General features: G+C 31.3%; 5 protein-coding genes across 5 annotated transcripts; all 5 read right to left on the reverse strand.

Moving 5' to 3' along the window:
- Positions 1-10,014: 10,014 nt before the first annotated feature.
- On the reverse strand, positions 10,015-13,392 carry LOC133688038 (pectinesterase). Its single transcript, XM_062107416.1, has 3 exons — positions 12,988-13,392; positions 12,130-12,741; positions 10,015-10,976 (listed from the first exon to the last, which is right to left on the reverse strand). Exons 1-3 carry the CDS (start codon positions 13,280-13,282, stop codon positions 10,282-10,284), a joined length of 1,602 nt encoding a protein of 533 aa, XP_061963400.1. The 5' UTR covers positions 13,283-13,392; the 3' UTR covers positions 10,015-10,281.
- A 21,312-nt stretch (positions 13,393-34,704) lies between these two features.
- Positions 34,705-35,444, reverse strand: LOC133688034 (putative invertase inhibitor). The gene has a single exon (XM_062107413.1). The coding sequence runs from the start codon at positions 35,388-35,390 to the stop codon at positions 34,830-34,832; it is 561 nt and encodes a 186-aa protein (XP_061963397.1). The 5' UTR covers positions 35,391-35,444; the 3' UTR covers positions 34,705-34,829.
- Positions 35,445-42,971: 7,527 nt separating this feature from the next.
- LOC133689424 (pectinesterase 3-like) lies at positions 42,972-44,868 on the reverse strand. The gene is made up of 2 exons (XM_062109283.1): positions 43,758-44,868; positions 42,972-43,651 (listed from the first exon to the last, which is right to left on the reverse strand). Exons 1-2 carry the CDS (start codon positions 44,866-44,868, stop codon positions 42,972-42,974), a joined length of 1,791 nt encoding a protein of 596 aa, XP_061965267.1.
- Positions 44,869-46,238: 1,370 nt separating this feature from the next.
- On the reverse strand, positions 46,239-48,651 carry LOC133688057 (putative pectinesterase/pectinesterase inhibitor 45). The gene is made up of 3 exons (XM_062107440.1): positions 47,656-48,651; positions 47,372-47,532; positions 46,239-47,083 (listed from the first exon to the last, which is right to left on the reverse strand). Exons 1-3 carry the CDS (start codon positions 48,594-48,596, stop codon positions 46,398-46,400), a joined length of 1,788 nt encoding a protein of 595 aa, XP_061963424.1. The 5' UTR covers positions 48,597-48,651; the 3' UTR covers positions 46,239-46,397.
- Positions 48,652-55,764: 7,113 nt separating this feature from the next.
- LOC133688162 (probable pectinesterase/pectinesterase inhibitor 12) lies at positions 55,765-57,851 on the reverse strand. Its single transcript, XM_062107562.1, has 2 exons — positions 56,836-57,851; positions 55,765-56,568 (listed from the first exon to the last, which is right to left on the reverse strand). The coding sequence occupies exons 1-2, from the start codon at positions 57,758-57,760 to the stop codon at positions 55,874-55,876; spliced, it is 1,620 nt and encodes a 539-aa protein (XP_061963546.1). The 5' UTR covers positions 57,761-57,851; the 3' UTR covers positions 55,765-55,873.
- Between the last annotated feature and the right edge of the window lie 5,524 nt (positions 57,852-63,375).

Consider the following 63,375-nt stretch of genomic DNA (forward strand, 5'->3'; position numbering starts at 1 on the left):
AGATACCATGTGCAGCTACTGTGTGTTTGTGTAGTGTGATAAGGAGCATTTGTTTTCTTTTCTGCCGTGAGAATTGATGGAAGCTAATGCCTTGTTTGTTAACGCTATTCATTACTGTTAACATGATTGTTTCAGCTATTGTGTGCAAGTGAGTTTTGAATATTATCTCAGCTACTGTGTGCATGGGAGCCAGTGTATGAAATATATGTGTATGTGCTACTGTAAATGCTGTTTGAGCTGCTGGATTTGTCACCGATTATTGGAATACATGCTGCTCTCTTTAGTGTACTGATGTTGGAGTTCATATATATAAATTATGTTTATTTTGTGAGGTGTCAATTGAATCTCCAATTACAGTTCTTGGAATACAATATTTGTTGCTTTTTAGATGATTTCTGTACATGTTGGTGTGCATTGTCACGGTGATAAGAAAAAAAAAAAGTGGGCCAAAGAATCTTGAATAATAGAATGAGAACAAAAGATGAAAAAAATACATGTCAGAATATATTAGCTGTAAAATTAACATTATATGTTACTTTTACAGTCTATACATGTGATAATGTACTTCTATTGAAAGCTGAATAAAATAACTTGTAAAAGAGATGTAAAAAGCAGTGAATTTTTTCTATATAAAGAGGATTGTTAGTAAGCCAACTTTCAAAGAACTTTTTTGCTTCATAACAAACCTCTCAAACCTCAACTTCATTTCATACAAGCAAGTGGAACATTGTTTTTGTTGGCTTTACAGATATGAAAAAACTTATGTTGCACCAACTATTTTATAGTTCTTTTTTATTAAATGATATTTAATTATTTAAATATTTTTATTAACAACATATTTTTTTTTTGTTTTCATGGAATTGAAGTTATGGATGATTCACGGTTTAATGACATTTAATGGGATTTTGATGGCAATTATGATAATGTAATGAACCGCACTATACACCATATTAATTATCCTAGTTGTGAAGGTAGTGGTGCCTCATTTTCTGGTGCTGGAGATGACAGTGATGGAAACAACACCGACGATAGTAACGATGACAGTGACGATGACAGTGACGATGACAATGATGATGACGATGAATTTATTTTAATAAGGCATTTTGATATGAAAAAATTAATTATATGCACATCTGGAGCTATAAACATGTATTATATTAATTATATGTATAAAAAACCATGTATGGTTTTGTATAATACAGGGATGCGTTGGTTGATAGAGGTTTTAAGAGGTCATTGAAAACGAAGTGTTAACATGTTCAGAATGGACGCAACCACTTTGTTGAGTCTGTGCACTGAATTAGAAACGCACCATGGCTTAAAATCGTCAAGAGGAATGAGCGTTATTGAAAAGGTGGCAATGTTTCTATTTATAATAGCAGTTGGGGCGTCAAATAGACAAGTGCATGAACGATTTCAGCATTCAGGTGAAACTATTAGTAGATGTTTTAAAGAAGTGCTTAAATCATTACGTTTGTTTGCTGTGGAAGTTATAAAACCAGTAGATCCATAATTTACGAGCACACCAAGAAAAATTGCTATGAATCCAAGATTTATGTCATATTTCAAGGTAAGATGATTTTTTTTTAATTAAGTTTAATTAAGTTATTTAAATGAGAATGAAATATGTTATAAATGTTTATGAGTACTTAATGTTTTTATGGGTTGTAGAATTGTGTCGGTGCAATTGATGGAACACATGTCCGTGCCTGCATATCATCTGAAAGTCAAATTCTATTTATTGGAAGAAAAGGTGTACCAACACAAAATGTCATGGCCGTTTGTAGTTTCGACATGCAATTCATGTTCGTGTGGGCAGGATGGGAAAACAGTGCACATGATACACGTATTTTTCTTGAGACTATTGACAATAGCAATATCAAATTTCCAAAACCTCCAGAAGGTTGTGATTTTGATTAAATTAAAGATTTGGTAATTGAAAGAATATAATATATTTTTTTAAAGTTCTGTTATTAATTACCATGTTGTTATTATTTGCATGAAAATATTATTTGGTTGATGCTGGATATCCAAACGAGTATGGGTATTTAGATCCCTACAAAGGCAAGAGGTATCAATTTCAAGAATTTAGGCGGAGTGGACAATCAAGTGGTTGGAAAGAAATGTTTAATCGTGCACACTCGTCACTACGTAACGTGATCGAACATTCTTTTGGGGTATGGAAACAGAGGTGGAAAATTTTTCAAAACATGTCTGCTTATCCATACAAAACACAAGTTGAGATTGCAGTTGCATCAATGGCACTACATAACTATATTAGAAGGAGATCGCAAGATGATGTAGTTTTTTCTGAGTATGATCGCAACCCCAATTTAATTCTAGATGACTTTTTACCTGATATTGTTCAGGCTTCAGCCGTTCAAGGCTCACAAATGCCTTCACGTATGGATTTTGTATGCGATGGAATTGCAAATAGTTTGATGGAACAATAAAGGAGTACATTAATGTATAAGGATATTTCATTTTATTATGTAATCATAATTACAAAACACCTATGTTTTTGAATTATATATATGTGTCTATATATGTCCTTTTAATTAATTCAAATCAAATATAAAACACAAATCATATTAACCAAACACAAGAAACTATTTTTTTAACCACAATTTAAACCACAGTTTTACTAAACACAAAACTGTTTTTTTTCTACCATAATTTCAACCACAGTTTTTTAACCAAATACAAGAAACTGTTTTTTTTTTTAAACCACAACTCCAACCACAGTTTTAACCAAACACCAATTTTTTTTTAAATCAACCTCACAAAAAGTACTTTTTATTAAACTGTTTTTTTCAAACCACAATCACAAAAGTTACCACAATACCAAACACGCTCTTAAAAAACTTGACAACTCGAATATTAGGATGTATTGAGTTTGTAATTAAACTAGACAAGTCATTAATCCAATCAAAATTTAATTAACCCAGTTGATTCAATTAACCCAATCAAATAAAACCATATTGATTTATCTAATTATTTTATTTAAAATGAAAAGAAACAAGATTTATGAGTAGATTCGGGCGGTGCATGTTGCATCTCCTAACACCCAAAAATGCCTTTTCATCATGTCATTGAAAGTGTCGCTGTGTTCTATTTCATGTGGAGTGGCACATGTCGATGTTGGTGGTTCGATTTGTTTTCGGTTGGCTTTTCTTTATATTTTTATTTTTCTCTCTCTCCACCCTTGAAAATTACAGCTTTGCCTTTTTTGTTGCTGGTATTTCAACTTCAGTTCTTATTATTTTGATTTTTAATTTTTGTTCTTGGTCTTTTTATAGAACTTTTATTTGTTTTCAATTTCATCATTCAATCTTAATTTATAAAATATTATATTTTTAAATTTGGTCTTTATTTTTTTAATTTATAATTTTTTCTTTGGCCCTTTTATAAAAGTTTTATTAGTTTTTAATTTCATCATTCAATCCAAATTGATAGTATTACGTACGTTTTCCAGTTTGGTTCTCATTGTTTTGGTTTATAATTTCTTTCTTGACCTTTTTTTATAAAAATTATTTCACTCTTCAATCAAATATTTATTTTTTATTTTTCATGTCAAATCCGATACTCATTCTTTTGTTTTTTGTTTGCCCTCTTACTAAATTGATATGTCTTTTTAATTTCACCCTTCATTCAAATATAAAATTTATTTTTTATTTTAGTTTTGTTCCTCATTATTTTAATTGCTATTTTTTTAATCCTTTTGTATAATTGAAATTCTTTTTTCAATTTCTTCATTCAATATTTGATTGATTAAGAATTAAACTTCATCATTTTCTCAAATAAGATGCTGCAGGTCTAATGACCCGGGTTATAAGTTTGAAAAGTTAACACATTTTTTATATAAAAAAGGGCTTTATAATTCTTTTTATTTTTTTATTGGGTTATTCTAATCTCATGATTTAGGCTACATGTTTAACAAGATATTTCGGATTGACTTGACCTTGATTATTAGGGTTATAGGTTTGTCATGCTAACTTAGGTTAACTATAACTTCTTTTTTATGTTTGTTTTTTTTTAAAATTTTATTTCAGTTCATTCTTCCTTATATAATGAGATATGAATTAAGATACATGTTTCTTATATTTTGAAAAAAAAATATTTTTTTAGATTATCTTAATCACTTTTTTTTTAAAATTAACTAATTTATCATCATTTATTTTAATTTAATTAAAATAAAATCAACTTATTTGACACAATTGAATCCATAACTCGAGTTATATATATATATATATATATATTAAAATAGGTTTGCAGCAGTTAATATCTTTTTTTTTTCAAAAAAATAATAATCCAGCCCGTAGTGAAGGTTTCCCCGAAACTTCAAAAAACACTCTCGTGATCTCTCTCAGTGCCCTAATTAAGTTTCAAGTGTTTTGTTTTTGTGGTTGAAAAGGTTGAATTAATGTCTTTAATTATACAGCTACCTGGGCTGCATTACTTACCACACATTCACGAGACAGGCAGGCAGCCATTACAGACTGACCACTAATTTCTCTTCACAACAATCCTGAAATCCATGCCTGGTATGATTAATTCGATAACAAAAGTAAAGGACAGGCAAATCCAAGCGATCCTATCCTTTTGTAATTCATGTACAGTGACAAGACATGGTGTTTCCACTCCATAGAAATATAAAACCATGCATGGACGGGGGTGGGTGCCTGCATGCCACAACTTGCAGGGATTGCTATCAACCTGTCACTCGCAACCCTAATTATCCACTCCCTAAAGTTAACACATCAAATACTGGCATGGCCATTAAAGATTCGAAAGTTAATTAATCAGCTCGTCGAAAAGTCTTGGGAGTAGAAGTTTGATAGAAAAGGGGGGCAGTACAACCATCCTTTTAATAGGTGCTCAAAAAGTGGACATTGACGTGAAAAGCTACTGCTCTATTGTAATTAAAAACACCACTGTCAGAACAACTGGAAAATGGCAATCTGCTATTGACGTCCGACAGGGAGAACTATGTGAATGATGCTGTGGATCGCAGTTGATCTTGCAAATATTCTAGCTTTCGAAACATCCCATTGTGATGGCAAAAGCTATCCATTTTCTATAATCTATTCTCATTCATGTATTTCAAGAGAGTATAGGTTTTAAGAAATTCAATATATGAGTTGGTCAAGAATTGAACCCATTAAAAAAAAAATTGAAAAATAAAACTTTCATAACTCTTGTCCGTGAGATTCTGAAAAGGTTTTTTTAGTCCTTATATTTTGTTTTGCTTACAAATTAGTTCTTTTTTGTTTTTTGAGATTTTTTTATCCTCGTATTTTTTTGAAATCACATTTATTACCTCATTGAATTTTTTTCTTAGGAATTAAGTTTATAAAAATCAAATGGTAAAATTGATCAAAATTAGTGTTGTAGAACATGATAGAGATTAGTGGCCGTTTGCTATTATGACCTCACCCGCAACAATAAATTTTAACGTTTGGTAATGCTCCTACCACAAATTTTTACTACTGGGTCCCATCATTAACTGTGGCACAGCCGCAGGTTACAATAAGCAGCTCTTTGCTGCTTCTTGTGATTAGAAACCCTATGAATAGTAGAGCATGGCTCCACTGTTCATGGGGTTTCTTCAATGAACAGTGGAGCATTGTTTCATTGTTCCAACCGAACCGGTCTGATTCAAAGCTGAAAATGTATTGAACCGGGTCCGATCCAATAAAATAAAAAAATATTTTTTTTAATTTTTAATTATGTTTTATTTGAAAAATTAATGTTAAACATTATTCAATAACTACATAAATTAGACGAAGATTGCTTGATGACGCCGCATTTACAGAATTTGATCACAATCTCAATTTTGTTCCTGATTATATATTTTACCTGATGTTGTTGCGCTCTTAAGAAATTTGTGAAAACTGTAGTCTTTGTCGGATGTGCTTCATACGTAATAGAATTGCAGATAATTTAATGGAACAATACAAAATATTTTATATAAAGTATTATTTATTTCATGATGTAATAAAAATAGTTAAATCTACAATATTTAAATAAAAAACCATCAATATTAATATATATTTTTTAAAATTATTTTATAACCACAATTTCAAAAGCATTCTTAACCAAACACATTAAATTATTTTTGGTTCAACCTCAATTCCAACAACAGTTTTAACCAAATATCTATTTTTTCAAACCAATCTTAACTAAAAATGCTTTTTACAAAACAATTTTTTTCAAATCACAACCACAACAGTTATCGCAATACCAAACACACCCATTTAAAAATAAATAAGTAATGAATAAAACATAACCCACACTCATGTGACCCAATCCACATCCATCGTTTACCACCTCTAACATCAAATGGTGCAAATTATATTAACTATAATCTAAAAGTTGTGGTGAAATCTTTATTCAAACATAGACAAATCGTTGTAGATTGCAACCATGATTATTTTTTTTATCTCTATAATTTTTTCTAATTACATTCTTAAAAGCCAAAAGTGATGGTCAATTAAAATAAATTTATTACGGAAGGGTAAGATTCAAAGATATATGACTAAACTGAAAAAGATAAAGAAATGGTGGTTGTTTCAAACTTAGAGCAAAAGGTTCACTTTGATCCTCAAAATTTTCCAATTATAAACTTTTGATCCCTCAATATTTTTAAAATTTAATTTTATTTCAAAACTTCATTTTTCTTATGCTTTGTCTATGGTTTGAGAGAGGAGAGAGGAGAGGGAGAGAGGAGAGAGAAAGTAGCTGGATTCTAGTTGTAGAGAGAGAAAGTCTCGATTAACATCGATTTCAGCCATGAATAAGGAATATTTTGGTAACAATGAGTACCATTCGATGAGAATATTTTACCCTATGTGTTCTTTGTTATCAGCCTTACTTGAGATGATAGATATGAGCTTGAAAAGTTTTTTGATTTCTAGTTGACTTTAGATTTTTAGGTTGTTTGAGGTCATTGATATATTTTTCAAGGTGTATAGGGTGTTGTTTAAGTGTTTTTTATATGGTTGAAATATATTTTTTTTCTTGTGTAAAACAACTTTCCTGGCTTTCCAATGACCTTTGATTGTCAAAATCTAGGCAGAGCGATGTGTCACTTGCTATTCTTTTCAAAACTTTAGGTTGTCCACCCCATTAAAATTAAAAAACATGACCAAGCAAGAGGCCTGCTCCAGGCCCACGTGTTTGAGCCTTTCTATAGGCCTAGGTTTGCTACGTCAACTAGGCTTGTGCTTCTAATTCTTTTTTCTTTATTTTTATTTTTTTGATTGTTTTTTTTCTTTTTCCAATTGATCCTTCATAACTAGATATTTATTAATTTTTTCTAGCTTATTTTTTTTAGTTTTATCTTTTAATATTTTGTTGATTTTTATTTGGCCAACACAATTTGTTTTGGTTTGATATTTGTAGGTTTATTACGATGTCAAACAAACGTCGCTATATTTAGTTGATTCTTAATTTTACAAGCATCTACTTTAAATAAAAAATCATAAGAAAAAAATTATTGAACCTAATCGAGTCCATGACCCGGGTAGCAAGTTTGGCTGATTAACTTTAATTTGTTAGGATATAAGCTTCATAATTTGTTTCGGTTACACAATAAATTTTTGATTTATTTAATTAAATACAGACATAAACTTTTTAATTTACAATTATGATTTTTTTATGTTAAAAAACATGCAAGAAATGTTATCATATTTATTTTTTAATATTTTAAAAAACTTATTCAACGCACAACGAAGCGCAAATATTGTTAACTATGTCTTGTATTTTTATACCTGAACAAAGTACAATGTGACTTTTTTTGAAACTCGATGCAACCAAATCACCCGGTTTGGTATTGCGGCATAGTTGTCCTTTAAAAATAAACTATTTTTTTGCTTCAAATGAATTTTTTTGGTGTTTTTGGATCATTTTAATGCGTTGATGTCAAAAAAATTAAAAAAATATTTTGATACATTTTCAAATAAAAAATACTTTGAAAAACAACCCCTACTGCAATGCCAAACACTATTAAAGACAACTACAAAGTTTTGCTTTTCCTATTTTTTATATTAATGCTATATGCTTGAATTATATTGCAATTAAAACATCTATTAAAGAGATGTTTGAGATAGTAGTATAGATTATTTTTCAAGGTGTTTTTATTTGGAAATGCATTATAATATTTATTTTTAATATCAATACATCAAAATAATCTAAAAACATAAAAACTCAACCCAGAAAAAATAATAAAAATTCAACGACTACACCGAACCGTCCTAAATTCAATCCAACTGGTGGCATAGTGGGGCTTAGGCTGGAGTTAGAACTGAATGTTAGGATTGCTCTACGTATAGTGAGAGGCCACCATACCCAATTAGCTAATAGTTAGTGGTTGTAATAGGTCCGGTCCGGCAGGCATTGCATTATTATGTTGCAGTGACTTTGATCTTGACTTTGTAACAAATTCTTAGCCAGGAAATTGAAGATCATTTTCAAATTATTAAGATAAAGCTTGAATGCAGACACATGGGCACACTCCACAACTATAAATCAATCGATCCCCTTGAGAGTTATGAGGTTTAGCGTAGCTTAGCTTAGCTAGGAAGGTCACCTTTAGATCAGTTTAGATTGGCAACCAACTACATGCATGCCTTGATTATACATTATAAAGAGCCAGCCATCCCCCCCTGTGTCTCTTCCCAGTCTGCACCGACACTTGGTTTCTCAATTGACTTTCGGATACTTATATTTTTAATCTCCAAGTAATGCCCTTGAGGCAGAGGGCAATGCAAATAATAATAATAAAAAATCATCAGTGTTGGTGTGTGTTGGTGTGTTTGGTATTGTGATAGCTATTGTGGTTATGATTTGAAAAAAATTATTCTTATAAAAAGTACTTTTAGTTGAGATTGGTTTGGAAAAATATATGTCTAGTTAAAACCGTGGTTGAATAAAAAGTAGTTTAATGTGCTTGGGTAAAAGAATACTTTTCAAATTGAGGTTATAAAATAATTAAAAAATATTTTTTATTATTGCATTAAATCATCTACAATTCAATTACATATAAAATTCATCCAACAAGAACTACAGTTTCTATGATTCATCCAAAAAGATTCATCGACAGTGTATTTTCATTTAGTAAATTAATTACTGATAAAATATATATCTTATATAGATAAAAAATTTTCACCAATAAAACTGTTAAATATTATAGTGATTTTTGCTTTCTACATCATCAAATAACAAGATTTCTTCTTGTAAAAGTAAAGTATATAAATATAAACCCACGATAAAAGGGACACCCTGCCAAGTTAGCATCTGTATATCCTTTCAAGGGAATGGGAGGTTCAACTCCGTCATACTCTTAAGAGAAGGCAATTATTGTGCGGATTTTCTTACCAAATTAGGTGCTAAAGATCGTACGGAGCTTTATATTTTGGATGATCTCCCTGCAGGGTTATTATCTCTCTTGCTTACTGATTCTATGGACATTTGTTTTTTATTTCACTTGTACCAAAAAAAAAAAAAATCATTTCCCACCTCCACATCTCATTCGTGGGCTTTTTTTTTATTACTATTATTTTTCTTATTTTTTTTCTTTTTGGGTCTCCGCGGGTCTTTTCTAATGAAGTTAAAATAAAAGGTGGACGTCACCCCTGGTAGGATGGGAGACCAATTACATAAAATGACCCCTTGTGTTCCATGTCCATGGAAAAGCAGTTTCTGTGGATGATAAATAGTGTTCACACAACTTTAGTAGCCCTCAAGATAGCTTTATTATCACTTCTGGTCATCAAATTGTTCTTGACCTGGAATTTTTTGTCCAGAGCAAATATTGGACAGGATTGATCTTGTTTTGGAATATAATTGATTTCGCTGTGTAAATTATGGCTTCCATAAAAAAAAGGTTAGATAAAAGATCATCGAAAAAAAAGATTTGAACTCCAATTTGTTTTTTTAACAATATTAAAATGCTCAATCCATCAGTTAGCATATTATTAAACATATAGTTTGGAGAATATAATACATTTGTGCTTTTAGAGGCAGAGGAAGAATCAATATTATTAAACATATAGTTTGGAAAATATAATACACTTGTTCTTTCAGCGGCAGAGGAAGAATCATTCTGCTATACAGTAACAAATCTATCATACACAACCTCTCCATTATTACAAGCATCTTAAGCAAATAATTCTTGTGTGAGCAATTGAGGTTTCTCTGAGTTCCTAGATACTACATTATTGCTCACCATCCTTAGTTTATTACTAAGAATAGTAATTCCATGTCCAGCTTTTAGTCAAATCACTGGAGGCCAGAAATGAAAGTTACTCCAGTAGAAGGCAGCCATGAGGTTCCAGCAATAAGATTACCGACTGTAAATTTGGTAGCTTCAGAAGGCCCAATAACATGGAACCCTGGCCATTTTACCCTATTAGAAGTTCCAGCGCCAGGTCCTGTGTTCGAGTATTCAGCAAAGTAGAGTGACTTAGCATAGGAACCTTCACCAGGCCACTCAATCCATCCTCTTGATGAAATAGCATCACCAATGCTTGATTCCATCACCACTGTTCTTGAATATTGTTTCCAGGGCCTCCCAAGATATGAGTTATAGTTGTGCATAACCGGAGAAAAATCGGAGCTCGCAGTAATCCTACAACTTTGTACTGAGAAACCAGTGTTTTGTCCAGGGTCATCCCTTCCATTTGCTAGAATCACATTGTAGCTATCACCGTGCGGCTTCCGAAGGACCAAGTTGCAACTCTGGAAGACAGCAGCAGCGTTGCCGAAAATGAAGTCAATGGTGCCAAAAATGTCGCATTCTCTATAGAATTGACGGAGAGCAACTGCATATAGAGTGTCTTGGTAGCCAGCTATGCTGCATCGGTAGAAAACTGAGTGGTCAGAAGCTACATGTAGAGCCAGGGCCTGTTCTCCTCCGGGGCCTGCCGTGTTTTGAAATCCAATATCTCGAGCAATGAAATCATCACCTGTGATTGCTTCACCCGGGAAAATTAAAGATGTCAGCCTTCATTAATTATTAAAAAAAGGAAAATGATTTACAAACTCAATAGATCTCAGTGATATTTAAAAATTTCAACAAGTTGATGTTGGTGATACGGAAATATTACTAAATAATTGAGTCGATATGAACAAAATTAACAGTTGACACATAAGTTTGTAAGAAAAGTTGGATGATTTTGTTTTTATATAGCATTAATCATACATAGCTTCTTCTGTTAATGAGCTCTGACTCGACATGCTATTTACTATGTCATTTCTATCCTTATAATTTAAATTTGGACTCAAGCTTGTTGTTAAAAATAAGAAGAAGAAAGAGACTCCGTTTCTTTAATTTGTTTCCTTTGGCAAGCTAGCTAGCGAGAGCGACAGATGCGAGTCATATCCTTTCCACTTGAGGGGAAAAAAAGTTAAACAGTGTAAAAACTATATATTAGCACGTACGTAATTACCTTCAGGGGAAGATATTGCTTATTAACTAAAAATATATTATATATCAAATATATATATTGAGCAACTAAAAAGAACCTTTTTTTTATTTATTTAATTTGAAAATTACAAATTAGAAGTCACCGGTTAACGTTTATATGACCTTTTCTTTTATGAAAATATTAATATGTTAATGGAATAATGGAATATTACCCCATTTGAGTAGCATGAAACCAATACTTTTCTATTTAATTTCCTGCATAAAACCAATATTTTTATGTTAAGTTTTCATTTTTGAGGATAGATATAAAATATATATTACTGTAATTTTAGATGCAAGTAAAAAAAACCTGTACTGCCAATAATCCTGTGCTCAATGACAATCATGTCCTCAACTTTCCAAGAGATCTCTTACCTATTGATCCGAGCCTCTCTCTTTCAATAAAAAATAGCAAGAACCTAATTCAAGCTATTTGTGCTTCATTTATATACAGATACTTTCTTTTTCAAAGAAAAAAAAAGAACTCTAGAGGTTTATGTAAATATCGGAAGATCCTGATTAAGAGCTTTGCATGATCACCTAGGCCTAGCATGTGAATATATAGTTCATTAAAGATTATAGAGCCTTTAATTTATAGGACCTTGTAGCCAAAAAGAAAAGAAAAAAATTTATTAGCTGAGAGAGGGAGAGAGAGTACTAACTAAATGTAGCAGAACCAGGCATGGAAGAGCCGCCGGCAACACTGTCATCACCTACAATAACAGTAGAGTATTTACCATCTCCTATCAAGGTGATACCATCCTTGTTGCTACGAATCTTCTCCTTGTAGACTCCTGCCTTCACGTAAATCACAAACCGTTTCCCAGGAGCAGCGTTTATAGCTTCCGATATTGTTTTATAATTACCTGTTCCATCTTTTGCAACCACAGCATTGGCCTTGATGGTGCTAGTTTGAAGTAGTTTTCGATCTTTCGCCGATACCCATTTGGGAAAACCTTGTGATTTCTCCTCTGCACGTCGTCTTTTAGTGCTGTTTTTAAGCTTAGTCCCATAATCATGAGTAATCCTGCTGACTAGGGCTAAAGAGTTACTGGCTAATTGTGAGAGATAATCCATTTTTTCAGAAATACGTGGCATGAGGTCACCAGAGAGACCAAGGCTGTCGGTAGAATCTTTACAAGCTTGTTGAAAGGTCAAAGCAGCACTTAGCCATGTCTGTATGTCATGCTTGTTTTTTCTTGGAGAATCTTTGAGTGCCAAAAACGACTGGTCTAACCGTTTCAGAGACATACCCATCAGGTTTTTGCAGTAGTCTGCACGCACAGTAAAGGGAGATTTTCAGCTGATAAGCTTGTATAAATTACAGACTGGCACGCACAAATACAAAAATATTTAACATGTCACAATGTTGAATAGTATTTTCACTTCCCTGTTTATTTGACCTGGGAGAGTTACATAGTATCAGTTGCTTTCAAGCAATTGTTTTTAGGAAAATCGCAATGGAATGACAAAATATAATTAAAAAGTCACGCATGGAGTACATATAAGGGAAATAGAACCTGTGACGAATAGGACACGTTCGGCTTCTTGAGCTTCCAAATGGGAGCTCAGTGTTTCGAAGTATGAGCTGGGCAGCCTGGTCTCGGATATAGTTTTGTTAACAAGAGCAGTCATGATGTCAAAAGGATGATCTTGGAACTCCTTCAAGGACTGGAGACAGAGGCCTGGATATCTAGTGTAGCTGCACTGTGTTTGGACTTGCATTTGGAAACTGCGAGTTGCAGCCCATGACATGGACGCCCCTCCTAATGTATATCCGAGCAGCCAAAGCACCACCAAAACCAGCAGTCCCATATCAAACAAGAAATCAAAAGAGTAACCAGACAAAATGCTTATAGCCTAAGAGATTTAACTGAGTGTTTTTTAAACAATTCACATGATCACTTAAGAGCAAATGGCATTGGTATTTATAGCAAAGGAAGCTCTCTTTGGCTCGGACATTTAAAAGTGCTCTTACAGGACCTTTCAGTTAGTTTGGTGGTCTATTTCTTTTACTCTGAAAAAGAAGTGGTACCAAAATGTCCATGTCTAGTCAACAGAATGTTAGAGCAAGTTTGTTATTGTTTTTAAAAAATATTTTTGAAAAAAATTGATTTTTATTTATTTTTTCTTTACTTTAAATTTTGATATTTTTAGATAATTTTGATGTAATAATGTTATATATATAATATTATTTTAATATATTTTCAAGTAAAAAGTACTTCAAAAACTAATAATATGGTATAAATCTCTTTAACCCTAGCAAAGAAGTGGTGCTAAAATATCCATGTATAATCAATAATATGTAAATCATCTTTAGAATCTTGAATTCTTTTTATTTTTTTATTTTTAATTAATTTTTGTTTTATATTTTTAAATTGTTAAAAAAATATGAAAAATATTTTTTTAAAATATTAAATAAATATTTTAAAAATTAACTACTATTACACTCTTAAAATCTCTTCGGTGGGTCTCATTAGCCACTGTACTCATGGCACGACCTCAGTACAAAATGAACATTTTGTACATACGGACCTTTTCTCAGTTGTCATATATAGGAATAGTAGAGGGACCCAATAATAAATCTCCTTCTCCCCTTATTTCACGTTGAACATTTTATGATTTGTCATTTCAATTCGAATATTAACAAAAATGGTCACAAGGCAATTAATTAATTACTAGTACACACACACACACGTGTACACACACATACGTGTACACACACACACACACACACACAGTAGAAACGTATAACACATTGGCCAGTGAAAAAAATAATTGCGTAGAAGAATTGTATGATTGATTAAGATCGATGTTGCTATGATAGGACCTAGATGTGACCTTTGTTTCTGTCCAAAAATTATTTGTTGTTAAATGTGAGATCAAACAAGGAAATTGCATGTTCTTTTACTTTACTTTCGTCCCTACTTTTAGCTTTCCGCAAGTACTCTATTTAAAGATGACTATGTTAATTCTTAATATAAAAGAAAAAAAAAGGTGTTATATATATAAAACATGAGTTTTATTAATTGATAAATAAAAAGATGATGTATGTGCTTAATACAGTGAATAAAAAATTATATAAACTAATAAATTATATAAAAACTTATGAATGCAAATTAAAAACTAGAGTGAAAAGTTGAGTTTCCTAGTAAAAGACTAAAAAATAGATGCATATATAAATATTCTATAAGTATTGACTATAAAGAGTCCTATTAATTAATAATAACATATGTGAAAAAATCCTATTAATTAATAATAACATATGTGAAAAAAAAACATGGAATACAGGAAAGAGCAAATTAATGTAATATGACCAATTTCAAAGTCAATTAAAATAAATATGCTCAACAATTAAAATAATTAAAATTCATGAAAAATATTTATTTAGTCAAAATTCCCTTTTTATTATCCATTTATTTTATTTTTAATTTGAAAAAAACATGTCTTTTTTTTATTAGGAGCATGCTTTTTGAAATAAGAAATTAGTATGGTTTGAAAAGAACATTTCTATAAAAAATAATGACTCGGTAACTTTTATGCACTTATATAGAAAAATAGAAGAATAATTATTTTATAAAAACTACATAAAAAATTTACAATAATAAAATATATTTTATTATCATTTAATATTCATGTGAAATATTTTTAAGAAAGATTTTGCATATTTGGATTCATATATTATTCATATAGAAATTACAATTACCATAAAAACCTGTTATTTTATTTAAAAAGAATGACATAATTTGTTTATTTAAATATCATTGTAAATATTTATTTGAAGAGGATTTTATATTAAAATATAAAAATAATTAAGGGTAGTGAACAAAACATACATATATATATATATATATATATATATATATATATATATATATATATATATATATATATGCATGCACATGGGTTCAAAAGATGACCCAAGCTATTAGGCTTCCAAGGCCAAGTTCGCATGTTTGACCTAAAAGAAAAATACTTAGGTGTGCATAAGTCTAGAAAGGTAGGTCTATGTGTGTGCTTTCTTTCAAAAAAAAAAAAAAAAAAGTAGAAGACATGTTGTTAGCCAAAGTTTTTTTTTTTTAAATAGAATGAATGATACATTGTTTGTCTAGAGAGTCAACATGTCATATACTAGAACATTTTTTGGTCATTAGGAATAATAAAAAAATCAGGGTTTGAGTTTTAAGACCCATAAAACCTAAATTTCCACTTGTTTTCACCCAAAACAAACATCATATAAACATCAACAACCTTATTTCCAACCTTAAAATAATTTCTAATTAGTATAAAAACTGAAAATTAAACTAAATAAAAAAACTTTACAAACCTTGATTTAATTTTTTTAGCATGGTTACATGACAAAACAATCTTCATTGAAATTTTATTTTCAAGATGAATGCATTGACAACAAGATCAACCTTTTTGGCTAGAATTTGGCCGACTAAAATCTCTTTCTTCTTTTCCTCTTTTTGATGACTTTCTCTCTTTGCTCTCAATTTTAAAAGCCCTAAACATAAAAAAGAATGAGGTTTTGGGACCACAATATAATTACCTAAAACTAAAAGGACAAAAATCATGAAAAAAATAAAACTTTAGGGACCAAATTGAACTTCTATGAGAATTTTAAGAACCAAAATAAACTTTTTGCAATATCTAGGAGTTGTAACATGAGAGCAAATAAAGTTTTAGGACTGAAAAACAAACACCTAAACCTACAAGAACCTAAAATAAAAAAAGGAACCAATTTGAACTTCTCACAACATAATGGGACTAAAATGTGAAAAAAATAAAGTTTTATGCTCAACATTTAAACAACTAAAATCACAGGGACCAAATATATAAAAATAAAACTATAAGGACTAAAATGTACTTTTTCAACCATGAGTTGGGCGTACAATAAAACACCTATATCTTTTAGTTTATTATTAACTAAATAATTGGCATGCACTTTATCGCGGGTCATGACAAGATTTTGTTGATATATATATATATATATATATATATATATATATATATATATATATATATATATATATATATGAGCTTAAGATTTGAGGCATACATTTAATAAAATCAATTAAGGATGATAAAGATCAATAATAAATGTTAAAAAAATTTGTTAATGCTAACTAAAAATTAAGTTGTCAAGCTGAGAAATATATGCAGGTTATGATATCCGGTCTTGTGTTATTGATAGCCTTTAAATTTCTTTTTATTTAATTGTATGCCAATTTATTTTTTATAAGAAGAGTAATAATTTAAATTGCATTGAAACAAATTGATTTTCCTTCTCTTATTAATATTTTTAATTTCAAGAAAACAAATCTACCTTTTTGTTTCGTGTCATTTATTAAATAAAAATCAAAAGCAATCATAACACCCACCCAACAAAATTTGGACAATTTAAAATGATGATAAAAAAAATACATCTCTTTAATTAGAAACCCTTTATCTAATTTAAGTGCTCAATTCTTTTCAGATATTTTTAAGGTATTTTCTTATTCAATTTTTCTAAAATGCTTGTTGAATTTTCATAATTTAAGGGGCATCAATAAATTATTTTGGAGTGATAACTACATAGTGCGTGTAAACTGTAAAGAAAAAAATAATGTGATAATTTTTGTAAGAGTTTTCTTACGTATAGTTGGGTTTTGGGTAATGAGATATTGTCCATATAGATTTGAAAATAAATAAATTAAATAGTAGTCATAAATAAAATCAACTCATTTGTGGCTTTATTTATTGATGCGTATTTGTAGGTAATAAAAATTTAGGTAGTCTCTCATATGGGAAAGGTTCTGTCAATTTTTTTTAAATAAGATATAATGATAATGTTATTATCTTTTTTATACTTAACTTGTTTAGATGACAAAGAGAAGGTTATTAGAGAGTAATACTGATAGGAACGCTGCTGGTTCTTCTGGCAGCACTTCTGATGATATTGAGTCGTGAGGTACTAACCATGACTAGGCACCTTAGGCATCCTCTCTCAATACAGGCTCATCAAGTGCGAGGACGAATTATAAAAGGGGTGTCCCTTCTAAGTAGGATTTATATACTAAGAAGTACAATGATTAGTGGAAGCATAAACACATCATGTAAGTTTGTTTTCCTTTCCTACACAATAAAAAAAACAATGGATACATTTTCAATAATTAATTTCAATGAACGAATGAAATTTCAAGTTTACAATTATGAAGGCTGCTCTCACGATAACATCGATGATGAAATCATCAATAGAAGTTTTAGTGGATTTAGGTTTTCGAAATCCTGAATAGAAGCCTACGGTTGATGCTTGGTTCAGAAAGTTAAAAGATAATATATTCATAAACAATTTTTTCTATTATTAATTAATTCAGTCAACCTTTTAATTTTAATAAACTAATTATTTTATGAAATTGACGTGCAAGGAAAAAATTTACTAGGAGGAGGCTGACATCATTGCTGCCAAAAGTGTATGAGAGAATCACAACGCCATTAGATAAGATTGAATTAAAAATGTGATATATTTTTTAAAAATTTTAAAATTTGATTTTTCATATCAACGGAATATGGTTTTTTTCTTCAAATCAGGTTGTGTGATTTTTGTTATAAAATGTAGAAAAAATTAAAGAAATATACAAAATAAAAAGTTCTTATAGGATGGGAAGACGTGACTGTGTGAAGAGATTTTAGACCGTCACGCATCTCGGAGGCTATCTAGGATGCTTATATCTAGCCCTAACGTCTAAACGTTTCGTGTGGAGGTTGTAGTCCGGTCTGAAGGACTAGAGTATGGAGATTCATAATTCCATTACCACACACACTAGCAGATCTATTATATTCATTTCCCAGGAAAAGAATATGATAAGATTCTATTTTATAAGATAATGTTTTTAATTATTGTATTATATGAAAATGTTTAACTAACGATAACGTTTTTTTGCAGGCTACAATGGTTGGATGCGAATGAAGATCAAGGGAACTTTTTGCTAAAACTTAAATGCAAAATGAGGACTGTTGAAAAGAGGTGTAGCAACTCATGGATAACCGAGCTTAGAAATTTATAGCAAGTTGGATTTCAATAATTTTTTTTAAGTTGTTTTTCATTTTTTTTTATGAAATATAACACTCGTTGAAAAGAAGTATAGCAACTTATGGATAACTGAACTCAGAATTTCATAATAAGTTTGATTTCAATAATATTTTTCTTAAGTTATTGCATTTTTTTTCTAGGAAACATAACATCTAGTTGTAGGAGAGATACATGGACAATTCTTCAACCCATCAAGAACTTGATCCGGATTTGTGGTTGGAGGCTGGATCATCTGATGGACCTGATAAAAATCAAGTTTACAGTATCTCTAACACTACATATTAACGAGGATATGCGTACAATTTGTAGTGTATTGATCGTTGATTTTTTATAATTAGGTTTGAGCTAGTAATCTTTGATTGTCTAAACGATTGTACGAGAACAAGTTGAAACTTAGACGATTTGTCTTAGTGCTAAGATGGCCAAATTTAGTTCTAAGACGGCCAACTTGAGGGATAAAGTGAATGTCCTCGAGCAGCTGTCAATCCTTACTGGTACATGTGGTCTGCGTCGTTGCCCACCTAGTGCCAACAAAGATCTGCTCCACCTCCTCCAGCTTCTGTCCACTAGATAAACTGTATTCATTAATATTTTTTAAATTAAAATACCATTTGTAATTTATATGCTTTTTATTTTAGTTTTATTTTTTAAAATTTTTTTCCTTATTTTGTTTATTTTAATTTTTTTAAAAAAATATTAAATACAATACCAATAAAATTACCATTTAAATTTGAATAAAAAATGATATGACTGACGGACTAAGTCCATCGAAAAGTTCTAGAGAGTTGGAAAAAAATTACAAGACTTTGTTTATCGACAAAATAGGTTCATTGAAAAGTTATAGGAAAACAAAATGCCTTAATCATCGACTTCCCACTGTTAGATGCAAATCTCTAACAGTTTAATTCCATCGGTAATATATATATATATATATATATATATATATATATATATATATATATATATATATATATATATATATATATATATATATGACAATCGATGGAATTACCAACAGTTTATTATGTTAGTAACATGCCTTAATCACCGATAGAATTACCAACAAAATGGATGCTGCTTTTTTTTTGTTTGTTACGCCCTTTTCGTCTGTAATTCTATCGGTAATTATATTACAAATAGAATTACCAAAAGCATATAAATCACCAATGATATGTTTTCCAATGACTAGTTGCCTTCGTGATTTTGTTAGCATTTTTTTCCTGACAGAATCAGTGTTTAAAGATCAAAAGAATATTTCGTCGATGTTATGTAATATTCTAGTAGTGTTTCTTAAACATTTGATCTTTTACAATAAATTTATTGCTGACTTTACCTTTTAATTATTTATATCTATGCATTATATTTATGGTAAAATTAAAGATTTATATGGATTTAATATTTACCTTTTACATTTTAAATCACTACTAGAATTCTTAGATTTGCCGACAGAATTTTTTGTCGGTATTTATACTATCATTCTATCAGTAATGAAATTATCGACGGTCTCACAGACAGAAATGCTCTGTCGATAAATCCTTCATCGGTAATTTTTGGTTTGTCGGTGAGTTCTTTGGTAATAAAATTACTAATAGATTTACTAACAGGAAAAACACGCCAAAATTTATTTTTTACCCGCTTTTCCGTTGGTATTTTTCTCGGAAATTTTGCCATATAACCGACAAAAATATCGTATACAATTCTGTCAGTGATTACACAGTAGCATAATGATATTTGCAGTAATTCTTGTCTAACTCTCTGAAATATACCGACGGATTTAATTTGTCAGTAATACCGTCAGTAATTATTTAAAAATATTTTTTAAAAAATCTATTTAACGTAACTAGAAAAATAGTAATACTCAATAATAATACTAACAAATAAACAACAATAACAAATATATAAACCAGCTAAAAACTATTTTCATATAACCTAAAAAACCTATTCCAGAACCCATAATCTAGCAACAAATAAATTAATTTAATTGAAATTAAACAAAAAAATTGAAAAAAAATCCTACAAAATTGATCCCATATAAAAAAAATCCTACAACAACATTCATACAATTATTAAGAATAGAAAAATTTAAAAATAAAATAAAAAAACACATAAAAAAAGAACAAAAAAGAAAATCTTACCTTAATTTAATTGTAAGTGAAGCTGAGAAGAGAAAAGAAAAAATAAATTCATAAAGTATGTCAATTAAAAAAACTGAGAAGAGAAAATAAAAAGAAAGGACAAGACATACTTGCCCATGGAGGAGAAGAGAAGAAAAGAGAAAGAGTTGAGGAGATAAGAGAAAGAAAGAAAGAAAAGGACTTTGATGTTTTTTACAAAAAGAGGAGGGAGAAGACGAAAGGAGGCGCGTCTGCTATAAAATGAGGGTTTTGGTCTTTTTATTAGGGTATTTTGCCAAAGGATATTAAATATTAATATTTTAACAATTTCATCGCTGATTCTGTTGGTATTATTTAATTTAATTTTTCAATTTAATAAAATTTTTTCAGAAACCCCCCAAAAATCATTGATGACTTTTCAATCCACTGATGATTGCATCTGTAATATTTAATTTAATAAAAGATTTTCAGAAATCCCTCAAAATCATTGATGACTTATCAATCCGCCAGTGATTCCGCTTGTAATATTTAATTTAAAATTTCAATTTAATGAAAGAATTTCAAAAACCCCCTAAATGTCACCGATGACTTTTCATCCATCGATGATTTCGTCTCTAATATTTAATTAAAATTTTTATTTTAATTGAAAATTTTCAAAACCCCCCAAATTCATCGATGACTTTTCAATCCGTCAATGATTCCGTATGTAAAGAACAATAATTAATAGTGTAATGGAGAAGTGAACAGTTCTAGAGATATTTGAAAAATGCCGACGAAATTAATCCGTTGGTGATTCTGTAAGTAATTACAATATGAACAATGCAATTGAGAAGTTAACAGTTTCAGAACTCTCTGGAATATACTGACGAAATTGATCTGTCAATAATATCCTCTGTAATTAACATAATGAATAGTGCTAGGAAGAAAGAAACATTTTACCGACATGTTTACGGATGGATTTTACTGATGGTATTTAATACCGTAAGTAATGTCGTATATATGAATGACACCTCATCGTACTTTTTATTTTTTTTATTTTTTCTTTTTCCACTTTAATTCTCTCTATATATATCGAAGAATAGTTCCGTCGTTATTTACTAACGGATATAACAAGGAAATATTCTATTGGTAAAATTCACTGTAATCTACTAACGGAAATATTTCATCGTCATTTTTATTTGTATTTATTAATTTTCTGATAATGAATTAACTATTAATAATTACATTGTAAATGGAATATTTTATATATTTTTTTTATCAATGTAAATTCTCAAACCCTCCCATATTCGATAGAGAAAAAATTTCTTTCAAATGTCTTGAACTTGATTCATATGGAGCACGAACGAGGGAAGTATAACCAATGTCATTCGTAAATGCTGGCTGAGCTAGCTCATTGGACACTACTTTCATTTGATAAGTATATGAATCCATTCTGGTTATAAAGGTTTCATATATTGCCTCTCTTAAACTTTTATCCTTCGAAATTTCAATCTTGATTTTATGCTATAGCAAGTTCCATTATTTATTTATTTATTAAAATTAAACTTTTCATTCTTAATTTGTGCAACTTTATTTAACTTCGTGGAATATAAAAAGCAAATGAAAATTATATCAAATCTTACAAAAAACAAAGATAAACAATCCAATTGTTTAGTAAATATTGGTTAATGGTTAGGTTTCGACTAAAAAACCACTAAACTAATTTTTTTTTACATTTTGAACTAAGTGTAAATAAAAACTGAATAAATACAAATGCGCCAAAAAAAAATATTATATAGACTATTTTTACAGTATTGATTATTTGAAAAAAAAAAGCCGATTGATTTGATTATATATAATCTTTATTTTTTTTGGGATAGAACATGTAAAAGTCCTACTTAAGGATTCCATTATGATGCAAAAAATTGACTATATTTTTGGATAGAGACATTGAAAAGTTGCATTGACTGGACCAGAAGCTTAAAGAAGTCGGTGATGGACTATTCCTCGCTTATTCCACACCATTCATATCTTGATAAAAATCATGTATTTACATACTTTTTTTTTTGAAATACTAGACTTTTCTTTGATATGTACAAATACAGTACTCTAGAGTCGTAATCAACAAAGAGGAAGCAATAGAAATGTGGAGAATGCTAGGAATATCTCAGGTCTGTAGTAGATTCTGTAAGGCATGTATAGTCCAGTCACCAACGTACTTGCATGGTCGATACTCAGTGCATAAGCGGATTCAGGTGCTCGGAATAGGACACAACGAGAGACGGCGGGGTGTAATATGCACCAAAGTATGGCCGGATCATAACGAGAGTCCAACGCAGCACATATCCATTGATGGAGTTTCGCACTCTTCCTCATTAGTACTTCATCCACGTCTCTGATTTTATCATTACTGGATAAGAAAACTAAGGTGGTGGAACACAAATTGGACAGATGACTAGACCTGTTAAACATATCAATGCCACTCCTTATCAAACTTTGCTTTGAGTTCTTAGGGACAAAAGCACATGCCTGAAGGAGAAAAGTGCACTTTCTGTTCAGCCACCGACCGAGGATGACCTGACCAAAGAACTATTGAGCACTTGCAAATTTCTACTCCACAACTTATCTTGAATAGGCCCATATGTCGCAATGTATAATTAAAAACCACGAAATTGAAGATTTTCTATGCCCCATATATATATAAAGAATTGCAACTTGATGGTACACCAAAAAATTAAAAAAAAATTCTCTGCGATATGGCATGGCTCAGGGGTTCCCCATCTTAGTGCTTGTCCAGGCTCAAGAGCAGAGGGCTTCCCATTCAAGCCTAGCATTTTTACCCCAGAGGCCATGTACCTGTTTTTCAAAATCTATAAATACCAAGGCAGACAACCTAAACACAAGCCAGACAATTCAAGTAAGGCAAGATATGGAAATTTAAGCCATCCAAACTCATTACTTCACAACAGTTCATTCCATTTCTCTTTCGTGTACAATTATTACCTTAAGCTTGGAAGAGTCTCATGTTTCTGCATGTACTTTTTTTTCGAGAACAACACAGATAAAGATAAAATTCTACATCCAAGCCCATCCCATTCCAGCCTAAAACCTTACTGTGGAAATTCCAATTCAATCTAAAATCTTCATGAGTTCATCACAACTTAATTACGAACTTGATACAGATATGCCCTTTTCTTTTATGAAGTCCTACAATATGAATCCCGTGCCCTTTTCTTTTCTAACCCTAGCTGGAGATGATATCAGAACACCAACTTTCTGGGTTTCGTAAAGTAAAATCCAGAATGAATTCCGTACATGGGTCAGCCCTAAAAAATTGCATGTATAAACAATGAAGACATTAATTGGCCTAACAATAGCGAATAAAGGCTATGCCTTGCTTCCTTATCATCGAAGCTCCAAAGTCGGAAAAATAAAACTTAATTGAGGGAATGTTATAGTTCTAGCATGGACGAATATTCATCTTTAAATAGAACGCAAGTAGACTAATATCATAACTTATTTTTCACTTTCCCTAATTTGTAAAAATTTCTCAAAACAAAATATATTTTTTCATACATTTTCAACAAATTTTAAAAATGATATTCTTTTCACGAGTTTTACTAATTGACTCTTAAACATTTTGGCATAGTTGTGTGTAATTTCGTGAAACAAGTGCAAGCACAAAAGAAAATAAAAAAAAAAAGAGAGAAAACTTCTACAAGACAACTCAAAAAACTTGAGGAGGTATTTTAACTTTTCTACAAGGTTATTTATTAATTATATACATGACAAGCCATCAATAAAAGGCTCTCCCTAGAAATTATTAGCAACTTGGTAACGAGAATGCTGACATTTACCATTTCAATAAATGTCTTATTTCATCTTTATACCAAATTAATCAAATATTTTATTTTGGTATACAAGGAATTTGATTGATGTATAATTCCATTTTTTATATATATAAAAAGAAGAAAAATATATAGAAAAATATATATGAGGACTAAAATCAACGCACATCCTATACCAGTCGATTTGATTATATTAATCTTTTCACATGAAAAAGATATAATTGACATCACTATTAACATGGATGACAACTAGCAGTCCATCCAATTTCGTTAGTGCGGTGTGATAGTTTGAATGAGTATTGTTTTAGAAAAAAATAAATAAATATTATTGCCACATTCATAACAATGTTCGTTTAGTTCCCGTCATAATAACGGCCCACCCTTGAGTCAACCAAGTCTCCTACCATTTCAATCATAGAGATAGTAAGCCAGTGGTAAGTGTTTGGAATCAAAAGATATATTTTTTATGTAATTTCATGTTCGAGTTCTGTGATTACTGATATAATAGTCATTGAAAATTTACATGGTCGTTAATTTCAGGACCCGTGAAATTAGTCAAAATACACGCAAGCTGACCCAAACACTCTCGTTAAACTAAAAAAATAAAAAAAAAGTCTCATAGAGTTCCCCGCGCACGTAAATTAGCGGGCTGAAATTGTTTGAACTTATAAGAAATATGCCCAAAAGGAATGTCATAACTATACACTTTTAATGTACAAAAAATACTAAAAATTGTTAATTAATCCCTGCTGATCATATTTTAGCTAAGAAAAATTAACAAAGTACAACAATAATCGATCCAGCTCTCACCGTATCTAGAAGAACAACAGTTTCTTCCTTTTCTCTGTACTCAGCATTATTTCTCCCACTAACGATTTCAAGGAGAAGGATCCCAAAACTGTAGACATCGACTTTCGCTGTCATGGTTCTCCGGATTGCATACTCTGGTGACATGTATGAACTGATAAGGTTTTCAGAAATGATAGATCAAATAATAACAAATCGTAACTACGTGGAGATATTCAAAATATTTAATTTAATTTATCCAAGTTGTTGTACAAATACAACCTATGTAATCCTATTAATTCTATTCTTAAGCCTAAACTCGGTAAGAAAAAATAAAATTCCTCAGTTAAATAAGAAAAAATATGCTTGTTTTTTTGGGATTTGTTGCTTGAAAATAATTTAAAATAAATAAAGATTCCTCATTTTTTTAAATTTTTTTTTAGTAAAACCCGATCTACCCATGACCTGGGCGAACCCGGACAAGACCCGGTGTGTTTTTGTTTTTTTTTCAAATGTGGTTTTTCTCCTATACCCCTCTTTTTTTATATTTTTTTAGTTAGTTATTATCACTTTTTAAAGTTCATTATATAAATACTAGAAAAATATTTTATTTTTTTAATGTAGAATTTGAAACCTTTTAGTATATATACTCTATGTTCCCAAAATTATTTTTTCAATGTGGGATTTGAAGTCCTTTGGTATATATACTCTATGTTTACTTGTAAAAAGTTAAGTTTTTTCAATGTGGAATAAAAAACGTTTTTTGATTTAAATACTTCAACTTAAAATGATAACATAATATCTCTTTAATATGAGATTTGAAGCCGTTTAATATATATACTTTATATTCACAGGAAAAAAGTTATGTTTTTTTAATGTGGAATAAATTGTTTTTATTATTTAAATATTTCAACTTAAAAGGATAACATAGTATCTTTTTAATGTAGGATAAAAAACTTTTTAAAATATTTATTTAAACTTTATTATTTACAACATATATAACTTAGACGAATAAGAGATATATTAAAAAAAAATTGATCTTTATATAAAAAATATAAAAAAATAATTTTATATTCATGTTTAATGACAATATCAAAAAATTTGGTCCCCTCATAATATAACATGAACATATAAACTAGTGAACTTATCACTAATGAATGTCATAAAAAATGTAATTCCTCATCTTTAACATTTATCCAAATTCACTACATAAAAAATATAATTATCTTTTTCAACATTTGAAAAAGTTTTCTTATTCATCATAGTTTGAATACAAATTTTATTTTTATCTTATTTCCATGATAATAATGAATCAATTCTTGATACATGTACTTTAAAGTTATAATTAACAAAAGCTAAATGATTATGCCTTGAAGTAAACAAAAATATTGAATTTAAACATTTCTTTATAAGAATAACTCTTCTCAACAACCATCTCATTGTTAAACAAGTTCAATTTTTCGATAATAATGCCCTTTTTATATAACAAAGTTTTCGATACAAGATTCTTCTTAATTTCATAAAACAAAAATATTAACTAATGTTAAATTTTTTTTCTAGAAGTAAAAGGGAGTTCCATGATTCCTTCTCCAAGGACCATATATATATTGCCTCGCATTTCCCATCATAATAACTTATTCTGTATAGATAGATATTTTTAAACTCCTTGAATTTTGATTTGTAGCTTCAGAATCATATCATCAAGTTAGTGACAATTTTGCCAGAAACATATATTAAGGGGAGAATTATATAAGATTTTGAAAACATGATTGATACATAAAATCAGAGATCATAATAGTAATAAACACTCTAGAAGTTATAAGAAGAAATAAGAAATAATAAAGAAAACAAGACATCCTTTCTAAACTCCTCTATGTTTTCCAAGTTCTGAAGAGATTAATTTAAATATTTGCACTTTGATTTGATTTTATCTTTTTTTATTCCATTTTATTTTATTTCAAAACCAATCCTACCTTGTTTCAAAAGACCTCCATTTTTTTTTATTTTTGTGTTTTAAAAATATCCCTATGATTGTTTTTAAAATTATATTATCTTTTTACCGGTTTGATTTTATTCTATATTCAATATAAATATTCTCAAAATACAAAATATTTTTCTTTGATGTTTTGTGTGCTTGGTGTTCTTTCATCGTACAAAGCTCATCAATTATAACATTATCATTAAAAGTTTTAAGAATTTCTTTCTCAATTTATGTAAGCAAGGAATTTCTAACAATATGTTTGGAACCAAATCAAATGTGAGAGTGAATTTAATCAATAAATTATTATATTTTTTATATTTGAAATAAAATATTAAACTACATAAGTAAATTCAATTCTACTGTTTGAAATTAATATCCATGGGATTGAATTAAATTAACAATCTTGATTATTTTGCTTTTAATTTAAAATTACATGGTATACCAAATCAAATGTGAGAATGAATTTAAATTAACAACAAGGAATTCACATTAATAAACAGTGGTAAAACGTGTTTTTTTAACTACCGCTGACGGTTCTTGCCAATGGATTACAAGTTTAGAAAAAATAAAAAACTTTTTGTTAGCAAAGTTGAAAGGGATGTTGCAGTACCACTTTTTCTAGGTGAGGAATTGTATGGCATGGTGTCGGAGCACAATGACATTGCGTTTGATTTTCAATCTAGTAAGTAGAAGTTTTTTGGTTTTGGTTTGACCCATAATTGGATTAAGGAAAGCATTTTCTGGTAGCATCCTTATTGGAAGACCAATCTCCTTTGCTATAACCTTGATATTATGCATATAGAAAATAATGTTTTTGAAAATATTTTTAACACAGTTATAGACGTGAAGGGGAAGATAAAAGACAACATCAAGGCTAGAATGAATATAGCTTTGTTTTGCCACCGTAAAAATATGAAGTTAGTTTCTGTTGGGTCACAAGTCGCAAAGCTCAAAGCTAGCTTTGTCTTAGATAAGAAAGCACAATTACTTGTATAACAATGACTTAAAAGTCTGTTTTTTTCTTATGGACATGCTTCAAACATATTAAGGTTGGTGAAACGAATATCATTTAGACAATATACAAACATGGATAATATTGCTTCTATTATTTTTTTTACTCGATGGAGCATCTACTTATACATTTATCATTTGAGGCAAAAGTTGGAGGCCCTGTCTAATATATATGGATGTATCCATTCGAGAGGTTAGGATTTACACATTCATCGTAATTAAAATATTTTTTTTGTCTTTTATTGCATAATTCAAAACATTTGTTTAATTTTATGCAGATATTTGTTCAACCTTAAGAGAAAAAAACAAGGCGTATGTTGAGGTTTCGATATGCGAGGCCTATATTATTGAAAAGATCTCAACATTTATCTCGTACTATTTCGAGTTTCAATTGAGAATAAAAATCAATCGCGTTTCAAGGTATGATGATGTTAGGGAGTGCCTTCAAGTAAGAACTTAACATATTCTCCCATCATGAATGATTCGTACCAAAAAAATATTGTGAGAGAAAGATATTTGTCCGAAATAGAATTTAGACAAACACATAAGTATACTACTTAATATGTCATTATTTTCGAACAATTTATCTCTTATAATATCATAAACTAATACATTGTTGAATTTCTCAAAGACAACATCGTCAATATTTACTGTCCTATTACTCACAACTAGCTGAATCCCAAATCTTTCGATTACAAGATAAATAATTTTCCACGTGATTCAAAACACATGTATGAGTTTAATTATTCTTATATCTCAGGATACTTAATTTCAATACACATTTCTCGTTAACTAGTCATGGTTGTACTTCATGTACTAAGTTTATCAATTGGGAAGGAATGCTAGTTTGGATCCTGAAAGAAAGACGAAGTGCTACAACGAGTATTTCATCAATGAACATGTGTTTCATACTGAAAAATATATACATAGTAGATATTAAGGATGATTCCTTGAATCATGCTGCAGATCCCATCAGTCACAAATCTGCCAATAATCAAGCATGTAACAGCTAGGAAATAAAAGGAAAATTGTCTATGTATGTTAACTTTGCTTTTTCAACTCTGTAACCGTTAGGCAACATATCCCTAACTTTAGCTTCCCTTGTTAAGAATAGATTGTGCAGGCTTCGTATATATAGAATACTGATCTCTGTATTAGGCGAGATTCTTGTGTGAGCAAACTAATATTCTTCTGTAAACAAAGGTTGAAACAAGCTGTGCAATAGTCTATATTCAACATGGTATTAGAGCCTTGATGACCAAGTGGTCTCGAGTTCGAATCTCACCATCCCCATTTATTTGATAAAAATTAAGCACAAAGGTAATGTGGACCTGTGCAAGTTTCAAGCCCAAAGGGCTTTCACGTGAAGGGGTGTGTTAGAGAATAATATAAATCATATCCTAGGACCTCACCTAATAGCTTAAGTTATTGGGTTGAGATGGTTCTCTAATATGGTATCAGAGCATCACTCCACCGAGAATTTGATCCCCAACCCTGAAAATTTTCCTTCACCCATCACAAACCCGCATTCCACCACAGAAGCTCCACTCATTGCCCTGAATATTGCAACCCAAATCAATGAGAAACTTACACCCTCAACCTTCCCTCAATGGCGTGCACAGTTTGAAGCTCTTTTAACTGGCTACAATTTCATTAACTATGTTACTGGTGATAAACCATGTCCTCTCCAAAATAATTCCTCTGTTTCTTCTCTTCAAAAATCTCATTGGGTCAGGCAAGACAAGCTGATTCTAAGTGTTATCTTAGCCTCCACTACACCCACCATCACTACACCCACCATCACTCCAAATATGTGATCAATTTGGTCACACTGCTAAGCATTGCTCACAGTTCAACTCCTGTAATGCCACCGTTAATTATGTCTCCACATCACAAGCCAAGGATACTAAATGGCTTATTGACTCTGCTGCTTCTCACAATATCACCAGTGATCTTGCAAAATTATCTGTTCATTCCGAATATGATGGTACTGATGAGGTTATCATTGGTGATGGATCAGGTTTGCGTGTTTCACACACTGGATCATTAGCATTTCATTCACCCACTCGTACCTTTCATATCATTGATACTTTTTGTGTTCCAAATATACACAAAAATCTTATTTTTATTCATCATTTTACTCTCCGAAACAATGTTTTCATTGAATTTCACCCTTTCTTTTTTCTTGTCAAGGATCAGATCACGGGGGTGGTCCTATTCAAAGGTGTATGTGAAAATGGAGTTTACACACTCCCGGACTCACTAGTATTCTCTCCAAAAATGGTTGCAAATGTGCATGAACGGATGTCACTTGATGGGTGGCACAAACGTCTAGGACATCCGTCTCAAAAACTTGTTAACCAAATTATCAAGTCTTTTTCACTTCCAATAAAACACAAAGATCACGTATCTTATCTTTGTACCTCTTGTTCAATCAATAAAGCTCATAAGCAACCATTTCGTTCAACTAGTCTTGTAAGTCATGCACCACTTGATCTTATTTATACCGATGTTTGGGGACCCTCCAATACAGTTGGCCTTGATGGTTCACGCTTTTACTTGATTTTGGTTGATCATTTTACCAAATATATATGGTTTTATCCCATGTCTAATAAATCTTGTGTTAGCCGTATTTTTCCTCAATTTAAACACCTTGTTGAAAAACAATTTCATACCAAAATCAAAAGCATTTATTCGGATAATGGTGGTGAATTTGTTGCCCTCAAACAATATTTTTCTATCCATAGCATTAGTCACTACACCACTGCCCTTCACACACCTCAACAAAATAGTGCATCAGAACGTCGCCACCGTCACTTACTAGAAACTGGTCTTACTCTACTACATGATGCATCTCTTCCTCTATCTTACTGGCTTTATGCATTTTCCACAGCTGCATATCTCATTAATAGACAACCAACTCCTCTGCTCCACAACAAAACCCCATTTGAAATCTTATTTTGTCAGCCCCCTAATTATCTCAAATTAAAAAATTTTGGATGTCGTTGTTTTCCCCTCACAAAACCATACAATACAAATAAACTTCAACCAAAAGCCACCGCGTGTTTGTTTCTAGGATATTCTACAACTCAGAATGCTTATAAGTGTCTAGACTTATCCACTAACAAACTCTATCTCTCTCGCCATGTCCTGTTTGATGAAAGTCATAGCCCATTTCAGGCACTCACTCCTGCATCCAGCTCCTCTACTCCATCCTCTTCGGCGACTGTGCCACTCATCTGTGTACCTGTTCCACTGCAACCTTCACCAGTGATCTTGGATTGTGCTGCCATTTCTGCATCACCTTCAGGTACCGTCTCTGCTCTTCCTTTTTCTGTTGAGGAACAGTTGCCATTTAATTCTCCATGTTATAGTCCTACTGTTGTTCATCATAGTGAGACTATCACTTCCTCGCCAGTTTTGCCATTAACACCAGCTTCTTCTTCACCACTCACCGCCGATGTTGCTATCCCTGCTCATCTTTCTCCCACTGTGATTAATGTTGTTTCTCATCCTCAGCCCCAGCGAACCCATTCCATGATTACTAGGTCCTTGAATCAAATTTACAAACCCAAGCAATTTCATGTTGTTACCAAACATCCCCTCCCTAATGCTATTGAACCCAGTTGTGTGAGCCAGGCATTAGATGATTCACGGTGGTGCCAAGCCATGTCTGCAGAGCTCACGACTCTAATGCGACACAACACATGGACCTTAGTACCTCCCCCGAAACATTGTCTTCCCATCAGTTGTAAATGGGTGTTTCGAGTTAAGAGGAACGCTGATGGGATGATTGATCGCTTTAAGGCGAGACTTGTTGCCAAAAGATTCAATCAACGTCCTGGGTTAGACTACAAGGAAACATTTAGTCCGGTTGTGAAACTGGCTACTATTCGGTCTGTATTGACCATTGCTGTCACCCAAGGCTGGCAATTAAGACAACTTGATGTTAATAATGCTTTTTTGCATGGTCTGTTAAATGAAGATGTATATATGGTTCAACCTCCGGGTTTCAAAGATGATACCCATCCTCACTATGTCTGTCGCCTGAACAAAGCCATTTATGGCCTCAAACAAGCCCCACGGGCTTGGTATTCTACTCTCAGAGGTGACATTTTAGAATTTGGTTTCATGAACTCCAAAGCTGATTCCTCCTTGTTCATTTATAAGACAACATCTGTTACTTGTTACTTCTTGGTGTATGTGGATGATATGGTTATTACAAGAAATGATCCAATCTTTGTCTCATCCATCATTGACCAACTAAGCAATCGGTTCTCTATAAAAGACATGGGTCAGTTGCATTTTTTCCTGGGCATGAAGATTATTCCTACTACTACAGGTCTGTTTTTGTCAGCACAAATACATCAGGGACTTGTTAACAAAGCTGAATATGCATGGCGCAAAAGAAGTTATCACTCCATTATCCACCACTACTGTGCTCAAGCTTCTTGATGGCACATCCTCAGTTGATAGCACTGAATACATGCGTATTATTGGTGCCCTGCAATACTTATCTCTCACCCGACCTGACATTTTTTTTGCAGTTAACAAGCTGTCCCAGTTTATGCATAAGCCGACGACAACACATTTGACAGCTGCAAAATGATTGCTTCGATACTTGAAGCATACAATCTTCCATGACATTCATATTCGTAGAGACATGAACCCCAAATTCATTACATATTCTGATGCTGATTGGGCAGGTAATTGTGATGATCGAAAGTCCACTTCAGCATACATATGTTTTCTTGGTTCCAATCCTATTTCATGGAGCTCCAAAAAACAACAAGATGTGGCAAGGTCGTCCACTGAGGCTGAATATCGCGCCCTTGCCTCTGCTGCCTCTGAAACACTATGGCTTCTAGCACTTTTTACTGAACTTGGCTATTCCACCTCAGCTCCTCCACAGCTCCTCTATGACAATTTAGGTGCCACACATTTGAGTTTCAATTCAGTTCAACATTCTAGGATGAAGCACATTCAGATTGACTTGCATTTTGTTCGTGATCTTGTTCAGAAGGGTACTCTTCATGTTCATCACGTCAATACACAAGATCAACTGGCTAGCTTGTAACAGCTAGGAAATTAAAGGAAAATTGTCTATGTATGTTAACTTTGCTTTTTCAACTCTGTAACCGTTAGGCAACATATCCCTATCTTTAGCTTCCCTTGTTAAGAATAGATTGTGCAGGCTTCGTATATATAGAATACTGATCTCTGTATTAGGCGAGATTCTTGTGTGAGTAAAATAATATTCTTCTGTAAACAAAAGTTGAAATAAGCTGTGCAATAGTCTATATTCAATAGTAGAAAGACATATACTAATGAGTTTGTGTTAAGGGATCGACTTCTATTGAGTTTGAAGTTGACGATTATGAGAAGTTAGAAGAGATAATTGAATTGTAATATCAAAGCGAACAAAATAGAGTATTTTTATTCAAATGCTATTGGTATGACATCACTAATAGAGAAATCATAGTAGGTTTCCATCATGGTATGGTCGAAATTAATTCAAAGGTTAGACTCCGCAATGTGAACAATATCTTTGTTTTCATCAAGTAATGCCAACAAGTTTATTACACATACATCTTTTTTTAAAAAAAAAAAACGTTCAAGAGTTGATTGATTATTTGTAGTAAAAACCAAACTCAGGGGTCGTGTCAAAATTGTTCATTATAGAAACGATGAATTAACCATGAGAAATGATGTAAGCCAAAAAGATAAATTATATTAAAGATAAAAAATAATAGTCTATTAATAAAATATTTATAACAATCTCTAGCAATTCCTTCGTAATGTAGAGTTCTTTACCTAAAGGCTTAACCATGCTTGGCCTGTATCTTTTTCAAGAAATCGGGTCATAGAATAGAATGGTGAGTTATTTTCCTAAGCAGTCCTTTTATCGTCAGCATGCAGAACACCTGAACATAGTCGAAGCAATAGGCCTCCATAAATTGGGCAGCTCGCAGCTCGCAGCTCGTAGCTCGCAGAAAAAAAAGGGACAAGTGACCGTTGGCTCTTAATTAATCACCGAAGCATTGCCCGTAATCCGTGACTCTTTTGGCCTCAAGTTTCAGTACAAATTTTCAACAGACGAGGGACTAGTGACCGATGGCTCTTAAAGTTTCAGTACAAATTTTCAAAAATTAATAGGAAGATCATATAGATAAACAAATGAATTGCCTAAAAGTGAAACATTTCCATTGTTTGATTGAAGTAACTTTTCAATATAAATTTCAGTAATTTTTTTTCCTAAGAAACCAACTCGTCTAATGGTCTAATATAAAAACTGCAAATTAATAACAATACGTATAATCTACACATAATTATATTAAAGATAAAAAAAAATAGTCTATTAATAAAATATTTATAACAAATGTAAAATAAGATTAACAATTTATGGAATGATAATAACACTTGAAATTAACATCTTGAAGACAAACAAATGAATTGCCGTGACGATTTTCCATTACTTTATTGAAATAACTTCGAACATAAACTTCAGTAACAATTTCTTTTTCTAGAAAATAACTTCTCTAATGGTCTTATAAGAAGTGCAAAATTATTAACTTAGAAGAGTGGTAATAGAGAGAAATATACTACACAGCTTGCTAAAAGACTCGTTTTTATCTGTCAACGGAGAACCTCTGTTCATCTCCTTGAAACCCTGCTCGCAAGTATCCGAATCCGTCATTGCCGTGCTGACCAATGTGTTCATGTCATCAAAGGATCTAATCCTTAGTGCATGAATTGCCTCTTCAAGATTTTCAGTTCCCTCGATGTATTCTTCTGTGCATTCACTCAAGATACCAGAGAGTTGGGTGTCGTTACCAGCATTAGACTTCAAGACCTTAAGGTAGGCTAGAGTCTCACTTCCATGGGCTATGCTAATGTTTAGTGCAATATTGGCAAGTCCTACGAGATCTGATGTTTGGCTCCGAGGATCAGATCTCAAGGCAGACACACACATTTCGAAGTAAAGGGTGTGATTGCATGTAGCAGAGATCAAGTCACGGACTCCATCTTTTCCGGCGATTTGCAATCTTATTGAAGTGCCTAAGAAGGCTGAAGAAATTATCATGAAGACGAGAGCCAACAAAGATTGAAAGATTTTAAATGAAGCCATTGCTTTCTCTATGGGACTCTGTGCGCTTTGTAAACAAGTTCGAAACAAGACAGAGTTTATAAGTGGTTCGAAAAGAAGCTGTACCAGGCACGCGAGATTCATGCAATATAATTATACAATCTCAGGATCCAAATTCGAGATAATTTGGCCTTTTCTTATGTCTCATTTTAATGCAATTTTGTCTCGTTTCTTTTTTGTTGAACCGAAAAATCGTTTGTTATCATTATCTTTTATTTAAGATCAAGAGTATTGTTGAATTATTTTTTATTTATTAAAATAAATTATTTTCCATCAGATTTTAAGTAGTTTGTTTACATTTGAATTTGTTGGTGTGAGTTGTAATATATGGGTACATGAGAGGAATTATAGGAAGAGGGATGGAAATAATTTCTTCATAATTACAGTAACCTGATTTGTATAGCTAAACTAGAAGATTTATATATATATATATATATATATATATATATATATATATATATAAAATGACTGTGTAAAGCATGATGGATAATATACAAAGTAAATATTTTGACATAATTTAGGTATTAAAAAAAAATAATTTTTTTATAATCTTGTTTAAATTAAGTTCAAAACCTCAATAATAACATAAGAGAACAAATTAATCGTCTGGCCAATTAAACAATCTTTTCTAGTTGTCATTTCTTTGTTGCCTTCATCTGTGTGGAAAATATTGTGAAAGCTTCTAATTCTACATAATTACGGTGGCGATCATTAGAAATAAATTAATTCTGATAAACATTTGTTAAACTTTGGTCACGGCCTGCAGACAAATTATCCTAAAGAACAAAAACAAAAACAAATTGTCCTTCTGGTGGAGGGCCTTCTAATAGGGTGAGAACTTATTTACATATATATATTTTCAACCTAATTCTGTTACCAAACAGGGAATCAAGTGATATGATAGCTTAAATAATGGTCCAGCCCTACCATTAGAAAGCTGAGGCCCTGCCATTAGAAAGCTCAACCTTTCCATCAGGAAGATTAAGTCTTGCCTTCAAAAAGATCAAACCTTTCCCCTAGGAATTTTAACCCTACCATTAAAACGTTTCAGTTCTGCAAATCAGGAGGTTCATAGCATAATTCCATAGTCAAGTAAGTTGAAATAAATTTTGTAATCAATGTAGTGTTTTACATTATGTCGAGGGTAGTTGCTTCTTAATTATATTGTTTTATTTCTTTTTTATGTTGAGGGTAGTTACCTCTTAATAAAATTATTTTATTTTATTTTGAGGATAATTGGCCCTGATGAGACTGTTTTATGTAAGAAAATAAAAATGAAACTTTATTTTATGTTGTTATCTTTTTTTTTATAGACTTACTATACAAAGCAAAAAAAAAAAATGTTTACCAATGACATTATAGTATAAATATTATATAGAGAGGACAATTGTTATAACTCATTTATAACCTCTATTTTCTAACATAGTTTAAAAATACAAAAAAAAATTAAAAACATAATTTTGATGCAATTCAATCAATTTAGATCATTTTACGATTCTTGGAACTTTAAATTATTTTGTTTTGAATAACAAGTTTATATAAAAAGATCAAAAATAAATAAACAAATAAAAATGATTAGTGGGTGAAATGATAGGCATGGAAGAAAAAGAGGACTACAATAATGAAAAATAAAAAAAAATATAATAGAAGATCAAATGAGTTAATGAAATTTCAAAGATTTCATAAATTACAAGTTCAAACAAAATTAAAAATATTGTAATTTGACATGAAAATTTTAATAAATATATTTAGAGAATTACCAATTATCAATCTCAATAAACTTAATAAGAAAAGAAAGATATTCCAATTAATTGACGGATTTAATTTTCCAAGCTTTCGCAATAAATTAAGGTATTCCACTAGAGAAACACAAAACAAAAACAGACTAGGAGAGGAGAGAAAGGAAAAATTAAGCAAAATCAAAAAGAAAAAAGAAAACTCTCCCCGGCCCAGAAGAGAATATATATAAATCATCAAAACCATCAGTCTCCTAGCCGGCACCTCATCAAAACTCTTCTCCTAACAATTTATTGCTGATGAACTAGAGGAGACCATGGTAATAGACACCTCTTGAGCCTGCCCGCTGTCCTCCATTATTGATCAGAACTTTAGCATGACTGTAACGTCATTTAAACAATGACTTAGCAGCCAGGAGGCACTAATTTTTTGCCACGACATCTTGTTCTTGTCACAACAGTTGCAATGCTATAAAGTATAAACCACCCATGCTGCAGTCCTTCTCATGCTGACGAAGGTAAAGAAGGCAAAAGAAAATACCTAAAGCTTCCCCTACGCTGATCTCGTAATATGGAGGTGAACTGCGCCTTTCAGAATAGGTAGGAAGAGGAGAAGAAAGCGCATCAAATCCAGCAGGTCAAGCTTCCCAATCCCTGTCAGTGTTAGTGTGTGGGTCCACGCGCCTCGCATATGCCTCTCCTGTTTTATTATTTTTTCCAGCAGCATCGAGGTTTTTTTTTTTTACCTATAATATGGTTTAAATCACATTTTAATCTTTTTAGTTATTTAAAAAATTTTCCAACTTATAATATAAGTTTCTAACCCAGCTAGAATAACAAAAAAATATCTTTAATAGTTTTAGATATAACCCAAACAGTAAATAAAGATCTAATTTAACAAATATACAACATGTTAACCCAAATATCCAGAATCAACCCAATCAATTCATGTTGGGCCATCTTAGTTTCAGGCCTTGTAATAAATCAAATTGGTACCTCCAAAGTATTATTTGATGATGCTCACTGATTCGTAGCATTTTCCCTCTTCTTAAAAGGATTTGACTGTAAATTTTTACCTCGCTTTTATGCTCACACGCTTGTAAGAGACATATTAACATGATTTTGTGATTTTGTTCTTTTTCTTCTTAAATTGTAAAAACCAAATTGTAAATAATCAATTTTTTTTTACATGATTTTAACTTTTGTCATAACTAGGTGTTTAAATGAAAACTACAATGCAATAAGACAAGACGGAAACTAAAAGATAAAGGGATATAATCTAATTTTAGAGCATTGTTTTGATCCCAATTGATGTGAACTTTGTGGATATAAAGATCTAAAAAACCATAGTCAAATCACTAATGTGAGTCCTATGGATATAAAAATACGAAAACCCACAGTCAAATCGATCCTTCCAAAGAAAGCTAAATTCAAGCTTATGATTGAGTTTAATATAATAATAACCTATCCGAGATATCAAGGCTATAAGTAACCAACCCCCACCAACATCTATAATCAAGATGCAAACAAGAAGTATAGAAGATATCACAAATCTTGGTTAATTATTTGATAAGTCAGGATAAACATCATAAAAACAATTGATCTTTAATAAGTTCTTGAAAAAGTTTCTTGAGGAACCAAGAGTAAGAGCAGGCTCTCACATATAAGTTTTATTTTTAAACAATCAACCTATCTTTTATTAAGATATTATTTATAAAAGTTAAAGTCTTATGTCTTGAATTTTGACTTGTTTTCTAGTTTATCTTAATGTTTTGTTTACTTTGAAATATATATAAAAATCTTAACAAAACCTCACATACACTATAATAATTATTGAAATCAAAGTTCGTCATGTATATAAAAAAAACAAGTAGTTTTTGTGCTACTATGTTTTTTTTTTTTTTTAGTTTCAACCACCATGTATATATATATAAAATATTAAAAGTGCTATTATTATTTTGAGTCCTTTAAATCTTATTTCATTAATTTCTTATTTTTCTTAGTTTTTTTATTCTGTATCTTTGTATCATTTATATTTTGCTTAAACTCGTATTGATACTCACATTTTATGTATTTGTACTTTTTGCATTGATAATTTTCTATTGTTATTGCTTCTTGAGTTTTTATATTATTTGATTGTGCCATTAAGATATTAATTTTTTATTTGTTGTAAAGTAGTTCCTTAAAGAACTAAAATCTTAAGAATTAAGTGATAAATACGAAGATGAGCATATTAAAATGAAAAATAAAAAATTTATTGGAAACAATATATATATATATATATATATATAATGCCCCTAACTTATTTTTTTAGTCCTCATAATGTCAACTAAAAATGGATTACTATCACCAAACAAAATATGAATAATCTTAAATGAGGTTATTTGGCTATATAATGATAATTAAAATTGATAAATATAAATTTCACTGAAATAATGAATAAGATAACTAATTTGAAAACGAAGCGTCTAGTTTTCATTTTTATCAATCTTTTATATATATATATATATATATAAGGCTGTTTATGGGAGTTTTTCCTTAATATATTGAAATGAAACCATAATTTAATTTTTTAGTTAACAAATATAAAACTTTTTTTAAATAAATAAACTCATTAAAAAAAGAGTTTAAGTTGATAAAATTAAAATTATCAAGTAAATAATTTATCTATTAAAGATTTTAGAAATGGTATATAGGTTTATAGTGAGCATTTTTATTATTATTAGTAAAAAGAAATATTTTTTGGTCCAATTAATATCTGAAATTAACTTTTCAGCTATAAACTTATTCCACACATTTTATGCCTGTTCGCAATTACTTCTTCCACGATGAAAGACCGGAATATATACACACGAGGCTTGTAGCTCAGTGGCTTTGGCAGGCTTTGCCCTGCCTGAGTGCCCTGGTTCGAGCCCTCGTGTGTACCCAGCACATGAGGGTTTAACTGCTGTGGTCAATTCGTGTGACTTGTTCCGCCCCCGTCCCGGGTTCGACCCTCTATGTGTACGCCTGTCACCCCCGCGGTGCCTTACCTGCTCCTGGGCTTGCAGGATGTCCAGCGGGCCGTGGGGAATAGTCGTGGTGCGCGTAAGCTGACCCGGACACCCCACGTAAATAAAAAAAAAAGACCGGAATATTACAGAACTATATCTTGAAAGTGTTGGTGCTCCAGATCATAATTTTTTAGACCTGATTTGGTTCACGGTTTGAATTTTGAGTTTTGACCGGGTCATTCGGATCAATTCTTAAAAAAAAATCAAAACAATATCGTTTTAGTAAAAAAAAAATTTCAAGAGTCAACGGGTTGTAATTGGGTTTTTGATCGGGTCTTGCTGGGTCAACCTGCTAGGTCACACTAGGTTTTTCTTTTACTTTTTTTCTTCCACCTAGGCCGGGTTCCAGTTCGATCTACCAGGCTGAATCGAGTTTTAAAATTATGCTCAGATGCTAAATTCTTTATGTGCAATTTAATCAACCTTATTTTGACCAACATGGGAACTTATTTTTTTAGGTGTTTGAGATATAGGTAGAAGTTATTTTTTAAAATAAGTTTTATAAAAAATTATATTTAAATTATATTTTATTATTAATTTATAAAATTTATTTTTGATATTAATATATCAAAATAATTTAAAAATACTAAAAATAATTAATTTAAAATAATAAAAAATTTAAAAAGCATTGGACCGTAATGCTAAAGTCCCCCTTAATTTTGCTAGAGAGCATGATTAGTATTTAAATTTTTAAAAAATTGGGTTTACAAAACCATTTTGTGATTATCCAAGTGTAATATAAAAACATAACAAATCTAACCATTTCATGTAGAAAGCAAAATATGAACCTATCATTTGAGTTCTTATACGCTAGTGTATGTTGCCTTTTGAATTGGCATGATTGAGTTGGAAATTCCATCAAGAAAATTTATTTATTTATAAATAAACATGAATTTACTTGTCATAATTAAGAGGAAAAAAAAAGCAATTCAATTTTTGCATACCAAAATCCCTCACAACAACTTCTTTCAATCTATGTTAACAATGTAGAAATTAGAATCGGTAGGTTAATTTTTCTCTGTCAATAAAAATTGAAAACAAACATTTTTTTAGAAATTGTAATTTCAATGTATGATAAAACGACACCATTTAGGTTTATTGTTAAGTTTCCTACCAATAGTATTAACTAGAGGGATGATATTGCTTGAATTAGATATATTTTTTAAAAAAAAATCTCCCGTCAAGTATTATTTTATTTGTTTTCCTAAGTTGGAAAGGAAATTTTAGATATGTTTGAAATTAAAATATCAAATAGGCAAAGTTTGGGTATAGCAATTCACAATAGGCAAAGTTTTCTTTTTCACTTTTGTCCCCAAACGTTTTTTTTTTTAATTACAGCCATATATGCCTAAATTAATATTGACCAATTTATTAAGATTTGATAAGGAAAGATAAAAAATTCAATAATAGTGAATCAAAGTGTGAAATAAAGATAAATCTCACGGCTAATCTCAAATTTGTTAGAAAAAGTTTTGTTTAATCCACTTGTTATCCTTTTTCTTACTCTGTAGTGCCTTAAGTTTTTACAAATTTTGATTTTGATCCAAAGGTTCATTAATTTTCTTAACATTTCAATCTTTAAGTTTGAAAAAGAAAAGAAAAAATCGCTTGAAAACAATGAAGTAGAAAAAAAATTATTTGAAAATGAAAATTGTAAAGTAGAGAAAATGTTGGTGAATAATTATATTTTAGTGACTAAACTCACCGTATTTGATGTTAGTGGATTCTATTGAACAAGAACAGTTTGATAGTTGTGATTTTTTAGGTCGAATTCCCTTTTCATTAATTATTTTTATTAAATTAGCATTTAAAATAAAAATGATTGTTGGTGTAAAATATTTGTATATGAATCTATTTTTTATTTCTACTATGAAGATTATCTTCTTGATTTAATATTTAATTAGTATTAAACTCTTCTTATTTATCAGTTGATATATTTCTTAATTTATTTTATAAAGCATAAATAACATCTTTTTATTTCTCAACTAAAAATCAAACTTTATATTTTGTTTTAGTTTACTTTCTATGAGGTTATTATAATTTTAAACAAACATTCTTGTATTGAGTGGATGTTTGGTTTTTCGAATGTCAATTCTTTTTTATCATATAATTAAATAAAAAATAGTTTTGTAAAAAAACAAAGTTATTCAATCTAATAATGTCCATGATCCGAGTCACAGGTTTGATGAGTTAACTCGAGTCAATCCAATATATCGTTATTTTAATTTTTTAAAAGAAAAGATATCATTTTTAATTTTTTTTTTAAAATCAAACTATACTTTTATATGATATCTAGATTCCATTTGAACAAGTGAATTCGACTTATATCATAGCAACTTTCAAATAATTTAAGTACTTGAAGCGTCACCTAGACGAAGAGTGGGTTTAGAAGATTTAAAAATTAACTTATTGATTTAGATTTAACAACAATATATATAAAAAAATCACTATTTAAATATTATTTCTTTCGTTTTACTAGAACCTTCTTTTTTCTTTTTTGAAGTTTTAATAGTGAAAGTATCTTTGGATCATTTCTTATTATGAATGGAGACTGGTTTTTTTTTCAGATGGAGTCTTAAACAGATTTAGACTTGATCTAGTTTGGAGCAAATAAATGGGATTTGATTTTAAAATTCCTTTCTTTGAATTATTCATGTGCAAAAATATATTCCAAAATCATGAAATTAATTAAAACAAGCAAACAACAATGTAGGAAGTGATGAATATGAAGATGAAAACCCAGATGTCATTGAGTAGGCATCTCTTCATCTTGATCACAATGTGTCTTGAAAAAACACATTTGCTTGCACCAACCACTGCCTTCCTTGAATGAAGGGCTCCACTGTAAATTTTGCTGCCTCATCGTATGTAATATTGGGCAGAACACCAAGCCATCCTGCTCTTTTATCTATCGCTGACCCAGGCCCAAAATTTTGATACTCGGCATAAAATGTAGTGTTGGGTGGGTCCGTTTCTGGCTCCCAAGGGATCCATCCTAGGGGGTCCAGGAAATCTCCAATGTATGATTGCATGATTACGGTAGTTGCATGATCCCTCCAAGGCCTGCCAAGAAATGTGGGAACCGTCAGATTGTCAAACGGGGTCATCTGACATTGTTGGATGGAGATGCCAGTATTTTGATTTGGGTCAGTCCTACTTTGGGCAGTGATGGTGTTGTTTTGCTTTTCCATGGGCTGCCTTGGCTGTATGGTACAGTTTTGGAAGATTGCAGCTGCATTGCCGAAAATGAAATCAATGGTGCCTATAATCTGGCACTCTCGGTAGAATTGACGATTGGAATGCGTGTAGAGAGTGTCTTGATATGCATCGAAGGAGCAGCGATGAAAGATTGATTGGTCTGATGATGAGCGTACGGCTACTGCTTGTTCTTTCTGCGGTCCTGCTGTGTTCTTGAAGCCAATGTCTTTTGCAATGAATCCCCTCCCCTCAGCAACTATATGTTCATCAGAAAAACAGAAAGTAGAAAAAATTAAAGAGCAGATTGAAGTCGAAATTTAAAAATGGAGAGAAGTTCATTATTTAATTCAAAAGGAACTTACTTAAGGTACCAGATAAGAATTTGGTAACGCCATCGACATTATTTAAGCTGCCAGAGATTATGGTCTTGTTCATTCCATCACCATACATCATGACATTCCACTGTTGCTTTTCTATCTTCACATTCTCTACGTAAATACCCTCCTTTACGTATATGACAAATCTTGATTTGCTATTCTTGGGGATGGAATCCACTGCCTCTCTTATAGTCTTGAAAGCCCCACTACCATCCTTCGCTACTGTTAGATTCGGTTCAGGATTTTCCTGCTGTAGCAATCTCCTGTCACTTATGTTGACCCACGAAGGGAAGCCCATGTCAAGGTCATGATCAACTGTTAAGAGTTTGCGATGAATTGGGATGCCTAATTGATCATCAAGTATTTTCACTATATTGGACGCAATTGCCAAGCTGTTGCTAGTGAACTCATTGGAATTGGTCATAGCATATCTCACCACATCGGTTAAGATCAAGTGCTTGGCGGTGTCTTGCAGCCCAGCAATGCATGTATCTTGATCCGTGATTGCTGTGCTTAGCCGAGTTCTGATGTCGTTGATTTTAGAGGTCAAGAACACGGTCTTGTCTCCTTGGCCAACTTGTATGGATGACATGGATTCATTGACCTGATCAACGGCGTCCAGAAAGAGAATCTCACAAGCATGCAATGCAGATTGTACAAGGGAATCACTGATCTCATTCTTAAAACTATTTGAGGACATGATCCATTGAGGCAAGGAAGAAAGTTTTGTGAGCTCAATGAGTGAAACTTGGAGGGACAACAAGAATAACGTTTTAGGATCTGGGTTTGGATTGGTCTCAATAGAGGAGGCTTTAAGAGATGAAGACATGCTTGAATAGCATGAATCAGGGTACCTTGTCGCATTACACATGGCTCTGATGGACTGAGCTTCGCTAGTTTGAGATGAAGGGTTTTTGCCTTTGGATTTGTTGTCCGTTGATACAGGAGTACCTACTAATGCACAAATGATGATTGTTACCAAAACCACGGCAGAGACAACAATGACTATGAGACGTTTCCGGGCCTTCCTGCGAAATGCTTGCTCTGCTTGCTCGTCTACTTTGCTTTGGCTAGTGAAACTGTGACTTAGATCCATTACTTTTTTAAAAAAATTCCTACATGAAATCGCATTACTCTTTGAAGCTCAGGATTTTATAGTAAATAGTGGCTTCATAGTGTCAACCGAGCACTGGAAATTTCGGAGCATGTGCAAACGTTCTTGCAAGTAGACAAAGCATTATAGGGTCGGCATTGGGCAAACCAGACAATTTTTTCTTTCCTTTTTATTTTTCTCTCTGTTTGAAGACAATGTCACGGCTACATGGCATGAGCTATGGAGACAAAAAGGACGAGGACTTGGTCCCTAGTCAGATGCAGCTTCCATTTGTCTGAATTTGAAAATTTCTACAATATAGCCGGCCTTACCCAAGACAGCTTACAATCTGCTCATAATTTCACCATGCATTAATGCTATTCTTTCTTTTCTTGAATATACAATGCCAATTTTAATATATTACATGCATAAACATGGTTCCTTGTTTTTTTTTTGTTTTTTTATTAATGTAGATGTTCGGACCAGCTTGCACGTCCCTTAACTAATTTCACAAGCTTTAAAATTAACGATCACATAAATATCCAGTACAATTACTTGTTTTTTAATAACATGAAAAGCATCCTATATTGTCACGTCTCTTGCTGAAGTACATGATATCACTATTTGTAAGAAGATATCACAAAACTACTCTATTATTATTTGAAATTTAAAATAGGATATTGAGATGGAAACAGCAGCTATTATATAAGTAAGTTTGCGCTTGTTGCAATGGTTCATATCTCTCTCTTCTCGAGTCGATGAAAAGAAAAACTATCAAAATATAAGTAAAAGGATTTATTTTTTCATTGACCTATAACACTGTAAATTACTACAGTATAATGATTTTTTTTTTGCACAAAAAATTATTGAATTAATTAGTGAGGATAGTACGATATTTTCTCTAAGTTAATTAGTTATTACCATACTAAGTGAAGACAAATTAGTTTTTTATAATTTTAAAACTATTATAAAATAACTAAATTATTCTTAAAAAAAATAAATAAAAGTTCAAAGGTTTTTTTATATTTTCATTCTGATTTTTTAGTTATAATCAAGTTAACTAGAAGATAATTTAATATTTTAATAAATATAAAATATAATTAAAAAACAAAAGTGAAAAACCTTTTTCATCTTCAAATAGTTAGTAGTGGCGTTTTTCAAATGTCAAAAGTTGACTTTCATGGTGTCATAAGAAGCGGCGTACCAAGATCTTCTAGGTGGAACCCATAATAGTAAGGCGCACTAAGATTTTTTAAGTGGAACCTATAATAGTAAATAATCGAACATTCTAATTTGGTCCACTCGATGATATTCTATTTAAACAAATTTCTTAAAAAAATTGTCACATAGTTTAATTCATTGAAGAAACAAAATAACAAAAACCAAATAATTAAATAGCAATATTCTTGTCCACGTCAAATCTTCAGGCTTAGCCACTCTTCATGGAATACAGTTTTGCCATGTATAGAAAAATGGACCTTTAGTTAAAACAAACTAATGGAGTAAGGTTTAATTGAGCTTAAATTACTCTATTACAAGCCAAGGCGAACAGGGGAGCCAGTAGCACTAATCCAATCCACTTGATAGAAAGTCTCCACGGTAAATTTCATGGCCTCTTCTTTCTTAATGATATGATAGCCACGCCACTTGATCCTAGCATTTGTTTGGGCACCAATTCCTTTATTGTTGTACTCTGCATAATAAAGAGTTTTGAGCCCAAAGTCTCCCTGCCATGGTAGCCATCCATCAGGGTGAATAAAATCACCAATTGTTGAATCCATTATAACTGTTCTTGAAAATTCCTTCCAAGGCCTTCCAAGGTAACTCCTGATCTTGGTCTTCACAGGAACCAAGCCCTTGTCTGGCTCGATGCGACAATTTTGAAGAACAATTCCTGTAGTTTCATGTCCATCGATCCTACCCTGGGCTGTAACAATATTTTGTTGGTTTTCCAATGGTTTCCTGACAGTAATAAGGCAGTTCTGGAAGATAGCAGCTGCATCCCCAAAGATGAAATCAACAGTGCCGGTAATGACACAGCTTCTGTAGAATTGGCGGTGAGTTTGTGCATACAAGGTATCTTGGTATCCTTCAAAACGACAGTTGAGGAATATTGCACGATCAGCTTGGACTCTGATGGCCACAGCCTGATGTTTCTCTGGACCTGCTGTGTTTCTGAATCCCATAGCTTTGCACAAAAATCCTTCTCCTAACACCGCTGCAGAGCATATATCTCATGTTATAATCCTGGTCTCGGAGAAAGGAAGTTGGAATAGAAGTTATCAAGTTTCCAAAATTTCATTCCAATTTTTATGTCATCCTAGCTGCTAATAAGAATGAAGAGTTAAGACGTATCCCCAATGATGGCAACATTAGATACTCGTCAATTCTAAGTTTCTAACTAGCAATTTGATCTACTATGATGAATTCAGATTGTATGCTAAACCACATAATATGACAGAAAGTAGTTGTTAGGGACATAGCGTCAAAGGGATCATCAATATACCAAAAGTTGCAGTTCTGAAAGTCTGAACTCCATCAGCAAAATTTTTGTTCCCTGTAACAATGGTCTTTTGTGATCCATCACCATACATGGTGATATTTACCATCTTCTTTGTCACGGTCACGGTCTCATCGTAAATTCCTTGTTTAACAAAGATAACATACCTGCGGTGGCATGAGAAATGAAGAAAACTTGTAAAATATAAGCAACTTTTCACTTTGAACAAACTTGACGGATTGTCAATTAACGTAGTAGTTTCATACACCAACGTTGTAAAAATTGCTTACCGTCCTTCGTATTTTGCTGGCATGGCTGCCAATGCTTCGGAAATAGTTTTGAAGTCTCCACTACCATCTTTTGCCACAGTAACATCTGGTTTTGGCTTGTCTTGATTAGCACCCTTCAAGATCCTCCGATCCTCGTCACTCGTCCATCCAGGAAGGCCATCCTTGTCCAATGAGGGTGAATTGTATTCCTCAGCCAGAAGGCGACGGTTAAGTGTTCCGGAAAAGGAGAAGTTTTTCAGGAATGAAGCCAATGATGAGACCATTGCAAGGGAATTGCTGGTGAGCTCTCTGGCTGCCTTAAAGGTCTTTTCCATGTCAGATTTCAATTTCCCTTCGGGGAATCCATCAATGCAAGTTTGTTGGTAAGACATGACCGCACTCAGCCAATTGTTCAAGTCCGGGGCATTTTTAGTCAGCTTTCCTATATCATTACCAACACGGTCAATACAGTGTTTCAATTCTTCTTTTGCATCCTCAATGAGTTCTAGACAATCATCAAATGCCGCTTTCTCCCGTGGCTTGTCGAATTTGAACGAGGAGGCTTTCTTTAGAACCTGCTCTATCTCTTTATCGGCTGCTTTGATTGCTATCTTGAGAAGATCCTTGGGTTGAACTGAAGAAGGGTCCTTTCCCATCCCCTTCTCGAGGATGTTTTGGCATGTATCCTGATAAGTGGTAGCATTACATACAGTCTTGATAACCCTTGCAACATGCGAAGTCGGTTTTGCGGATTCTACAGGCTGAGATACAGTTGATGGTGATCCTCCATTGCTTCCTTGGCTGCTAATATTGTGATTAGAAACAAGGGCAAAAACTCCAGCACCAACTATAACAAAGAAGGCAATGCTTGAAACCGAACCAATGATAATTTTCTTTCTGAGTTTTTGCTGCCTTTCTAATTTTCTTCGCTCTGATAGTTGATCAAAATCTTGGAAAACCATTTTGACGATGATATGTTTTGAGGCAGAGGCCTCTCTGCCTTAGAATTCAGCCAAGGCAGAGAGATGCAAGAGATGAGGAGTGTGTGTTATTGCTATTTTTTAAACTTGCCTCGATATCCTTGGTTGCGAAACTGCAGATTATTATTGCTATGCAAATGACAGAAGGGATCTGGCCAGGAGAGTTTTAAGGTAAATCTATTCAAGACTTGGTTAATTAAGGGCTTTGCAAAAACGGGTGACAGAGATTTTGTCCCTTGTTACCGCACTTCCCTGTAATTCTGTGGCCTTCAAACTTCTTTCTCTCCTAGTTTGCGATTGCAAGGCAGCGATAATTTCAGTAACTTCTCTTCTGTATATGATCCAGCAGGGGCTTGATTATGCAGGACGAGCTTCTATTATTGTTATGATTAATGGGACTTCTCGACTATATATTACTTTCAGATTCCCTTAGTCAGGAGATCAGTTAAGCTAGCGAAGTGTCGAGTGTCCAACATGACCATGACTCTCAGTTTGGTGCCACTTTTCTTAATTTCTAATCAAATGAAAAATAATCAAATATTTCCTTATTAATTTATGCTGGAGTGAATATTATTGATTTATTATTTTTAATTTTTAAAGATAACTGCTTGTTTACTATACATAGAAAAAGCTCCTCTTTTTTTCTAACTTTATTTTGAAAAAAAGTGTAGTTTTTTTTTTTTACTTAAGATAAAATTATTGATTTATTTATAAAATATATTCAGTTCAAATTGTGTGTGTTTTTTATAAGCATGGTTTTTCAATTTGGTTTTTTCATGAAAGTTTTGATTTTATATGTTTGATATTTTATACAATCTTTACCTAACATTTATTTCTTTTCTAATACTCTTCTTTTGATTTTGAAAATAAAATTAAAAATACTAAAAAAACAATTTCGAGTGTAAATCAATAAAAAACAATAACAAAATGTTCTTAATCTTTTCTTTTATTTCTTGTCTTTTTAAAAAATATTAAAAAAATTATATGAATAAAAAATTTCAAAATTAATTTCTAAAAATATTTTGAATATAATGAATATGTGAGCACCAACCACCTAGAGTCGTCACGGGCAAGAAAAGACTTAATCTTTTTTAGCTTTCTTCCCTGATTTTGCAGTTTCAATAGAAGAGTCAAATATAGAGTCAAAACGATTTTTTTATCAAAGAAAAATCATTCCTATATATATATCTATCAAAAATTCCAAAACATTAAAATAAATTATTTACAAATTTCTTGTTTCATTAAAAGTTTCTTTCCATTAGAGCACATGTAAAAAAAAATTATATTTACACTATTTAGAAAACCATATCTCTATATAACTTTTGCTGCCTATAAAATCCTCCTTGTCAATTTATAATCCTGACTCGCTTTATGTCCTCAGGTGTGGGATTCAAAGAACCAGGATAAGATTCAATTATTGTTGTTAAAATTAAGAGTTAATTCTTAAAATTTTATAATTTCATGAGTCGATATGTATCTAATGAGCTAAATCGAACTAAAAACTCTAAATCAGTAAAATCAAATTTAACTCGTGTAAAATCAATAAAATCGATAAACTCGATTCGATTATACGAGTTTACTAAATTTGTTATATGTACCAAGTCAAGTCTAAATTTCACCTTAAAATGTTTGCTGACTAGTTTTGCGAAATTGAACATATTTTTCAAACTGTATATTAGATAAAGCTGAAATTTTATAAGGAAATATTATATACATGAAAATATATCGTGGTAAATTTTCAGGTCAAATGAAGTTAGAAAACATAATATTTCACAGGATCAAAGTTAGTAAATTAATATTGTCAAATATGTCGAACAAGACTTTCGTGTACTGTTTGGGATATATCTAGAGTTACCGGTGGAATTTTGCTTCAATTAAAGTTGGGATAGAAACTAGATATTGAAACTTTGAAACCATATATTAGAGGTCTAATAATTCATCCAAACAAAAAGGAACGACATGTTTGAAATCAGAAGTCAAATCTGCCAAGAATATGTAAAAATTGAAGATTCAGGCTACATGGAGGAATTTTAACATGAAGACTTTTTCTATTATTCTATTTTATTTATTTATAAATAATTATTTTTAATTTGAATTTTTTTTCTAACGCACTAGACATTGTTTAGGGGTTTGTTTCATTATTGAATTTATGTTAGTTAATTAATAATTTAAACTCATTAGCTTGCAACCCAAAAGGAGTCTATCAAGATTTATAGTGATGGGAATAACCAAGTTGTCACTAGAATTATGTGTAATTCATCTGTATTGAAAAATTTTGTTTTGAAACTTTTTATATCTCCATGTCATTAATTTATTGATTCATACTATTTATCTCTCTCGTTTTATTTAGATCACTTATTAATTATAATATTATTGACTCATTTTATCACATTTTAATGTAATTTAATTTCTTGACTAGAATTATCAATATATAATTATTTATAAAAATTACCTATAATTTTATAATTTTACAATCCGAGAATATATTATATTTTTCATGTCGTGTAAAAAAAATATTTTCAATAACCTTGCATCCAATGGAATTCCAGGATCAGAAACCAAATGTTGCTTAAAGCCCTCGTGAAGACCAGAATTATCTTTCTGTCGTCGGACATGGCAGGAAAGATGCAATCTTTACGAGTGTCTCCGGTGGCTTTTCGACATGGTAACTCAAGCCTGCTTGCTTTCACAAATACTTTCTGTTCAGACCCATTTGTAGAGGTGATGTCAACAATGTTTTCCTGTGATCTGTCAGATAAGCCTTTCCATCAATTTCGACCTCCCCAGCTTCTTTTTCAGAATTCCTGCGCTCCTCTTTGACATCTAATGCTTGAGGTTGTTGCCCGCATTTCTATCCATTTCATCTTCTATGACTAAACCTAACACTTGTTTGACTTGTCCTCGATCCATATTCTTCTTATAATCATCCCTCAACTGATGTTGTTGTTGTTGAAACTGTCATTTCAGCACTTCCATAGTTACAGGGCATTGATGTGGTCGTGTTTAGGCTTTGGCAGCCTCCTCGACGACCTGAACGTTTTTCTGCCTTAAATTGGTGAGAGTTTAACAGGAGACATGTAATAATAATTTAATTGTTCATATAAATTTCTTTATAATCTTCTTGTAAGACTCTACAATTAATATTTTTTTCACAATTTACCATGTTAAAATTACATATTTATCGACCATCTAGGTGGTGTTCCAATGGTACGAGCTTGAGACCAGAAGATTTGCTCCCTCTGTAGTTTCTGAACCTTATAGTTACTCATACGATGGTTACTAGATACTTATCAGTGCGAGCTATGTCATCTTCATGAATATCAAACCACCACCCTTGAGCACCGTAATTATGTTCGCATATATTGGAAAAATTCTACTTTCTAATTATAAGAAAAATCTAATGATATTTAATAGAAAAGAATTAGAGTCATAGAAATATTACTAATTCTTTAATAAACTAATTGCCTAAAAAGAGGCTAACAAATCCTAGAAAATCTTATAAATTAAATAAACAGTATAATAAAAATAATTTAGCTTAGAATAAAAAAAATTGAGTTAGTTCCATGTCACAATGTGACACGCCATTCTCTTGTATTAAAGGATTCGAATGTATACTAGAGAGCTATATCATATTTTGGGTTTTTCTTTTTCTTTTTCTTTTTAATTTAATCCTGGACATAGCCATTTGCTTCTTTTTTACAAGCAAGCTGGCAATACAAAGCAATGATTAATTTGTTCGAAAAGGTGGACGCAATGCTTATTATTATATCCTTTTTAAATGATGAAAACTGGATTTCATATGTAGAAATCACTCATCGACAAGGATCAACTTGAATACCTTCAACCATCACCTGTTTTCTTTCTTGCCTCTAATTTGATTGGTTCGAGTGGAGGGCTCTGTCTCTTCACTGGGCAACCCAGCATCCATTTTGGTGCCCTATTGAAGGGAGAGAGAGTTCTTTGAAGGGGTAATAGAATGAGTGTCCAGGCAATATGAATTTTTTTTATATTGTAATTAAATTTGGTTTAGCAGATAAACCTTTAAATTTTCAATCTTATTCATTTCCTACCTTAGGCTTCATATGAAATCATCTTGGGAATTGTACTAACATAATTCAGTTAACTTTATAGGACTAAAAATAACTTGAATAACTAGTAAAAATATAATTTGACTTTACAAAAAAATTCGAGATGATATCTTTGTTTAAATATTGAGATGGCGATATATTGAATTGATTCGTGTTTCATAGTTTATATCACCAAACCTGCGACACGTGTCATAGACTTTAGTAGTTTTAATAACTTTGTTTTTTTAAAACTATTTTTACTTGATTGTATGATAACAAAAAACAAATGCTCGTAAAATTAAATATCAATCAAATATCAAGATGTTTGTTTTAGATCCTGCAATAAACTTATAGAAAAAAATTGAAATAAATTATGATGTCCAATCAAAGTCAACCAAATATTGAAGGATGAAATTAAAAAATAAAAGGTCTATAAAAAAATTAATGTTGAATGATAAAATTAAAAGAAAATCAATGAAAAACAAAGGACAAAAAATAAACAAGTCAAATGTTGATATTGGGTCAGACCCACTTACCTAGCCTTAATAAAAGAAAGCTCAGGTTTACGAGTAGTTTTTTTAAAATTTTTGCCTTAGAAGCCCACACTTGTTTTTTCTTTTCTTTTCTTTTCTTTTTCCCTTAAGAGCAAACATGTCCACTTCAAGAATTTTTTTTTTAGTAGGTACAAGTCGCTTACTAGCACTAGCCTAGAATCCAGCCACCACTTAGGCAACTAAAGGTCTAACCATCTAGGTGGTGGCCCAGTATAAGAGCTTAGAATTAAGAGGTTTGTTTCTTCTATGGTCTCAGGTTCGAACCCTATAGTTGGTCATATGATGACCACTTGAGGTTTACATAGTCGTTAACTTCAGGGCCCGTAGGATTAGTCGAGGTGCGCGAAAGCTGACCTGGACACCCACGTTAAACTAAAAAAAAAAGGTCATGGGAAGGGTTTTTTGGCCTAAAAATTCATTTTCAAGTCATTTTCACCTAAAAATACCTCAAAACATTATAAAAACTTTCATAAAACACCTACCAGCCCTAAAATACCACAAAATCACTCAAAAAAATAAAAATCAACAGAGTAAAAAATATCTAAATCGGCCATATTCTAGTTTTTCAAGTATTTTTAGATAAGAAAAAACCTCTACCATAGAACTCTTCTTGTCGAATGAAACTCATTGACATAAAAAACAACGAGTTTCATTATCGAATAGTAATTATTTTGTCAACTTTCTTTTTGCATCGTTATTTTCAGATGTCTCTTTCTTTTTCTTTTTACTTTGAAATTCAATGATTGAAATGTTAAAAAAAATAAATTTTTAAATTAAAATTAAAATTAAAATTGCAAAAACTAAAGGGATCATTGCATAAAAAAATATATATATAAACTAAAGAGAACTTTTCTACTGAATTTGAGATTGGTCATTAGGGTTTCTTCTTATTTTACACTTTGATCCTCTATTGTTCTTGTTTTTTTTTTTCCTTTCTATAAAAGTTTTTAACAAATTAGTCTTGAAATTAGACATAGAAGAATGTGATTAAAAAATAAAATAAATATTATAAGCAAGTATAGTGATGTACCTAGCTATTTTAATACATTTTATAATTACCGTGTAAAGCAATCCTAATATTTTTGGAGAGAAATTACTAATTGCCGCAGAAAGAAAAGAGAAAATCCTAATATCTTGAATTGTTCAAAATGCTGGGTTAATCTTGGCTCACATGTTGATATCTTGAATTGTTCAAAATGCTGGCTCACGTGTTGATATCTTGAATTGTTCAAAATGCTGGGTTAATCTTGGCTCACATGTTGATATGCAGAGGACACCCAAAGCAGGAATACATACTTGGACTTCATAGTAGAAAGAGACGCAAAGTGTACTTAAGAATCAAGAGCCCTTGTCGGTTGTGGCTTTCGTCTCCTTTTGGGGGCAATGGATCACGCGGGGTGGACTTCAAAGACTCCAAAAATGAAGACCATGTCAAGAGATCAGAAACCATCAATCAATTATCCACAGAATATATATATATATATATATATATATATATATATGTTAGAACTAGCACAAATGTCAAACTTGAAACTTTTTTTGATTCAGCTTCTATTGTTCTTTTATCCGTGTGTCCTTCTCAATCACTTGAGCGTATCAGTTATCAGATTTTCTCTTTTATGGCTTACAACACATCAAAATTCAAACTTTTTTAAAGTAAGATCATTAAACCTTGTGTTGAAGTTACTCTGAAGAATAATAATGAAATCCACCTAGCTAAGATCATATCTCTAACATGATATTTTAAATTCTAATAAGAATGTGATTAGACTGACTGTCAAGTATCAGTGGTTGTAACTTGTATCTTCTTCGACTAGAGCAGATTAATACAGAAAAAACCCTATTGTTCGTGTCCAGAATCATCGCAGTAAACATCTTGTGTCGGTGAGTGCTGCCATCACTTGTCAATAAACAATAATTACTCTCAGCACTAAGAACACAGAGGAAAAAAGGGGAACTTTTTTATCAAGGCGTTGCTCCCAGTTGTACAGACCTTTTGTGGAGTAGCACTAAGAACAGAGAGAAAGAAATTGTGAAGATTGCTCTACTTTTAACAGTATAATCTTTTCCAGCTACGTTGTTTCTCTAGGCTAGTTTGTTAAAAAAAGAAATCTACAACTATAATAGTTTTTTTTTTAAAAAAAAAAAAAGCTCCGAAATTAGATCTAAAAAATATGATAAAGACTGGACATTGTCTAGGAATCACAACTGCTCACCGTACTGCCATTTCACTCTCAGCAAATTTACTGTGAACATCCCCACCGGCGAAAATATCATGCCGCGTTAAGCAATTATTCATACGGCAAAGGATATAGATATTTGTTGTGCTTATTAAATTCTCACATGATAATAAAGCCAGGCATCTAAAACAAGTTGCTGTGATGTCCCACTCAATTTCACTTCTTCAAGACATCTCTCGTTGATAAATCAAAATCACTCTACAGGATCTCAATCCTGGCATTAGATTTTCTAGCAAAAAACCGTGTTTCTCCGTCTGTGTATCAAGAAGGAACCATGCACTACAAGACAAGGCACAAATTATTCATGTGTAACATGTAAAATAAAATACTATACTATTAACATATTTTGCTTCTTTTTCTTTCTTATATCAAGTCATACAAATGCATCAAAACTAGCTTTAAATCCCATCATAATAAGGAATTGAAGTGGAATCCAGCCATTCATCACCAGTTATGAAATATGATACTGTAAAATTATAAGCATCATTATCATCCATCACATGGTACCCTGCCCATGTAACCCGGTTTTCGGTCCCAGAACCAGGCCCATAATTTTCGTACTCTCCATAATACAAAGTGTCTAATCCTTGATCATCATCATTAGACCACTTGCTCCAACCTTCTGGATTAATGAAATCATCAATGTAGGACTCAAGAACAACTGTCGTTGAATAAACTTTCCATGGCCTCCCGAGGTAGCTCCTAACAGTGTTTGAGTTGGAGTACAAATCTTCTGTAGCCAAAATTGAACAATTTTGTATCGAGATTCCTGTATACTCATCTGGGGTTTCTTTAGACTGGGCAGTAATGACTGTGAATTGGTTAGGCAGTGGCTTTCTGGATATAATATTACATGCCTGGAAGACTACTGCAGCATTGCCGAATAGGTAATCTATGGTCCCGGATATGTCACACTCTCGATAAAATTGTCGAAATGAGTGCACATATAATGTATCCTGGTAGCCATTAATGGAGCACCTGTAGAGTGCTACTAGGTCTGCACTTACTCGAAGGGCAACTGCCTGGTGCTTCTCTGGTCCAGCTGTGTTGTCAATGGTTATGTCCAGTGCCAGAAAACCATCACCAGATACCGCTGCAATTTAATAGTCACAAAGTATCTTAGCACTGTAATTAAGATGAACAATATAATAATTGGCTCGATTCAAACTGTGATTAACGTTTCTTGAATTAAGCAAGTTCAACCAAACAGTAAATGCCTACAAAGACATGGGACATGAAATAGGGGCCGAGTAAATTCTTTGAAGGATAATTGACCAAAAGGAAATCACTTTCTTTTTTCATAAATCTTCACTGTAAGAACATAAATGGAGGATAAACTTGTAAAGATTTTGAAACGTACCAAGAGTTGCAGATCTGAAAGTAGTCCAACCATCAACTACACTTCTGTTACCAGTAATGAAAGTGACGTCAGTTCCATCTCCAAGCAAAACAATGTTGGTTTTGTTGATCGGAATTTCCACATTCTCCGCGTATACTCCTTCTCTAACTCGAATAATTATTCTATCATAACTATTATTTGGAGCAAAGTTTATGGCATCAGTGATGGTACTAAAATTTCCAGTGCCATCAGCAGCTACTATAAGCTCTTCACTAGGGTCATATTCATCTTCATCACTTTGCAAAATCCGGCGATCTTTCTTTGACATCCATTTTGGAAATCCTAAAAGGCGACGGTTTTTATAACCCTGCTTGCTGTTTTTTGACTTAGGAAGCATTGAAAGAGAGTTGCTAACATGCTGATATGTACTAGTCAAGCTATTCAATAAAGCAGGCTTCAAAGGACCAGAAGCAGAATCTAGGCCTTCTAAGCAAGTGTTCTTGTTGGTGACTGCTGCACTAAGATAGGCCCTTGCATCAACTAGTTTACGAGAATCACCTGCACGGACTCTTGAAACTGATCTTTGTAAGGATGAGACCGTGATTTGATGTAGTTCTAAGCAATCTTGGATTGTTCCTCTTTGTCTTTCAATGATGTTTGAACCACCAGCATTTGAGAATAGATTGGTTAGTTTTCCGGCCTCAGATATCGCAGTTTGGAGGGTTTGGAGGAGCAAGTTGATGATGTTTGGACTGATGTTTATTGAGATGGAAAGTTTTAACGAGTTAAAGCAGGCATCTGGATATGGTCTGCTATTGCAAAAAGTTCTTATTGTAGAGAGATGGGCGTCTAGAGAAGTTGTAGAAGATGTGTTGAGAGCCCATGTAGAAGTGAAGAAGACAGAAGAAATGAGCAGGAGAAGAAGCTTTAGAATGGAGAAAGCCATGATAGTTGAAGCAAGAGGAGAGGCTTCTCTTTGTTTTAATGTTGCAGAGGCAAGGATGATTTTTGTTTAGCTAGATTGGTGGCCCGCACTTTTCTGCGGGCCAGTAAAAATGTTTTTCGAAGACAAAAACAAATTGAGACTGAATCCGGATCAATTTATAATTTAAATAATATAAATAAGAAATATATAACACCAAAAACTAATAACAAAAAAATATTAAAAAAAAAACAGGACATGAGCCTAGTATAAAAAACTTGAAAGTCAAAACTGAAAAAATAAAAAAAAATATATAAAAAAAATAAGTTAAACTAAATTAACTCACAAATTATATGATAATAAACTACTTGAAAGGAAAAAGAAAAAAAGTATGAAGATTAATTTTATATATATAAAATATTGAATGATAAAAATAAAAATAAAAAAGTAAAGTCAATTGCGTTAACTTTTGTAACTGGTAACTCTAGTCATGAATTCGAGACTAACCCTATTAAAGTAAAAATAAATAAAAAGAAGGAAAAAAAACATTAACTTATAAAAGGGAAAAAAATTGAACAAATCCAAACAAACCTCCTAAACTTAGTTGAATCTCTAAAACTCATAACCTGTAAAATTTTAGACTCAAACTTAATTCTCAAATAAATAAAAAATTTAATCTCAAATAAATTAAATAGCAATAAAAAAAGAACTAATTTGAAAGAAAAACAAAATAAAGGAGGATGAAATAGAAAATGAATTATAACTATATACATTGTTTAAAAAAATCTTATCAAATATTGAAAGAAAGGATAAGGAGAAAATACAAATTTAAAGAATTAGTAAAAAAAAACATAACAAAGAACAATAAATATAAAAACCCGAGATAACCGAGTCATTTTCAAGACTAACAATGAATTTCTTAGGAAGCAAGCTAAAAAAAAACTCAGTCTTCAATTAAATAAACATTGAAGGATGAAATAGAGAAAAAATTAGCCTAGACAAAGGAGAAAAAAAACTAAGTAAACCCAGGCAAACATCCTAGACTTGATCAAATCTTAAAAACTTGTAACTTATGAAATATTGGATCTAAGTCCAATCAAGAAATTTATTATGAACCAATTTAAAAAATATCAATTTTAAAAACTTGTCAAAGCAAAAACAAATAGCAATTAAAAAAATAAAGGGTAAATTTGAAAGATGAAAAAATTCAAGATGGATGAAATTGAAAAGGCATACCAATTTAATAAATTATCCAACATTAAAAAAATCATAAAAGGGGATCAAATATGAAGAATCAATAAATTAAAAGGTTGTTCTTGAATTTTTAAGGGGTTAGCATGAAAATCTAGGTGGGGAGAGAGAAAAGAAAATGGAAAATGATTGTCGAAGTTAAACCACCATGAATCTTGAAACATGCACTGCCTCATCGGGTTAGAGGCGCCGAGACTTTTTAAATGCCTTTTAAGAAGGCGGCGTTTAGTTACTAGACAGCCCCACATGCATCGCCCGAACAACGCGGGGGCCATCTACAAGCGGGTGCGTATCACGCATTAGCCAACAAATGTTTTTTAAATATATTTAATATATGTCAATTACAGGAAAGACCCCAAACAACCTTCAAATCTACAACAAAATTAATGTGAAATAATAAAAAAAGACCTTGTGAGATAGTTAAGTTGATTTTTTCTTTAAGAACATCAAAATAATCACACTATTTTTAAAAACCTGAAAAGACCAAAACATCCATATTATATTTTATTTCATTCCAAGGTTAAATTTGTATTCTTACTATGAAAAAAAAAAGAAACAAAATGATAAATCTAACCTTATATAATTTATAAAAAAAATGATATCAAAAAAAAAATCTTACCTTCAATAAATACCTAGTTAAAAGGTTTTTTATACCAGAGATGATATCATCAAATTACTATTCCAATAAATAGTAATATAATTCTTGGGCTACAGTAATCTCACCTCCAATTACTATTCCAATATAATTATTGGGCTACAGTAATCTCTCCTCCAATTACTATTCCAATAAATAGTAATATAATTCTTGGGCGACAGTGATCTCTCTTTTATAATGGTCTTAAATAATGTCTTGGAAACACAAGGGTCACGCACGAACTTTTTCTTTGTATTATTTATTAATTACAAATTAATTGCTTTTTCCTGATTAATTAGTCTTTGTGGAATTAGACTGTCTATAATATGTATAAAGTACTCTGAAGTCTGACTTATGTTCCCAATATGGATAGAGAGGGGGAGGGGGGGCTGCATTACACACAGACCATGTTGATTGATGTTTCCTTTTGCATTTTCCCACTTCAATCAGCTGTCCTTTTGTCCCTAGTTGTATGTTTTTTTTTTTTTTAACTGTGAATATCTTGTCAGTTTATTAATTACTTTTCTGATATCATAAAATTAATGTTTAGGAAAGCTTTTAAATAATTTTTAAAATTTATAATATTTAAACTAATAATTTTTAAAAAATAAATATATAATCTAGTTAATTAAGCTACATTTAATGAAATGTTTATTTTATCAGGAACAGCGGTAGGAAGCGCTAGCAAAGATAATTTTTCAAGGGTAGCAAAAGGTATAGGCTCTGAATGAGTGATATGGAGAATTCTAAAGCTGTAATAATTGAATTATGACCAGTCTCGAATGACTCCAAAACACATTTGTGTGCATTTGCAGCTAGGAGGAAAGAGGGGTCATACCTACTGCTAATTCTGCATCTATAGCTAGTTAGGCCATAACCCATAACTCTTTCTTACTGCACGTTATTTTGTCAGCCAGCTGCATGTCCATGCACCCACATTTTTCCAGCGCTGAGAGCGCTTTCGGCATTTCTTGAAGCTCCGACTCTATTGCCTTTCGTCTCTTCCCCGTTATACTTACTGTCCTTGAAATTAACCTCGCTGATTTCATAAGCCATTGTTTGAAGGCTCAGTGGACGTCGCTCTATGGCTCTGGGGCAACCTCCCTTCATGGTCCCAGCTCATGTGTGTCGGTCGCAGCCACGCAGAACACAACCAATACCAAAATGACGACAAGCAGTGGTTTTGTTATGGCTTCATCACTGTGGAGTATATGATGATGTACAGAAGTTTGAACGTGGCTAGCTCCCTTGCATCTAGACACTTGTTACAACTTGACCATATATGCTTGTCTGGTGATTGATCACGGGATAATGTTTGACGGTGTTTTTATTTTTTTTATTTTTTTGGCCATTCAGCTTCCAGATTATCACATGGTAAGATTCGTGATCATTATGTCTTTTTCGACCGAGTGTTCTTTCATTTTTTAATCGGCCTCTGATATTCAACTTGCTTGACTTGTCAAACCAATGCTGCATCTTACTGATTATAGATATTGAAACGAAAAGAAAAAAAAAAGAAAACTTAGAACGGCACGAACAGACATACTAAATCTATTTTTTGCATATATAGCTGAAGGAAGTAATTAAAATGATTTCTATATAAATTATATATAAAAGAAAACCTTTTCTAAGGTGTTTATTTTATAAATCATTTGGCTTTAATTAGTTTTCTTTTTCTTTTTAACTTAGCAAAAAATAAATACATAAAACTTATGACCCTAGTATATTCCCTTTTTTATGTAATATATAAAATACATGATACAAGGACCCACCAAAATTAATCCATTTTAGATTTTTTTTATATATATAAAGCTTGTGTGAAGACTCTAGGAATTAATTTGTAATCAACCTTTCATTTCTATACAAGTAAAATAAAGTAACCGCTTTGTGTTTCCATAAGTTTATCAAAAGCATAAATTTTATTTTAGTTCAGACCACTAACAAAATTTTTAGATTTATTGGCAAAATAAATTTTTTTATATATTTACACTTATAGTCTATTGGTATGTATTTTAAAAACAGATTTACAAATAGAAACATGCTATCAAAAAAATTACAGTCGGTAATTTATGGTCTGTCAATGAGTCGGATTGATAGATTTACTGACAGAAAAAACATGTAAAAAAAACTTTTCTGCTTCATTGAGTTGATATTTCTCTTGAGGAGTTTGACATATCACAGACAAAAACACCGTATGTAATTTTGTCGATGATTAAACAGTGGCAGTGAAATTTATAGTAATTCTTTCTTAATTCTCAGGAATATACCGACGAACTTAATTTATCGGTAAAATTATCAGTAATTATTTAGAAATATATATATATATTAAAATCTATTAAACAAAAATAAAATATAATTAAATTAATATAAATCAACACTTATAAAAAAAACGTGATATGTGGAAGCTTATATTTTATTATCCTTGGAGCATCCAGGGCTAAAGATTTGTGAAAAAATAAACAATTTATTGAATTCCTCTTTTATATGTATTAGTATTTTTAGCATATGTGTTGTATGTATATTCATAAAATTTATATAAAAAATGCTAAAAACTAAGTCTAAGAAATGTTTTTCAAAAAATCAAGAGTTTAAGATCTAATAAAATACCATGTAGGAATAAAATTTAAATAAAACCATCTATATATAACATACATATATAAGGTGCATGTGTGAATAAGAATATATTCAACTAAATTTTAAGATAATTATACTAATATTAACAGATTCTTCTATTTTAGAGACTTTATTTAAAAATATAGATACAAATAAAAAAAGTTGTTTCTGGTTTTTTAATAAGGAGTCCTTTTAATATTAATATTTTTTTCAAAATATATAAATCCTATAACATATAAATATAATATAAAAATAACCAAAGTTTCCCTATATATAAAAAAAAGAACAAAGGTCCAATCAATAATTTTATAAGTTTTAGATTTTAATTATATGTGAAATGAATAGAAACTAAAAGAATAGACATGATGACTCATTTTAAGTAGTCTTCTTTTAATAATATTAGTAGCTATGGTGAAAAATTAAGACTTAAAAAACTTTATGAACCTCTTCATCTAAAGAAGTGAAAAATGACATAAAACAATAACCAAGTATCTTATATATAAAAGGAATTAATTACGATTTGATTTAATAATTTGATAAATTTTGATGTAAATTTTTTATTTTTTAATATTTAATTATTGCATTTTTAACCTATTTTTAAGTATTTTTAAAGTTTTGATAGTTAAAATAAAATGTAAACAAAGTACTTTATAATGATTTAAAAATATTATTTGATATTATTAAAGATAGCATTGAATTTCCATATTAGTATTGACATTTTTTTTTTCATTGTTATATAGGAAAAAGTAAATATTTTCTTATATGTTTTTAGAGTACAAGTTTTTTTAATTTTGAAAGTAGAAATTTTTTCCCATAAGATAATAAAGGCCGTTTAATATATTATTATTATTATTATTATTATTATTATTATTATTATGTGTGGTTGCCTGAGTGGTTGACTTTCCTCTAGCAACTTGTATTTTTCGTAATTATATCCCTGTTTGTCAACTAGCAAGGGATATCTCTCGGTGGTGAGAATTTCGACAGCAATTCAAATCTGACAAGAGAAGCACTTGAGAGATTTTTTGATTCTAAGTAGTGTGTTATACTCTTGATCCCAACACTGATATATAAAGGGACAACTGGAAAGGAATCATAATAAAAAAATTGGTGGTCGTTGTATTATAATTATAATCATAAT

Source organism: Populus nigra, chromosome 3 (genome assembly GCF_951802175.1).
Source record: "Populus nigra chromosome 3, ddPopNigr1.1, whole genome shotgun sequence".
NCBI classification, from domain to species: Eukaryota; Viridiplantae; Streptophyta; class Magnoliopsida; order Malpighiales; family Salicaceae; genus Populus; species Populus nigra.

Excerpts from the sequence above, each read along its gene's own strand:
- LOC133688038 (XM_062107416.1), bottom strand. The coding sequence starts at position 13,282 with ATGGGACTGCTGGTTTTGGTGGTGCTTTGGCTGCTCGGATATACATTA. Across the intron at positions 12,742-12,987 it reads ACGTGTCCTATTCGTCACAG|ACTACTGCAAAAACCTGATG; the intron begins GTTCTATTTCCC and ends CTGTGCGTGCAG. Across the intron at positions 10,977-12,129 it reads GCCTGGTTCTGCTACATTTA|CAATCACAGGTGATGATTTC; the intron begins GTTAGTACTCTC and ends TCCCGGGTGAAG.
- LOC133689424 (XM_062109283.1), bottom strand. The coding sequence starts at position 44,868 with ATGGATCTAAGTCACAGTTTCACTAGCCAAAGCAAAGTAGACGAGCAA. Across the intron at positions 43,652-43,757 it reads ATTCTTATCTGGTACCTTAA|TTGCTGAGGGGAGGGGATTC; the intron begins GTAAGTTCCTTT and ends ATGAACATATAG.
- LOC133688162 (XM_062107562.1), bottom strand. The coding sequence starts at position 57,760 with ATGGCTTTCTCCATTCTAAAGCTTCTTCTCCTGCTCATTTCTTCTGTC. Across the intron at positions 56,569-56,835 it reads TTTCAGATCTGCAACTCTTG|CGGTATCTGGTGATGGTTTT; the intron begins GTACGTTTCAAA and ends ATTAAATTGCAG.
- LOC133688057 (XM_062107440.1), bottom strand. The coding sequence starts at position 48,596 with ATGGTTTTCCAAGATTTTGATCAACTATCAGAGCGAAGAAAATTAGAA. Across the intron at positions 47,533-47,655 it reads CCAGCAAAATACGAAGGACG|GTATGTTATCTTTGTTAAAC; the intron begins GTAAGCAATTTT and ends ATGCCACCGCAG. Across the intron at positions 47,084-47,371 it reads TTTCAGAACTGCAACTTTTG|CGGTGTTAGGAGAAGGATTT; the intron begins GTATATTGATGA and ends TATGCTCTGCAG.
- LOC133688034 (XM_062107413.1), bottom strand. The coding sequence starts at position 35,390 with ATGGCTTCATTTAAAATCTTTCAATCTTTGTTGGCTCTCGTCTTCATG.